General features: G+C 38.2%; 2 protein-coding genes and 1 pseudogene across 3 annotated transcripts; 1 reads left to right on the plus strand and 2 right to left on the minus strand.

The window, feature by feature from the left end:
* Positions 1-24,179: 24,179 nt before the first annotated feature.
* LOC147558644 (ABC transporter G family member 22-like) lies at positions 24,180-25,594 on the minus strand. The gene is made up of 4 exons (XM_086657576.1): positions 25,316-25,594; positions 24,871-25,155; positions 24,677-24,784; positions 24,180-24,600 (listed from the first exon to the last, which is right to left on the minus strand). The coding sequence occupies exons 1-4, from the start codon at positions 25,511-25,513 to the stop codon at positions 24,379-24,381; spliced, it is 813 nt and encodes a 270-aa protein (XP_086513702.1). The 5' UTR covers positions 25,514-25,594; the 3' UTR covers positions 24,180-24,378.
* Positions 25,595-30,910: 5,316 nt separating this feature from the next.
* LOC147558645 (receptor-like protein EIX2) lies at positions 30,911-33,841 on the plus strand. The gene is made up of 2 exons (XM_086659043.1): positions 30,911-32,587; positions 32,828-33,841. Exons 1-2 carry the CDS (start codon positions 30,911-30,913, stop codon positions 33,839-33,841), a joined length of 2,691 nt encoding a protein of 896 aa, XP_086515169.1.
* A 381-nt stretch (positions 33,842-34,222) lies between these two features.
* On the minus strand, positions 34,223-36,283 carry LOC147558646 (ABC transporter G family member 22-like; annotated as a pseudogene). Its single transcript, XR_015234148.1, has 5 exons — positions 36,275-36,283; positions 35,292-35,558; positions 34,847-35,131; positions 34,653-34,760; positions 34,223-34,576 (listed from the first exon to the last, which is right to left on the minus strand). The product of XR_015234148.1 is annotated as an ABC transporter G family member 22-like (transcript).
* Positions 36,284-60,289: the final 24,006 nt, after the last annotated feature.

A 60,289-nucleotide genomic window follows, 5' to 3' on the forward strand; every position in this document is an offset into this window, starting at 1 on the left:
ATAATCAAATGGAAAGACATAGAAGAAGAACAGGTAATTTCATTCGCAAAAATCTTATGGTCAATTTTGAAAGCAAGATGTGATAAGACCTTTTCCTCGAAGGACCAATCTCCCTTGCAGGTAATCAACAACATTAAAGGAACGATGACTAGCATTGCCCGACAGAAGCACGATATACAGGTGACAAAACAAATGAATGGACTCCACCACCAAACCCTTACATCAAAATCAATGTCGATGCTTCTTTTACAACCCTGGATGAACCAACAGGTATTGGATGCATTATGTATGATGAACAAGCAAACTGCATAGCAGCACTAGCAGACACTATTCGAGGCCAGAACTCAGAAGAATGCGAATGCCAGGCGATCCTTCATGCTCTCAATTGGGCGGAGAATCTTAAATTGCGACACATACAAATAAAAAGTGATAATCAGAACTTAGTCCGGCATCTCAATGACCACTCTTCAGCCATTCAATGGCAATAAGGTAAACACATCAACAACATCTCTAAGCTCACAAATGGATTCGAGGGTCTTATTTTATCCTATGCTCCGCGACTAGCCAATAAGGAAGCAGACAAACTAGCAAAATGGGGCAGGAAAAATCATCGGCGACAAACTTGGCACTCAGTGCAAGAACTTGCTTCTTCTCTCTCTCTGTAATTCGTTTATTCCCTCAACAAAAAAAAAAGTATTCTTTGTCTGTCAATGCCTTTGTAATGACTTAATAAAATCGTAGTCAACCTTCAAAAATGAAAAACAAAAAGAAAAAAAGTATTTCTTGCCTGTTTCAAGAAAAGAATAGTTGGGTTTGTTTTTGTAAGTCAAATTTGACTCGAAGTCCAAATTGATTCGAGTCAAATTTCAAAGCATTTAAATTTCTCGTTCATTAAGTCTGGCTCTTCAATGGATGGATTGGGCTGGTTTCTTAACACTCTAGTCAGATTCAGAACAAAGGTTTTTCTCAAAGCCATCAAATGGGAATGAAAGTACTAGATTTTACTCAGGAGTGAATTAATCTTTCTATCGATTAGGAAGTCCACCTGTCCACTCCACTCGGCCAAACCGATTGGACCCGGTCTCTCTAGGAGTTGTATTACAATTAAAATTGTTGTATTACTTTGATAAGTATGGTTGAGATATTATCTCCTAACCCTAATTCTTATGTATTCCTATAAATAGGAATCCATGTACCTTGTATTAAACACAACAGAGAGAATTAATAAAGTCTTTGTATTCATACATTCTTTCTCCCATCTCTCCCTGCTCCACTCGATCTCTCTCTCTCTCCCTCTCTGTCGGGTCTCTCTCTCTCTCTTAATCATATAAAGAAGTTTATACCTCTTCACATGGTATAAGAGCCATTTTTTTCACAATGACTTCTACTGATGTTACTTCTGAAACTATTCACACACTGTTATTCCTAATTCTTGTGGACCTTTTGATGTTCATCACTCGGATTCTCCCACCACTATCTTACGCCTCTTCTAACAAACGACAATTACTCCTCATGGTCTCGCGGTATGATCAAAGCTCTCCGAGCTAAGGATAAACTAGGATTTGTTGATGGGACAATCTCTAGACCCACCGATCCCAATGAGTTACATCTATGGGGACGATGTAACGATTTGGTTTCAAGTCGGCTTATCAACTCAATTGATCCGTCTTTACATTCTTCCATTCATTATGAAGATAATGCTTCCGATGTATGGAAGAATCTGTATGATCTTTTTCATTAAACGAATGCTCCTAAGGTCTTCCGGTAGGGTTTTGTACGTCTCTAAGACTACTAATCATCTAACTAATGTTGTACGCGGAATCACAATCATCATATGATTAACACTAATTATCTAAGATCGCATGCAAGAACTAATAATGAGCTAGAAACATAAAGAGAATACCTGGATTCGCTTTCCTCGAATAAGATTCCAACGCCTTTATCCCGAAGATGAGAGCTTCATATGTAGCTCCTCTACTTGAGACACCCGAGTAAGTGACTTGATATCCTTTTTTTGTTGTTCGCTAGAAATCCATTGAAGGTTGAGAAAAAGAACCATTCTTCTTTTGACTCCATAGATAGATTGAGAGCTTTTTCTCTAAAACCCTCTCTCCACTTAGCTGTATATTGTGAGAGAGATGAAGTTTTCTCCTGAGAAAAATCCAACCCTTTTTCTGAACTCTAATGACCCTTATATAGAGAAACCCTAATAGGAGTCTACTCAAACTAGGTTTCAATAAGAGCCCCAGAAAAGATAAACACCCGAATTTCCCTTAATAACCTTTTAAGGGAAATTAGGTTTCCCCTTAATATGGTGTGTGGTCGGCCACTTAAGCCTATTAATGGGCTTGGCCTGGCCGGCCCACTCCCACACTATGGCCGGTTCAGATCAACCCATTACTGGGTTTGATCTGGACACCCCATAAGTGGGTTTTCCACCTTTTCGGGCTTCTCTTTCGAGCCTGATTCTTTCTATCCTTTTGGCACTATCAGACTGGATCATATCCATCTATAGGTAAGCTCCCATGAGTCAACTCTCTCCGATCAAGCTACCACTCTTTGGTGTAACCCGTTGTAGGATCCGGTCTATGTTAGCTGCGGATTACTGAAGTGATCCGACGATCGTAAGCGGCTTCTAGCTAGCATTACGACCCCTAATTGGACCGGACTAGATGATCTTCCGGATAAAGTCATCGTTATCATAACTGACAAATTGAACGCATTGCCACCTTGGTCGAAGGACACTCCTTCGGAAGGACATCTCTTTCAAACCGCAAGGATATATCCTTGAGTCTCCTACTTGTACTTAAAACAAGTACAATGCTCGATCGTATCTCATCTGATACGTCATACCTTTCAGACTTTCTTGATCGGGAGAACAACTGTCAAACCAAATGATTAACTATTAATCCATTTGAGTGCGGCCGCACATTTTCAGTTGCTTCTCCTCAAATGGCCCGGAGAAACTAATCCTAACCTAGTTAGGACGACATAATTCAGTCTTGTACTCCCACTTAACTTCATGTTTATCGTGTCATTCTCGGTAATACGCTTTTATAACCTCTTTTTACGGCACTGATGGGCCTAGAAAGTTTCCTAAATAGGTCACCACCCGCAAGTATACGGGCGTCAAGTAATAGTTCCGGTAAGACCGGTTCGTTCCTCAGAGACTAAGTGAAACCTATTCTAAGACTTGGAAGTAAGACGGTTTTGAAAATGGTTTTGGTTTTGGTGATAAAATAATAACGAACAAAATATTAAAACAAATTATGATACAATGAACTCAAATGGGGAGAGAGCCTATGGTTTCTAAATTCACCATATACAGTCACTTTTAGAATCAGTATCTAATCAATTCTCTTTTCCTATAACTCAAAAGTTCGGATAATGAACTATCCTAATTCCGGGAGATGTCTTCGTTTAAAACCAATAATCTATAACAATGTAATTGTTTATTTCGAAAAACAAATCTCTAAACTATTGTTTATCAATCAATAAGCATATATCATCAAAGAATCTAATCTAAGCATGATATATCAAATTTAAAAGTATAAACAATGAAAAGAAAATCAATTCTACAAATTAAAACAAATCGAGCTTTCAAGCACAATCGAGATAATCAATCGATCAAAAATATGTTTCTAAAAGGTCAAATATGGTTTCATAGTAAAACCCTAGATAGTACGGTTAGTTACTCATGGCAAACAAGATAACATTAGCAAGTATGAAGAATAAGAGATAAATAAGGATAAGGGAACAAAACTTTTCTTGCTCAGAACTATTTTCCCTGTGAATGCCAAACACTCCCCTGGAGAAAATGACTTTCCAGCAGATGCGAAAATTATTTTCCAGTGAGAGAATCGAGACAAACAGAGTCTTCTTCCTCCTTAGGCAATTCCTTTATCTTCATTGTTTTTTTTTTTCTTTCTTTTCTTCTTTTTCACCAAATGAACAAGTGATTCTATGTTTGTAACACTAATATGAAGAGGAAATTACAAAAGAGAAATGAAGTAGTAAATAAGATATATTGATTTGTTGTTTCTCTCTCTCTACAAACTTCTCTCTCTCTCTCTCTGTTTCTCTTCTCAAATTCTGAAAACAATATAACAATGAACACAATCACTCTTCCTTCTTTCTTCTCTATTCACTCCCCCTCTCACAAAGAAAGAATATGAATTAAAATAAGAATAGAAGATGGTGGTTTCTTTGGTTTTTCTAAGAATTGATAACTTTCTGTTTTCTTGTCTTAGCCGTGAGATAGATGCTCTCTCTCTGATCTTGGTGTTCTAATTGAGCTAGAGAGATGATCCCCCCAAGATGAGATGAATCAAATGGCTGCTCTCTCTTTTCTTATATAACCAGCCAATGGTTTGATTCTTGCCTATTATTTCTCTCTGTAAAAATCCAGCCACCATGATTATCTCTTCTTTCCTTCTTCAACTAGTCAAAATCTTATGTTAATAGGAAGAACAGCACATATCTCTCTTTAATCTTCTCCACTTGCCATCTTCAATCAATCTTCAAATAAAATCTCCATCAAATTTCATTCTCTAAAAACCACTCCATTGATCTCTGTTTCTAAAAAATGAAGAGAAGAAATATCCCGGATCTCCTTCAATTAACCTCCAGCCAAGACCTTCCAATTCTTCTCTAAATTTCTCAATCGAATCCTATCTTGCCATCAATCGTTCTGGAAAACATTATCTTCAATCTCTCCATCTCTTTCCCTTTCAAGCTCTCTATCTCTAGAATTATTTTCAAGATAACAATCAAAGAGAGACCTTGAAGAGAATGGGTGTTTCCAATTGGGTATAAACCCACCAGTAATGCCGTGCCTATCTTAACGTGATCTTGATGGCAATTCTCTTATTTTATGGTGCTTAATGAGATATCCTAGTAAGTTGCAAAGCAATCCAGATGAAGCCACGTGTTGAGCTAGTAAAACCGGCCACTGGATCATCTCGGGAGCACCGAAGTATCTTGCTTCTAGCGCACTGTAGCGCAAATTCTTAAAGTCCCGTGAATAATAGCTGGCGCGATGGCTTTAATTCTGTGTAGCAGAAGCATATTAAGTACCGTGTCTTGCACATTAAATTAGTTGATCTCGTACTACAGTCTTTGAGGGTCGTCCGATATCTAGGGCTACGGTGATAAACTACTTCCAGCTATACCAGATATCTAGCTGGTGTAATTCCCGAACGACTCCCAATCCGCCCAACAGTGTACCGAAGTTTGAATTCCGGTTCTATATGTGCGCCAAGTGTACAACATCTGTGCCGACCTCTGGTCAACCGATTTAAAACATAACTTTGACCCGTCCTAGTTTTTGCGTCCGGACTCTGATTTGACTTCCGTTTTCGCCCACAAGTTCGTCATGAACTCTAGTTTCATCCGAGTGTCAATATTTGCCAAAATTCTCAGTGCACAAAATGACCAAAATGCCCTCAACATGTCTTTCTCTCGATTTTATCAAGTTTTCACACTGAACTCCGTAAAAGACACCTGGGAAAGAGAAACACACAATTCATCAGAGTAACTGCCCGAAATAGACTAACTAACCCAAATTAAGAGATTCAGATGAGACATTTTCATGACTCATCAGGCACGGCGTTTGGCAGTACCAAAGTTTGACACTCCTTACATAAGATGAGTAGATCACTCATGTTTAAGAAATCTCTCCAATCTTGCCCATGAGAGTTCATCACGTATTTCATTACTCATTGAAGAACTCTCATGTTGGGTTATCCAGTGTACTGTGTATATTCCCAATCATACACCCATGTAATTGACTTGAATACCATATTCCTATAGCCCATGAAACTGCGCTATTAGTCAATCTTACATGTTAGTCTTCGTAAGTCATCGTTGTCCATGCAATGACCTGGACTAGGGACTTAATAATGAATCTATTTCAAGTTCACTTAGTAGGGTTTCATTCACCAGATCGCGTATCTGATAATCCTACTTGAAATGCTTCATTATTTTTGGACTGTCGGTTAAATACTAAACCATGATTTTAACGACGAAGTAATTAACTTATTCTGATAATAAGAGTTTGTAAATTTGAGCCTTCCCGTGTAACTCCTTACACCCTCAAGTTTACCAGTCTAAGCTTTTCAGGAAAGCTTAATGCCTATGACCCTAGTATGACTTTCATACTTAGTCTAAGGTGACAGTTTAGTTAGTAGATCTAATCTATGAGGATTTTACTGGTTATCATCCTTATGATAATCTTTAGTATTCCAAATACTAAATTAAAGTTTCTCAAGCTTTGACTACTTTCTTTTATTTGTAAAGTTTGCAACAGTCTTCGCCTGGAACCCTTCCAGCTTGCTATTCTTCCATGTCAAGATTGTCATCTTATTCTGGATGTTTGCAACATATGACTTATCAACCTTTTATTTTGTTACTGAGAATTTATCACAAGTTCTTCTAAAAAAACTGTATACGATCAAGATCAACTTATCTAGATTTGATTGGCGACGACCATAGATACTCCAAGTATTTTGAGACGTCGAGGCGGATGCTAATCATGTCCAACATGATCGATCTTATGCCTTGATCATAAACATCTTTCTCATGCGTGTTTTCTCATCAGAATCCTTCAGATGTTGAATCTCGATAAGCTGTGTGCCATGAGACTTGGGTAGAAATACTCTACTTGAGTCTTTCACATTTGGACTTTCAAGACCTTTTCTTGAACTAGTCTATCATCTCCTCGATCTATCACCATAGATCTTTGATGCCCAAAAGAAGTTCACCTTTGTGTATGGTCCTTTTTATTGAGTCAGCTTTAAACTATTTTTCAACATCATAATGTTGTTCTCAATCTCTAGTATGTTATCTACATACCGACCAAAGAATACTGGGTCACTCCCACTAACCTTCTTGAACTATCTGAATTCAGGATTTCTCTTCATTCTTAAATAAACCAACTTTTGATTACTTTGCAGAATCGAATATTCCTACTCCTACTTGCATACTTCAATCCTTCGATGGATTTCTAAAGCTTGCAATTGTCACTTAGATTTCAGGAGGGTCAACTTTCCTTTGGAATGTGTCATGTGCACATTCTTTTGCTTAGTGATTAATCATTATGGTTTTAAGCATCGTGACTTGAGAGATGGTATTTTCATGGTCTAAACCAAGAATTCTTTGACCTTCTTTTCTAGTCTATCTCTGAGAAACACTAATGTTTCCATCCTTGTCCGTTTTTCAAACTCTTTGAAAAACCTATTTGTACTTAACATGAACTATTCCCTTAAGAAAATAGATCAAGTTCCAAACTTGATTTCAGACGTGGATTCCATTCTAATCTTATAACTCCAAGCCATATTTCGGAGTGATTTCATCATAGCTTTTGTGTAGGTAGCTCATCTCTTCTTTAGTATGATTTAGGCCTCTAAGTCAGACCTATGAGCCTTCAAGGCCTAAGAGGGGTTTGAACAACTTAGAGACGCTCTCAACTCTTTGAAGGCTCTCATGCGAATCTAATTCGACTTATGCGGAAGGATCTCCGAGATCTACTATCTCTACCTCTATTTCCATATCTATCGGCTAGAATAGATAGGAACCACAATTTCTGACGTATACCACCGTTGGTTTGTCATACCATTGTCAATTTGTTGCTTTTATCGAATTTCTTCAATATCTTAAATTTCTCCCACTTGTCTTATTAGAATAACTCTTATTTCAAGCAAGACACATCACGAGCAACAAACTCTTTGTTCTCTGACGGATTGTTGAAGAATCCTCTATGTTTCTTTATCCCATAAATAAATACATTGTCTTATGTGCAAACTACTCGTAAGCCCTTTACGTTAGTTTCGCAAGTTCAGACATTTAGAAAAGACCGCTATGGAACCATTCTAAATCCATACTCCTATGGTGTCTTTCAGCTTTAGACGGAATGTGGTTAGGTAGGATAAACGACCGTGTTTGAGAATATATCCCCGAAAGTGTTTGGAAGATTGGCCTATACCCAACATTAATCGACTCATGTCTAACATGTTCGATTACTCGCACTGAACTCATCACCCATATGATGTGTTTGTTGGAGTAAGATGAGAAATTATTTCTTAACTTCTTTGATGGTCATCAAATTCTTGACTTAAATATTCACCATCTCGATCCAATCGAATGATTTATATTTTCGCTCAAGTGGATTCTGGTTAACTCTAGTTAGTGTATTAATGGTTTTACATACATCCGTATGTATGAAGACTATTAGTTCACTAGTCATATCTTTCTTTCGAAAAGGTGACTTTGTCAAATAGTCTTTTTGAACAAAATTCACATGTGTCGTATGATTCTAAATCATTAGACTTTATAATTCCATACTATTGGATCTTCCTCATGTGTCTTATGTCAATTTGATGCAATGACAAAACCAGAGTTGACCGGTTTGAATCCTTTGATTGTAGCCTATAGTATCATTGTTAACGTTTCAGTTTTCCTAGAATCGACTTTGTTAATTTAACACTGATTTAAAACATTAGATGTTTCCAGAAGAACATAATAACACTTATTAAGTTCTAAGCTAGATCAGTGTTTAAAAGAAGACTTTGATCCAATTCAACATCCTTAGCAATCACTTGCTTCTGCTCCCTCTTGGACCTTTTCTCCTTTTACTCAAGTATGTAATTCCCATCAGCTCCTACTGAGTTGTACATCCGGTTTCAAACATCTGATGAAGGGAGTCTACTACACTTGTCAAACTAACTTTGTAGACAAAGATACAAGAATCGGAATTCTCAATCCCGTTTTTTTGTCTTCCAGATACTTAGGGTAGTTTCCTGTAATGGCCTTTGTCCACATGAATCATAAGAACTCTTCTCATATTCCTTTGGTTGCTGAATCTGAAGAACTTGTTTCTTAGGTTCAAACATTCTTCAATGTTCTTTTCAGTTGTCTTCACAAACTGAGTAACAACGAACATTAGGAATTGGATATTCTCGGGCGTTTTCTTTGTTTCGAATTCGAGAGCGTTTCTCGGATTCGAATCGAATCAAGGAAATAAGTTACGTTTCATTCCTTCTGATGGAATGAACGAAGGTTGGAAAACTATTTTCTAATAGTCATATATACTCTACACTAAAAGAAAATGCAAAATCCTAAAACTTATTATCATAGCAAAAACACAGTTTTGCCACACTATTCAATGAAAACCATCCCCAGTTGAATAATGCGATTCCAAGACCCCATTTCTTCGAGGTTAAGCGTCTAGGGCACTGCTTTTAACCCCGTCGTCCTGGGTGAGTAACTCTTTACTGGTCATACTCCTATTACTCTTGTTTGATGAATAATACGTTGATGTGTTCAATTCATCCTTTGCCTCGAAATCCAAAACCCTTTTGCTGACTCGTTGAGAATAACCAGTTAGACATATAGACCTCTTCATAGATCTACCCATACTGTCCCAAAGTAAAAGATGACACCCTGCGGAGGCAGACCCACCATCGATGAACAAGGGCTCAGCAGGTGTCTTATTCTGGGTACACTTTACTCAAAATTTAATTTTGGGGACTTTTACGTAATTTATCAAGTATGTGTTACTGTGAATTCTATCATAACCATTCATGACTTATTACGTGAAGTTTATGTGGGTTTGCGTAAGGAATTAATTAGTTCCTACTATAGCCCCTAAAAGATCTAATCTTTTAGGTTACCTCTTGTTCGCCTATGGTTTGTTCAGATTTATGTCCTTAAACTTCCATTGATTACTCCCACTTGAACCATGATCTCATCGTTTGATTCTATGACCCTATACTCTAAGTATTATTCGAGCACATTCTTACTTGTGCTTAAAAACAAGAGTCAATAACTTATCTAAAGGCAATACTACTCTACGCATTCACATATACATACATACAAAATATGACATTCATAAAATAGAGTATGTATCCTAGATTCGTTTCTAGGTTCGCTATTTACGGGAAATTGTGACATCTCTACGTCTATTTTCGTAAAATGTGAAGTAATGGCACGTTAAGTTTCTTCCTTAATGATTTCTAAAATAAATTTAAGGAAAAACTCCGTTTGGGCCCTGGGATAGCCCGGGTCAAAATCGAAAAAATTTATTGAAGTCAGAAGAAGAAAAGTCAAGACTGTAGGGATTTATACCCTTCTACTAGTGTTTATAGCGGAAATATGACATCTAATGTCTACACTAGTATTCCCAGGATCACATGCAAAACTAGTAATTAATCTAATGGAGATAGTAGATTACCTTAATCGCTTTTCCCTCGAACTAGTTGAATTGATTGAAGAAGACCAAGAGCTTCAAGTGTAGCTCCTCTACTTGGGACACGAGCAATCAATTTGATCTCCCATCTTGTTGTATAGCTAGCACACCAATGGTGGTTGGAAAAGAAGAACTCCTTTCTTCTTGACTAGATAGATAGTTAATGGGAATTAGCTCACTTTCCCCTCTCTACTTGATGTGATAGAGTAAGAAAGCTTAGAGAGAAATTCCACACCTTATTCTCTGCCCTAAGAGTGTTTATATAGAACCCTAATAAGAATCCACCTCCTTTTAGGTTTCCTAAAACACCCTTTAGAATAAGATCTAGGGAAATAGTCGAAAATAGCAACTATTGGTATTTTCTCAATTCCCTAAGGAGGAGGTGCCCAAAAACCACTAAAATTGGTAGATATAATGTTTATTATATCAGCAACTAACCCTCCAAAATTCAGCCCAATCCGAGTCCTAGAAGTACCCGAACCGGTCTAGGCCCAAAAACCCTGTTTTTGGCCTTTTTGTACTATCTTTGCCTAATTCCTTTTTAGGCCTATGAGATATGTTTATGGGACACTCCCATGATTATATCTCACTCCCACTAGTCATATCCTAGATCAATTTGTCACTCTTATGTGTAACCCGTTGTAGGATCCGATTGAAGTTAGCCGCGAATTACTTCGTAATTCGACGATCGTAGTTGGTCTCTAGCTACAACTCTACGATCCCTAAATCAATCGGACTTGATGATCTTCCACATCAATTGTCCTATCTGACAATTTGTTCGCATTGTCACCTTGGTCGAAGGACATCTCCTTCAACTCCTTCAGACTCCCACTTGGACTTAGAACAAGTGCAATGCCTCGATTCCCGTGTCAATTTAGTATCCCATCTGATACGTCACATCATTCAGACTTTCTTGATATCCGAGTACAACTGTAAAAGACAAACGATTCACTTTAATCCGTTTGAGCGCGGCCACGCATTTTCAGTTGCTACTCATCAAGTGGCCTTGAGACACTTTGTACCTAATGTGATTAGGGTGACACAATCCATTCTTGCACTCCCACTTAACTTCATGTCTATCCTGTCCTTCCCAGTATCCGTCTTTATAACCTCCTTTTACGGCGCGGCGTTTAACGGAACCAAAGTCGGCCATTCCTTACATAAGATGAGTGGAGCACTCATGTTTTGAGGAATCTCTCCAATTGTCTTTATGAGAAGTATTGACGTTCATCACGAGTGATGTACTTCTCATTTGAGGGTTATCCAGTGTATAAACCTTTTACACACCCACGTAGTCGAATAGAATATACTATTCATATAGCCCATGAAACTGCGCTATCCCATCGACTCCCGTGCTAGTCTTCGTGAGTCATTGTTGTCCATGCAATGACCTGGACCAGGGATTTTTGATAATAATTATTCCAAGTTCACTTAATAGGGTTTCATTCATCAGATCACGTATCTGACAAACCTATTCGGAACGTTTTATTATCGATGGACTGTCGTTTAAACACTAAACCAAGTTTAGACGACTGGTGAAATAATTCTTATTATTTCTGATAACGAGAGTTGTAAATCTGAGCCTCTTCCGTAAAACTCCTTTTACCCACTCAGTTTTACTTGTCGAGGTTTAAAATTTATACCTCATGCCTTAGACTGTGTATGAATCTCATACTATGTCTTAGGTGACAGTTTAGTTTGACTACCGTGGTAGTCGGTTTTAAACTTTGCTTATTATCAATTAATTCGAAGATTACTATCTTCAACGTTGATAATATCTAGTAATCTTTACTAGGGTTAAGGCCTTTAATTCTTTGTGTAGTATTTGCAACAGTTCCCGGCTTAAAACACTTTTAGCCTACTTTCCTTCCATGTCTGGAAGTTTGGTACGATGACATGTTCAATTTTGTACTACTTCATCCTTTAGCCTTCTAGGATGTACTAAGTAGTGTTTCGGTTTTCCAATCCGAATTCGGATGTTTAAATGCTAATCATGTCCAACATGATTGACTTTATGTTTTCGAACATAAATGTCTCTCTCATGCGTGCTAGCTCATCGGTGTCTTTTAGACTCCGAGTTTTGCAACGCCCTCTGTCATGAGTTTTTGGGTCGAAATTCTTTTAGACTTTCCGAGTCTTAGATTTTCTGTTTCGGATCTCAAGCATCTCAGCGTACTGAGTCTCTCTAATCCTATCATCCTTTTGATCTATGCTTATAGATCTTCAGATGCCCAAAATGGCATTTTATCCTTTTGTGTGTGGTCCTTTATTGAGTCAGTTCGTTACTGTTATACAACACCTTATGTCGTACTCAATCTTTTGTATGTACTCTGCATACGGACCCGGAAGGTTTGTTTACTCCCACTTACCTTCTTGAAACTCGTGATTCAAGATTTTCTTCATTCTCCAGGAATCAAATTTCTCTGATTGCCTTTTGAATCGAAGATTCTAACTCTTGCGTGCTTTTAATCCATCGATAGATTTCTGAAGCATGCTTGTGGACATAACTTGATTGGAAGAATCTTTATTCTTCTTGTCTCGTTTCGGGAAACACGAATGTTTCCATCCTTCTCAGTTTTCTATTTTGGAAAACCAATTTAGGTCTTTTGTTGACTTAAATTATCAAGCTTCATGTCTTGACGAGATATGGATTCCACGATGATTTTGGCTTCTAGCCAAAATCTAGAGTCAGTTTCCGTTTTTGCGCAGGTCTTTTATCTCTTCAGAAATAACCTTTATTTTCTGTGTCTTTGAGATTTGACCTTTTAGGGCTTTTGAACAACAATTTGGAATTTTCTCAACTACTTTGAGATATTCCTTTAGAGACACTTTCACTTGTTTTGAGAGTTCTCCGGCGAATGACATTCGCTTTTGTGCGGTGGGTTTATAAGATCATATCTTTAACCTTTCCTTTTCCAAGGAGTCGCAGTTTGTTGCTCTTGGTCGAATTTAATTGACTTGTATAAGTTTCATGATTGTTCTTCATGACCCTCCATGATTTTTCTCATGATCGAATTAAATCGACTTGTACTTTTCTCCCACTTATTCTTTTAATAATTAGTGTTTTCTCCCAGACTACTAGGTGTGCTAATTATTAGAAGAATACTATCTATCATGAGCAACAAACACTTTGTTCTCTTGATTAGTTATGGAAGAAGCCCAAATTTCTTTTAAAAGAAATTGGGTCAGATATTAGCTAGTTTTGTAATGCTTTTACAAGCTTAGCTGTTAGACGGAATTTTGGTAGTTTTGTGAGAAGCTATGTCTAGACTAAATGGATTTTGGAGGATAGAGTTTGATTCGTGTTCTTTATCTTAATCCTTTTGGACACTCCAAATATGGATAGGTTAGAAGTACGTTTGAAGATCAATCTCTGTTTTTGACTCAAGGCTTTCTTTCTTGTCAGTTTGATTCATGTTTTGGTTATAGTGGACTTGTTGTCCTCATCCCTTTCGATTGGGATGAACCTATCTTATAGGTTTTTGACCAAGTTTAGAATCTTTTGGTATAGTTTGTTAAACTTAGCACTTAGTAACATCTCAATTTAGAAATAAAATTCTTTATTGATTCTCCATAATACTTAGTACAGAGATGATGTTAAAAAACTAGAAAAACGATTAATCTAGAATAGTGCCTAAAGTAGACTTCGATCCCTTTCAGCATCCTTAGCAGTCGAGGCTTCTGCTCCCTCTTGGATCTTGTCTTCCTTAGCCAAATACTCAGTTCCCAGCTGCGCCTGTACATTCACAATGAAAGGGCAATTTTAGGTATTACATACCATAATTTGGGAATTTTACAGTATTTGATAAGTTAACTGTTTATACCTGAATTGGAAGCTGCTGTTCCATTCTTTTTGTCCTCCAAGAACTTAGGGCAGTTTCTTTTCCAGTGGCCCTTGCCATCACAGTAGAAACATTTGGTGTCAGGAGGAGGACCTTTGTCTTTAGGTTTGGCAATTCATTTGCTTTTACCTTTTGACGCGGTTTTCTTCTTCTGTTTTCCACCTTTCTTGAACCCTTTGTCCTTTTGTACCATAAGAACGTCCTTCTTAGTCTCCACTATAGCGACGTCCTTTTCGGCTGTTAGAAGCATATAATGAAGTTCCTCCAACGTTTTATCCCATCCATTCATGTTGTAGTTCATCTTAAACTGATTAAAACCACTATGGAGGGAGTGAAGGATAGTGTCGGTAGCCGTTTGTTGGCTATAAGGGAAACCTAGTTTAGCCAGCTTACCTATGAGCCTGATCATTTGGCGAACATAAGGCCCAACTGGTTTTCCCTTTTCAAGGCGCATGTCCATAATTGCTTTAGAGGTTTCAAACCTCTCCAATCTCGACTGTTTCTGGAACATTTCCCGAAGTTGTCGCATCATGGAGTAAGCATCCATGTCTATGAACTGCTCTTGCAGAGTCGGTTCCATGGTTTCTAGCATTAAGCAAGTTACGGGCTCTGCCTTTTTCCGCACACTCCTTTCTTCATCTATCTCTTCTTTAGTCGAATTATCATCCAATACAAGAATTGGAGTTTCTAGTACATGTTGCTTTCCTTCCATCCTGAGAACTATTCCTAGGTTCCTTTCCCAGTCAAGGAAGTTGTGCTCATTCAGCTTCTCTTTGTCGAGAAGTGAGCGGAAGTTGAAAATATCTTTTGTCATCTTTGAACTACATAAAAGAAATGGCAAAGTTTTAAAACTCGTTATCGTTTTTGAAAAACATTAGTTTTCCCACATTATTCAATAAAAATCGTCCCCGATTGAATAAGTGATTCCAAGACCCCAGTTCTTCGAAGTAAAGCGGACGAAGGCCCTACCCTTTGACTCCGTCGTTCCGGGTGAGTGAACTACTTCACTGATCATACCTTATGACTCTTGGTTGATAGATTTCATTAATGAATGACTAATCTATCCTTTTGCCTCGAGTATCCAAGACTCTCTTGCTGATCTCGTTGAGGAGAACCATTTAGACGTGTAGGCCTCTTCTATAGGCCTACCCGCATTGTCCCAAGGTAGAGGAGGTACTCTGCGAAGGCCGACCCACCTTCCTCGAACAAGGGAGCAACGAGTGTCTTAATCTGGATAGGCGATTACTCAAGATTACTTTTGGGGACTTTTACGCTAGTCTGGTGTTTGTTATAGTGAACTATTTAGCCTAACTAACATCCACGACATAAAGCGTAAATAAGTAAGTAGATGCGCGCGAGAAAGTAAATCAAGCAGACATGGATCCTAGTATGGCCCCTAACCTAGAAGATCTAATCTCCCTTGGTTTTCTTCTTGTTTCGCCTTTTGGTTCGTCTTGGATCGCCATCTTTGAACCTCCATTGATTTCTCCCACTCGCCTTTGGATTTCATCCTCGAGTTTCTTCAATGAACTCATAGACCCTAAACTCTAATTACAAGACTCTAACGATTCGCAGATCGTATAAACTTGAAATTAAAATTAATTACAAAGCATGCACCCATCCGTGCTTAAAACAAGAATAAGGAAATAAATCTATGGCCATACTAGTTTCCCGCATTCACATCACATGCAATCATATAATATATCAAGGCTAAGAATTATATATGCATGATTATCTTGGGAGATACTTTTGTTGACATCACATGTCACATTGCGGACCTTAAGTCTAAATTCGAAGAATTCAACTAATGGTGCTTTCCGGTTTTATGTTTTATGATTAAAATCATCTTTTAGAAAAACTCCGTTTTGGGCTCGAGAAAGCCCGGGTCAATTTCGGAAAAAATATTGGTTCGATTCTTAATGATTTCATAAATCAATTTAAAGAGAAATCCGTTTTGGGCTCTTGGATGGCCCGGATTGATTTCGGAATTATTTGGTTGGAATCGGAAAAAAAAAAATTTTGGCAAAAACTCCCACTCGAATGATGGTCCCTTTTCGTGGTCCGAAAAGCCTCGAAAAAAGCCCGGGACAAGTCCTAGACAAGTCCCGGCCCAAGCCCAAAAAGGGCTCGGACAAGGTCCGGACATAGCACGGCCCATAGGGCCGGCATGTCCTGGCCGAGGCCTATCAAGGCCTGGTCTCGTCCTGGCCGGAGCCAGGACGCTAGTCCATGTACCAGACGCGTCCTAGACGTGTCTGGTATTGGACCGGACCAGCACTAGGTGTCTCGGATTAGTCCGAGACACCCAGAACCTCCCAGACGCGTCTTCAAGACGCGTCTGGTCGAGTGCTCTGGACGCGTCCTAGACGCGTCCAGGAAGCTCCTTCGCAGCTGCTGGTCGCGTCTTAGACACGACCTGGACGCGTCTTCAAGACGCGTCCTTAGTAGCTGCTCTGGACGCGTCTTCAAGACGCGTCCAGAAGCTTCTATCGCAGCTGCTGGTCGCGTCTTCAAGACGCGTCCAGAGGACGCATCCAGGAGCTTCTGGTCCGGCCAGGACGCTTCCTGGCCGGACACTAGGGTTTTTCAAAACCCTAGTTTCCAAAAAGAAATTTTTTTTTTTTTTTTTTTTTTTTTTCTTATGCAACTTTAAGTTGCTATTTTCCAATTTTAAAACTTTTCTTAAATTTTTGGATTCCTTTTAGAACACTTCTAAAATTTTTCAAAACTTTTAGAAACTTTTTAAATTTTTCCAAATTTGTTTTGAGAGTTTCCCAAACTCAAAACTACTCCTTTTAGAACACTTATAAAATTCCAAATCTTTGTTTTTCAAAAGTTTCCAAAATTTAAAAAACAACTCTTAATCAAACCAATTTTGGATCAAAATCTAGGTTTTTGAAATTTTTCAAAGAACAATTTTGAAATCAATTTGAAAAAAATCTTTGAATCCAATTCTTAATTAATCAAATTTTATGTTTAAAACCTTTTTAAATATAACTATCAACATAATCAAGCATGGATTAGTTTGAAATTCAATGAAATTGAGTCTTTTAAAACACTTTTAATCATCAATTTGATTCTCAATTTGAAAATTTATTGAATCCCATCAAATTATGAGTTTAAAATACTTTTAAAAACATCTTTTAAAATACTTTTATAAACTCAATTTTCAAACTATTAAGCATATTAATTAGTTCGATTCTTAGCAAAAACTAGTTAATGGCAAGAGGCTCTGACGCCACTGTAGGGATTTATACCCTTCTACTAGTGTTTATAGCGGAAATATGACATCTAATGTCTACACTAGTATTCCCAGGATCACATGCAAAACTAGTAATTAATCTAATGGAGATAGTAGATTACCTTAATCGCTTTTCCCTCGAACTAGTTGAATTGATTGAAGAAGACCAAGAGCTTCAAGTGTAGCTCCTCTACTTGGGACACGAGCATTCAATTTGATCTCCCACCTTGTTGTATAGCTAGCACACCAATGGTGGTTGGAAAAGAAGAACTCCTTTCTTCTTGACTAGATAGATAGTTAATGGGAATTAGCTCACTTTCTCCTCTCTACTTGATGTGGTAGAGTAAGAAAGCTTAGAGAGAAATTCCACACCTTATTCTCTGCCCTAAGAGTGTTTATATAGAACCCTAATAAGAATCCACCTCCTTTTAGGTTTCCTAAAACACCCTTGAGAATAAGATTTAGGGAAATAGTCGAAAATAGCAACTATTGGTATTTTCTCAATTCCCTAAGGAGGAGGTTCCCAAACACGACGAAAATTGGCAGATATAATTTTTATTATATCAGCAACTAACCCTCCAAAATTCAGCCCAATCCGAGTCCTAGAAGTACCCGAACCGGTCTAGGCCCAAAAACCCTGTTTTTGGCCTTTTTGTACTATCTTTGCCTAATTCCTTTTTAGGCCTATGAGATATGTTTATGGGACACTCCCATGATTATATCTCACTCCCACTAGTCATATCCTAGATCAATTTGTCACTCTTATGTGTAACCCGTTGTAGGATCCGATTGAAGTTAGCCGCGAATTACTTCGTAATTCGACGATCGTAGTTGGTCTCTAGCTACAACTCTACGATCCCTAAATCAATCGGACTTGATGATCTTCCACATCAATTGTCCTATCCGACAATTTGTTCGCATTGTTACCTTGGTCGAAGGACATCTCCTTCAACTCCTTCAAAGACCTCCCACTTGGATTAAGGCCCGATTCATACTCCAAAGACCCAAGTTAAACTTGGTCAACTTTCCCTTTGACTAGCTCGGGTTGCCCCATGACAAGTCTCGGACTATGGCCTAGCACTGGCCGAACAGGAATGCCACGTTCCAAACGTGTCGGATCCATGGGCCTGGACGCGTCTAGATTCCAGGCCAGACGCGTCCCTTAGCCTTAGACGCGTCCACGTCTGACCGAGTTGTGCCCATCACGAACATGAAGTCTAAGATGCCGGGTAGGACCCAGACGCGTCATCCATGTCTCGGCTCAAGGCTGAGACGTGTTGGACTTCCAAACGTGTCCTAGACGCTTCTGGCCACTCAGTCTAAGTCTCAGACCTAGTTCGAGACGTATTGGGATTCCCAAACGCGTCCTAGACGCGTCTGGGATGTCCGAGACTTCCTAGTCTCGGACTCCCAGTTTGGTTTGGACTGGGATTATCCTAGTCCGCTATTCCCGCGACTCGGGAATAGTTGTCTGAGATGCGCGGACCGGCCAGACGCGTCTTGACTGGTCCGGGTTAGGCAGTTTCTATTTTTCAAAAATTGTCGTTCCAGCTAGGCTTCTTTTCTCCAACTCGATCCCAAATGCTATTTTGATGAAAATTCATCAAAAACTCGTGATTTTGAAACTTGTTTTTCAAAATCATTAATCCATTAAATCCGTTTTCGAAAACCTTGTTAAAAAAAACTCAAAATCTAATGATTCTACACATTAAAACTCTTTTAAATACTCGTTTGATTACGTCTAAATCTAATTCAAACTAATCAAGAACGTGTCTGAATCTCTATTCAAACTAATCTATCTAATAAATCAAGTATGAATTTTCGTTTTAGTCAAAACTAGTTACATGCAAACGACTCATGATGCCACTGTAGGGTTTTGTACGTCTCTAAGACTACTAATCATCTAACTAATGTCGTAAGCGGAATCTCAATCATCATATGATTAACACTAGTTATCCAGGGTCACATGCAAGAACTAATAATGAACTAGAAACATAAAGAGGATACCTGGATTCGCTTTCCTCGAATTAGATTCCAACTCCTTTATCCCTAAGATGAGAGCTTCATATGTAGCTCCTCTACTTGAGACACCCAAATAAGTGCCTTGAACTCCCTTCTTTGTTGTCCGCTAGAACTCCATTGAAGGTTGAGAAGAAGAATCGTTCTTCTTTTGACTCCATAGATAGATTGGGAGCTTTTTCTCTAAAACCCTCTCTCTCCACTTAGCTGTATATTATGAGAGGGATGAAGTTTTCTCCCGAGAAAAATCCAATCCTTTTTTGAACTCTAATGACCCTTATATAGACAAACCCTAATAGGAGTCTCACTCAAATTAGGTTTCAATAAGAGTCCCAGAAAAGATAAACACCCGAATTTCCCTTAATACCCTTTTAAGGGAAATTAGGGTTTCCCCTTAATATGGTGTGTGGCCGGCCACTTAAGCCCATTAATGAGCTCGGCCTGGCCGGCCCACTCCCACACTATAGCCGGTTCAGATCAACCCATTACTGGGTTTGATCTCGACATCCCATAAGTGGGTTTTCTACCTTTTCGGGCTTCTCTTTCGAGCCCGATTCTTTCTATCCTTTTGGCACTCAGGCTGGATCATATCCATCTATAGGCAAGCTCCCATGAAACAACTCTCTCCGATCAAGCTACCATTCTTTGGTGTAACCCGTTGTAGGATCCGGTCTATGTTAGCCGTGGATTACCGAAGCGATCCGACGATCGTAAGCAGTTTCGAGCTAAGCATTACGACCCCTAATCTTACCGGACTAGATGATCTTCCGGCCAAAGTCATCGTTGTCCTAACTGACAGATTGAACGCATTGCCACCTTGATCGAAGGACACTCCTTCGGAAGGATATCTCCTTCAGACAACAAGGATATATCCTGCACTTCCAACTAAAGAGAGGTATTTCATGTCTTAAACAAGAAGGTTCTGACGTTTCAACCTATTTTACTAATCTAAAAGCTATTCAGGATGAATTAAACTCCTTAATGATTACAAAATCATGTATGTGTGGGCATGGTCGACCTTTGATTGATCGGGCTAATCAACATAGAGCAAAAGAGTTTCTTCAAGGTCTTCATGACCGGTTTTCGGCTATTCGAAGTAAGATTTTACTCATGGGCCCGTTTCCATCTACTCTCCGTATTCACTCACTCGTAAAGCAAGAAGAAGTTCAACAAAGTCTTCTTAACCCCATTGCTTTTCAAAATCGAGGTTGCTGCCCTAGCGGTCAGGTCCAACGACAACGGTTCTACTCGGTTTGATCGTTCCGATCGGCCTCGTTCGAAACGTCCCTGACCTTTTTGTGACAATTGTAAGGCTCATGGACATCATATTTCAACTTTTTACGAGCTCCATGGGTATCCCCCTCAATTTAATCAACGTAACTGTAGTCGTTCCCGGTCCGAACCGGTCACGACTTCGGTCGTTGAAAACAATAACTTAGGGGTGCCTGCAGCAACACCCCTCACGGCTGAACAGTACCAGTCCATCTTGACGCTTTTGGAGCAAACCAAACAACCCACTCAATCGGCTTCTATCGGCACCAATAGATACCCTCACATCAACGTAACGGGTAAGTTCTCATCTTCTTTTCATCCTCCTTGGGTTATTGATTCGGGTGCTGCCAAATATATTTGTTCGGCCCTTTCCCGTTTCTCTAACTACTCGATTGCACCGCCTAATTTCTTTGTTCGCTTACCCGATGGTTCTCGGGTTGAAGTTCTTCATATTGGTTCCGTCTATTTTACCGATAGCTTTTATTTAAAGGATGTTCTTCACATACCACCTTTTCAATTTAATCTTATCTCTATCTCTCAAATCTCTAAATCCCTTCATTGTGCCGTTTTGTTTGACCTTGACTTGTGTCCTTTTTGGGACCGAGTAACGAGGAAGAAGATTGGGCATGGTAGTCTTCATGATGACCTTTATTTCCTCCTCACGGAGCGTCCCATTCTTTCGGTTACAAGTTTAGCTAGCGTTAGTCATAGTAATAATTCTTATGTTTTATGGCATTGACGTCTAGGCCATCCATCTTTTTCCCGTTTTCAGTATTTTAGTTTAAGCTTCCTTGTATGAATTTTAGCTTTTTATCAAATAAAGTACCATGCGATATTTTTTCTCTTTCTAAACAATGTCGTTTACCTTTTTCCTCTCGTTCTAATTCTTCTTCTCACATATTTGAATTGGTTCATGCGGACTTATGGGGTCCTTTCCCCGTTCCCTCCAACTCCAGTTGTCGTTAATTTCTCACACTTGTCAACGATTTTTCTCGTTACACATGGTTGTTTCTTATGAGTTTAAAATCTGACTCAAACCGATTAATCAAGAATTTTTTTACTTATGTCTCCACCCAATTTAATTCTAGAATTAAAATTCTCCGTTCGGACAATGGTTCTGAGTTCATGAATAATCACTTACAACAATGGTTGCTCGATAAAGGCGTCATCCACCAACGTAGTTGTATTTATACACCTCAACAAAATTGGGTGGTTGAGCGAAAGCATCGCCACATTCTTAAAGTAGCCCGTTCATTAAGTCTACAAACCAATCTCCCACTTTTCTTTTGGGGAGAATGTGTCTTAACCACCGTTTATTTAATAAATAAACTACCTACGCCTATTCTAAACCGCTTGTCTCCTCATGAAATTTTGTTAGGATTACCTCTGAATCTCTCTCACCTACCTGTATTTGGGTGCCTTTGTTATGCTCGTGTACCTTTGGGGAAAACAAAATTGGACCCCCGTGCCTCTGCCGATATTTTCCTTGGTTACCCAAATGGCCAAAAGGGTTATCAAATCTACATATTCGAACTCGTAGAATTTTTACTTCTCGTGACGTTACCTTTCATGAAAATCGCTTTCCAATGGCTTCGTCACCCTTAGTTCCTTCGTCTTTGCCGCCGCCCCCAACCCTATTCCTCTCTATCTCGGATAATGGAACATTCCAAATTTCAGTCGCTCCTCATCAACGGACCATTGTGCCTTCGTTCGAACTGACCGATTCATCCACATCGGTCAGTTCTGACCCTTCGTTACACAACCAAATAGAGAGGGTGCCTTTAGCTCCCGCTTGCGGTCCTTCATCGGTCCACTCGACAGCGGGCCTATCTACAAGGGTGCCCTCAGAATCTCTTCATTTCACTCCTATCCTGAGTGCGCCTTTAGAATCAACTGCTTCCCTTCCCAACACCGGAACTACTTCTCCTCTTATCCACACCGGTGACACTCCATCAACCGCCGACCCACCGGAAAACGTCCGCCCGTCTAGGACACGTCGCCCACCGGTCCATTTAAAAGACTATGTTTGTTCAAATACAAGTCTAATCAAATATTCGCTTTCCACATCTCATCAAAAGTTTCTCTCTTCGGTTCTAACCACCACCGAACCTACTTCTTTCACTCAAGCAATGAAGTCCATCACTGGAGAGATGCGATGGCTAAGGAAATTTCCGCCTTGGAATCAAACATAACATGGTACATTACTACATTACCCCCGACAAACGACCAATCGGACGCAAATGGGTCTACAAAATCAAGTTCAAATCCGATGGATCAATTGAACGCTACAAAGCCCGTCTTGTCGCTAAAGGATACACTTGAAGGCTTAGACTATAATGATATTTTTGCTCTAGTTGCCAAATTGGTAACCGCTCGTGTTCTTCTCTCCATCGCTGCAATCAAAGGATGGTCTCTACACCAATTAGATGTTAACAACGCATTCCTTCAAGGTGATCTTCATGAAGAAGTATACATGAAACTCCCACCCAGATTTTCATCTCAGGGGGAGTCTAAAGTTTTTCGTCTTCAAAAATAATTATATGGCCTAAAACAGGCTTCCCGCTGATGGTTTTCGAAATTTTCCTCCGTCCTTCTTACAAGAGGATTCTCCCAATCTAAGAGTGATTATTCTCTTTTTTACTTTTCATTCGCACTGCACTCAAAATTTCGATCTCGTCTATGTTGTCGATATCTTCATTACAGGAAATAATGAAGATGCTATTTCCAAATTAAAACTGTTCCTTAACCGTACTTTCTCCTTAAAAGTTTTGGGTCGGTACTTTCTTGGTATAGAAGTCTCCCGATCTTCTCAAGGCATCTTTCTTTGTCAACGCAAGTATGCACTTAGCATTCTCAAAGACTCTGGGCTTATTGCCTCGCGCACTTCCGGTTTTCCCATGGAATAAAAGCTTTGTCTTAGTCCGTCCGATGGTGATCCCTTACCGAACCCATCGATTTATATCTCTTCACACTTCTGGTGAGGAAAAAGTCCACTAGGGGAATAAAATTTCTAAGAAGTTCAAGTTTAGGATAATGTTTCTTTGTGTTGGAAGTAACATATAGTGATTATTGATGCACGGTTAGTATTGGGTAAAATGTCCCATCTACCATTTGTCCTAGAGGTATGGACATATATGATTCCGGATGACGGGGTGATAAACATAAGCCTTGCCAGGAACAAGTCTACTAAGTATATCTTATGAGCATACTACATTTTTCAATTTTTTATTAATATTTCATCATAAAGTATTTCAATCTGTATGTTATATCATATACACTTCATTTTGTGAAATTAATAAAGATTACATAGAGAATCGAGACAGATATTCAAGGGTATCTTCTCTATATTTTATTTTGCTAGTGAAGGCATTAAACGTATTTCTGATTCTTTGTTTCATGCAGTTTTAACCTCCCTACAGAGTCCCATGAAGATGATTGAGGGGGTGATTTTTTCGGCGGTAGATAACAACATGTGATGCCCAGGGTCCAGCGTAAAAAGTGTAAACGGAAACTGTCTGTTCAAACACTAGAATGTAACCAGTGGAGGTAAGCATTATTACCTACTTAGTAATAGTATCATGGATTGAAAGAGATACCATGAACAAGTTTAAAACAAATGAAATCTTTGTCAAGATTTTTTCCAGCTTGAAACTGTCTGTTCAAACACTAGAATGTCTACTATAACAATAAAATGCATCGCTTTCAATATGTTAATTAATACGAAGGAAAAGTAATAAAGTTTTCAGAAAAACGAATTACGCTCAAGATTGGAGCTTTATCTGCCGAAGAGAAAGGTAAGCTAAGAGTCTGAACCCAAAAACCATGGCAAACATGACACCAATCTCGACAAAGCCACTGTCTGGTTCGGGGTGAATGGCGTTCAGAGCTGGAGGGATGTGATCATATTGAACCTTGAGAAGAAGCCTATACGTGTGATAGTTGAAAGAAAAATATCGGATCCATGATATAAACACTGGAACTCTCTGCAAAGTTGTAGAATTAATTCAGTAATTGATCTATAGGAAGTCAGATAAAGCTTATGAATACTCGTAATCTTACCTTTATAAAGAACCCACCAGCTAGCATGAAGGTCATAGCAGTTACTGACGCCAAGGTAGTTGCCTTCTTAACATCCATTAGTATACCACCAATAGCCAATCCAAGTCCCTGATATTGTGGCAACCGTTCTTAGCTACTTACTAGAAAATATGATCATTCTCGTTTTTTCCTCGGATGATTGCCAATAGACATACCTGGGCTGCTACAATGCTGAGAAACACGGTAAGCAAGGTTAAGAAAAATGGAGCAGCACCCAATCTTAGGCCAGCCATGAAGTAGACAATGAGAAGGAATAGCAATGGTAGCAAGAGGTCAAGTGGTAGATCACTGGTTATTCTTGCAACAAAATATGCACTTAGTCTATACATATCGACTGCCCGTTCCTTGTTTAGCATAGCTCTCTCTTGAGGGAATGTAAAGATCGCCGTGAAAACTGGAAACAACCCCCAGAAGACAGCAATAAAGAACAACAGTCCTGCCTGCGAAAATAGTCATTTGACTCGAAAGATACAAAATCAACTCAGGCAAGCTAGACATCACGAGTCAGACAAAAGAAACTGAAAATTTGACTCGAGCCAGTTCTACCTTAGAAAACCACAAAAGACAACCTAAGAATGTTTGTGTCATGTAGTTTAGTACCTGATCATGTAGGCCACTAGGTGTAGTGCTGTCTGAGTTCCACCATAGCATACCCAAGATAGTAGCAGTGGCGAGGACTTGAGTGATTCTTAACCAGCTTAAGTAATCATGTCGCCTTTCTTTGAGGCCTCTCCAAAATAGGATAGAAAACTGCTGAAACCAGCTTGCACCCCATTCTCTATTTGGCGCAGATACCATGGCTTTTAATTCTTAATTGATGGGTATTGGTGCCATAATTTCTTTCTTCTCTTTCTCTGCTACTCTTGTCTCATAAGCCTCCACTAGATACTTAAATAGAACAAAAAATATGGCTTATTCCACTAGTTGGCCTAATAGAATTTTCCAATTTTGTTTTTGAAATGTAAGAAAATATGTCGGAAATCAGATTTGAGAGACATATGTAAAACCCAACAAAAGTTTGAATAATCATCAATAATGTTTACGTAGTATCTGTAACCACTATTTGACGGTACAATTGAAGGTCCCCAGAGATCAATGTGCAAAATTTCTGAGGGCCCAGAGGTACAATTATTTGAGGTATAAAAAAGAAGTTTCACGCCAAGATGACATTCTTTGCAAAAACCGGTATGAAAAGAAGAAACTTGAGGGAGGAAATGCTTGAGTTTCTGAAGTGTCTAGAACGAAGGATGACCAAGCCGTCTATGCCAGGTAAGAGTAGTAGGAAAAGACATTGAAAATGCTGAAAAGGTAGGTTGAATTAATGAAGAACTAAAATGCAGAGGATAGACACCACCCTCAGAGTGCCAGCTGAAGAGCATCTAGTCCGAAAACAGGTCCTTCACAACAAAACCTAAATGATTAAAAGTCGAGGAATAACAATTGTCAGAGGCAACTTTGTTGAACCGATAATAGATTATGAGAGGCCTTAGAAACATGTAAAATATTTTTAAGAATGAATTTTTGGTTATTCTGGATAAAGGAAGTATTACCAATATGATGTATGAACATACCTTCACCATTGACTCTTGATATTAGATCCAGGAACATTGGCCAAAGCTAATATGGCAGCCAAATTATTTGGTGGAGCACGTCCCTGATAAGAAAAATTCATTCGATGATAGCATTCGGTAGTCAAATGTCCCACTAGATGACATATCTTACAAACAGGTTTATCAGAATTAAATTAGAAATTTCCATTTCATTGAGATAGAGGATTGTTGTTGCTGAAATTAGGTTTGGCTTACCCCTTCCTTTATGATGATAATTACGATTCTTATTTTGATAGTTGGACTGTTGTTGAAACTGAGATGTGTATCTTTTATTAAATTAGAAGCTAAAAATGCTAGAGGATGAATAGAGGTATTAACTGTTCCTTTAAATTTTTTCAGAAACAGTGTCTCCTCACTAACAAGGAGATTATGTAGTTCGGCAACAGAGACATGCAAACTTCGAATTCTAATGGAAGTCCTGAATGAACCAAACTCAGATGAAAGTTCCCTTAGAATATTAAAGATCACCTCATTTTTGGATGTCGGAGGACCACCTGGTGCAAGACTATCTATGATTTTATTTTTGATATTGGATAAAAATTCTACCATTATAGATGATCCTTTTTTTGCATTCTCTTAATCTATCTTGTAATTGAAGAACATGGGCAGCAGATACTGCTGCAAAATTTTCTTCCGGATTTAACCAAAGTTCTCAAGAAGATGATCTTCCAACGACATATGAAATCACCGAATCAGAGAGGGTAGAATTCAACCATATGAGTAGGGTTTGATCCTCCTTAACCGATTTAATATACTCTTGATTGATAATATTGGTTTGTCTATTTTCTTCATTTTTGGATGTCAGATTGTAGCTTAATGGGGTAACCCATTACCCATTGTATTGATTGACAATGATGTTATCTTAGAAGCCTCCATTAAAAATTAAAGAACTTCGAAAAAAAAAAGTGCAAATAGGATTGTGGAAAAGAAAATTTTATATTCTGAGTGGCTCAGATACAATAGTAAGATAATTCTTGTTATATTATTGGATGAGAACAATGCCTTTATATAGACAATATGATCAGGATTTACATATGGAAAGATTGTGTAAAGATTAGGATATACATAGATAATATTGATACAATATAGATAAATGTAATGTATTGTATTAACCTACTCCTATGCTATTATTAGGCCATGTTTGGCGCGCGGAAATCGCGTGGGAATGGAATGTGATTCTTGGAAATCACAATCATGATATTGTTTGGCTCGGTCAACAGTTGGTAGCCCAAGTGGTTCCAAGGTGTTGACATAAACTCCAGAAATCCCTGGAGGTCTCAGGTTCAAATCTCAGAGAAGGTGGAATCTTTGGTTATTTGATTTGGGATTATTAGGGTGTAAATAATGTAGTTGGGCTTTAGGCCATTGTTTTGTTGGGCTATAGGCCCGGTCTTGTTTCAGTTTGAGTGGCCAGTTATTGAGCGTATCACATCTTTGATGTATCAATGCCAAATGTAACGACATACGTAGATCGTAGTCGAATTCCAAAAAAAAAAAAAGATATTGTTTGGCTCGCGGGAATGCAGGGGGAATCCTATTAGGGGGGGGGGGGGGGGGGGGGGAGGGGGGGGGGTTTATGATTCCCATTCTCAGAAATGCTTTGTTTTAATATTTATAGACCAATTTATCCTTAATAAAATTAGAATGACTATTATTAAAATCTTCCACCACATAATATCACAACTAAAAAAATTAAAAACCTATGGTTAGGCACCACCATAGCAATTCTTCCCTCTCTCTAGTTTTTTTCCTTTTCTCTTGCTCTTTTTTCATTCCAATCGATTTCATAATGTTTAAAAAGAAAAGTTTTTAGCCGTAAATAATTTTTTTTGAATGGTCAGCGTGCCTCGAACCCTTGACCTCCAAAGTGGAAGATTATACCACTTACCACTCCAACCAAAGGTTGTTGGCATTTTAAGTAAATTTTTAAATCCTACTTAATTGGTGTGTCATGTTACTATTTCATATCTACAATTTTGAATAAATAATACTGATTAAAGTATATCATAAAATTGACGTTTTATTTATGTAGTTTAAGGATATAATAGGACTTTTACAAAAAATTATATTCCAATTCCTACACGAACCAGCCACCAAGTTAGGAATCTATCGGGAATCGAATTCCTATTTCTTGTCAAACCAAACATCAAACTGAATGATCTGATTCCCAGGAATCGCGTTATGGGAATGTGATTCCCGGGAATCACATTCCATTCCCGTCCGCCAAACATGGCTTAGGGTTTATGTTGTTGGGCTTTAGGCCTCTTTAATTATTGGTTTAACTTAGGCATCTATCGTGCTTATTACATATTGATGATGTATCAATACCTTGTAATGAGTAATGGGGATTGTAGTTGATTTCTCAAAAAAAAAAACGCTACTTGGAAACACTAAACAAAAAAGTTAAAATTGGAGAGTAATTTTTCTCAGTTTTATGAGCATACATTGTTTTTTTTAAGGGCGAACATACATTACACTATTAGAGACAGAATTTTGAATCGTGAGAGGAAGTCGTGGGGGAGAGAATTACGTGGGTAGTTATTGTAGGGATATTCTAACCGATTTTGGTTGATTTACACTATTGCCCTTCTATTTTGAATGGATTTACACGAAAAGAGATTTTATAACAGCCTTCAGATGTGATCTTTATGAATCCCAATAAAAATGGACGGTCAGACTTATCCCCATGATAACCGACTGATCTGTTTTAATATAATAGATGACAGACAAATGAATTCATGACATATCATGCAACTTATGGGGTGAGTAGAACAACTTCACATTCGAATGATAAAGCTAGAAATATAATGTCCTTCGAATGGATTACAGGTGGAAGTGGAAATAAACTAGACCCCCTATCAAATTGGAATGTTATCACGAGTTTTACAGTCAAGAAAAAAAGATATGCGACAGAAAAACTCTTATAAAAGAACTTCGTATTATAGATATTGAGTAAACTATAGCTGATTAGGGGGTTTAAGGATGAAGAAAATGGTTTGGAAGAGTAACAAGGGAAGAAATTGGTTTTGGAATAGTAATGGGTAGGTCTTTACTCTTAATGTCGGCTCAAATGAGTGTTGGGTTTAATATGAACTAGTCATGAAGGCACTCTTATATTGAAGTTCACATCCCATGTTGGGTTTAAATTAATAGCTGAAAATTGAACATGTTACATGTATGCTTGCCCTTGTCAAAAAGGAAACTGATCGCAAAGTAGAGAAAGTACCATTTTTCTTGTCTTACCACTTGTTGGAGGACCCATGGTTGTTCAAGACGCATGATGCACGCGTAGTGTCCCTTCAAACACGCCCTTATTCACTTGTATTATGTACTATGTTGTTTCTACTCTATTAAGATAACGCAAGAAAGAAAAACAAAACACAAAAAGACACACAAACTCTAAGCAAATTAACTGGTTGTGCAGAAAGTTGATCGGTCATTGAAAGGACTCATTCAAACTAAGTCAATTTGCATCCAATATAATTTGATCTATTTGGAGTCATTCATAACTTCACAACAATTATCAGTAGAAGTCTTGTGACTAGCTAGCCTTGAAATTTCCACATAAAGAAGAAGACACAAGTTACTAATTTTTGGTGAGTAGTTTGTAAGACTTCAAAACAACTAAAAGAATTAGATATTATGAGTTCAACATAACCCATTGAAAGGACAAAATTTAACAGGCCAGAAAATTCTACATCTTTTAAAGCCTCCAATAAATTATACTTTCCACAATATTTGCAAGTCTAAATCAAATACTTGGAGTACTGAAATATCTTGAAAAGTTTTGTATTTGGAAAAACTCGTTCACTCAAAAGAATTAGAATCTAGCTCAAGTGTACATCTAGAAATAATGTTTCCAACAAAAATAACTAAAAGATGGAGACCATGACTGAATACCGATTCCGAAATTCATAAGGGTAACAACTTAAGCTACATAATGTTTACTATTTTATTAGTAGTTTCGGGGAATAATGATTCTAACATGAATAAAGGAATTGGAGACAAAGGGATGAACTTGCAAGCAATATGCTTATTGATGCTTGCTGACATGCTACATCATACTTTTTTCATAAAAAGGTAACTCTTTGAAGTTGTTCCAGGGGCAACCACACAGGTAAAGCCGGCCTTTTGCACACGGGTGGCCTATTGGTGTTCTAATGTGCCTCTATTAAGATAATGCAAACGAAAGACAAATCAAATCATTGAGAGGGCAGACGAATAATCAAACTCAAGAAGGTAGAAACGTCTAAATACTAAAGAAAAGTCTCCAACTAATTTTATTGTCACAATCTTTGCAAGTTTCAATGGATACATACTTATTTATTACTCTTTTTGTAGCCGTAACATCTTAAGATATTACACCCCACGAAGAATTGAGTGGTTGTACAGAAAGTGGAGTCTTGAGACCGATTACCGATTGAACGTCTTGTTGACTCGAAAATTGACAATTCAGCTGAAAATTAGAATACAGTATGAGAGGTCCTACCACGCGGAAAAGCTTTAGATTTGTGTGTTTGTATATATATTGGCGATTCAGTTTGAAAACACAATTAATTTCTATTTTTTGATTCAGTACTTAATAATGGAGTCGAAATCTATTTCTCTAATGTTCTTTCTTGCTGCATTCTTCTTGTTCAGACCAGATTACAACAAGTTCAGTTTTGGTTTTGTTTGTAAGGAAAGGGAGAGACAAGCTTTGTTGGCCTTCGGAGCAGATTTAAAACATCTAAATACTTCATATTATGATGAAAATTATGAAATTTTTTATCAGACGGAGAATAAATTATCTACTTGGGATGGTGAAGAATGTTGCAATTGGACAGGAGTGTTTTGCAATCGGAGAACCGGAAATGTTGCTGAACTTCATCTTCAAAAATTATCACTAGGTGGTAAATTAAATTCTTCTCTGCTTGAACTAAAATATTTAAGTCATTTGAACTTGAGCTTTAATAATTTTGAGGGTAGTCAGTTACCTTCTTTCTTGGGGTCCCTCCATAATTTGAGATATCTCAATCTACGAGGAACACATTTTGGTGGAATTATTCCTCCAGAACTTGGAAACTTATCCAATCTTCATTTTCTTGATATTAGAGGAACATATTTTGGTGGAATTATTCCTCAGGAAATTGGAAACTTATCCAATCTTCATTTTCTTTATATCAGTAACAACAACCAGCTAGATGTTGGTGATCTTCAATGGCTCTCTCATCTTTCTTCTCTCCAACATCTTGACATGAGTTATTTGAACCTGAGTAAGGTAAGTCATAAGTGGCTACACGTGATTAACATGCTCCCATGTTTAGTCGAGTTACGTCTTGCTTCATGTAATCTAGATTCATCCATACTCCCAACTCTTCCACACATTAACTTCACATCTCTTTCAATTCTCGATCTTTCTGCTAACTGGATGAATTCTTCATTATTACCTGCATGGTTATATAATCTTACTAGACTTGAAGAACTTTATCTAAGTTTGAACAATTTCTACGGAACTATTTCGAAAGATATTGGTTATCTGACTTCAATCAAGAGCCTTCATTTAAGGTTTAATCATCTTGAAGGGGAGATACCAAATACCTTAGGAAATCTATGCCACTTTCAGAAATTAAACTTGGAATCAAACAAACTTGGTGGAGATATATCTGGATTTTTGGTAAATTCATCTGGATGTATCACCAGTAGTTTGAAGTCGTTGGATTTATCAAGTAACAAACTTTCTGGCCCTTTGCCTGAGAAATTGGGGAAATTACAGAATCTCGAATACCTCTCTCTCGATGATAACTCTTTTTCTGGTTCAATTCCCTCGTCGTTAGGAAGATTATCATTATTAAGGGGTTTACTCCTTGGTGGAAATGAATTGAATGGATCATTGCCGGAAACAATATGGCATCTCTCAAATTTAGAAACATTACTAGTCTCTGATAATGAATTACAAGGCGTTGTAACTGAAGCTAACTTCGCCAATCTCCGGAGATTAAAATGGTTAGAAATTAGTTCAGTCGATTTGAAGTTGAGCTCTACTTGGAGACCTCCTTTTCAACTCGAACAATTATCATTCAGAAATTGTCAAATAAGATCTCGATTTCCCCAATGGTTAAAAACACAACAAAATTTAACATACATTAATTTATCCAACACAAGAATATCAGGCACAGTTCCCACTTGGTTTTGGGACATGTCTTCTCGAATGGTTGAATTAAATCTAGGCCACAATAGTCTCACTGGAGAATTACCAAAGTTATTGAAAACAAATGTTGAGGTTAATTTGAGTTCCAACCATTTTAACGGTCCACTACCTCGTGTATGTGGTGTTTCACTACTAGATCTTTCTCACAACTCCTTTTGGGGTCCTATTTCCTTTGTTCGATGTCATCCAGATATAGGCGAAACGGATACATTTCAACTTCTTGATCTCTCAAACAATGCTCTTTTTGGAGAGATTCCATAATGGTTGTTTAACTCATCGTATTTAACATTGCTAAACTTGGAAAATAATAAGTTAACTGGAAAAATTCCAACCTCTATTGGTTCTTCACTTCGATTAAAATCCTTGCATTTGGGTAATAATTCTTTATCCGGTGAACTACCTCACTCATTGCGAAACTGTACCAGCTTACAAATGATTGATCTTGGTGACAATACATTCAGTGGGAGCATATCAACATGGTTGGGAGCCAACTTTTTAAACCTTATAGTTCTTAGGTTGCGTCAAAATAAGTTCAATGGTAGTATTCCAGAGGCACTTTGTAACCTCACTTCACTACAAATATTGGATATTTCTCATAACAACTTATCAGGATCAATTCCAAGATGTTTCAGCAATTTAAGTGCCATGGCTTTGAAGCAAAAACCGAGGGGTTATTTTATCATTTATGTTCAAGAAACTGCTTCACTGGTGACAAATGGAAGACAATATGAGTATAGTAACACTCTTATACTTGTTACAACCATGGATCTTTCAAGAAACAACTTATCCGGGGAGATTCCTCAAGATCTAACAACACTTCACGAGTTACGATTTTTGAACTTATCTGGGAATCATTTTACTGGAAAGATACCAGACAAAATAGGGAAGATGAGCACATTGGAATCTCTTGATTTCTCAAGCAACAATCTTTCGGGTGTAATTCCTCAAAGCATTACAGATTTGCATTTTCTAAATCACTTAAACTTGTCATATAATAACTTGTCAGGCGAAATTCCTTCTGGTAACCAATTGCAAAGCTCTACGGAACTGAGTTATCTTGGCAACCCTAAACTCTGTGGTTTTCCACTCAAGAATTGCAATGGCGATGTACAAGTTCAACCACCCAGAATTAGTGGAGCAAAACAAGATGATGCGGAGGATGATTGGCTCGAGATGAAGTGGTTTTATATTAGTGCAGGATTGGGATTTGTAATAGGTTTTTGGGGTTTCTGTGGGGTGTTATTATGGAAGCAATCTTGGAGACATGCTTATTTTGGGTTCATTACTTCTATGACACAAAAGCTCTTCAAGTTTTGTGCATGGTAGTTTTGAAATATGTATCGATGTGGTAATAATATTTTAAATAACAGACCAATCTCAATTAGAATGAGACTTTGGTTCTTAAGGTTGTGGTGTTTTTTTTCTTCTTGTGTAATCTCTATTTTCTGATAATTTGTTTGTAACCGACTAAGCTGAAACGTATAAGTTGAAATGTTATAAGTTAGCATCTTTGCTATCAATCAAAAGTTGTCTCTGAGTCTTTTTGTCTTCGTACTTATGCTCTTATTTAGGCGTAAGGAAGGGTATCATATCCTCTCAGTCTTAAAGAATTTACTTAGGTCACAAAACTCAACTCTTAAAGGTATGACCCCATCTCCAAATGATAATGTTTTTGAGTTATTTTGGGTGTACCTGTAAGAACTTTGTCAAGATTTTTTCCAGCTTGAAACTATCTGTTGAAACACTATAATGTCTACTATAACAATAAAAATGCACGCTTTCAATATGTTAATTAATACGAAGAAAAAGTAATAAAGTTTTCAGAAAAACGAATTAAGCTCAAGATTGGAGCTTTATCTGCCGAAGAGAAAGGTAAGCTAAGAGTCTGAACCCAAAAACCATGGCAAACATGACACCAATCTCCACAAAGCCACTGTCTGGTTCGGGGTGAATGGCGTTCAGAGCTGGAGGGATGTGATCATATTGAACCTTGAGAAGAAGCCTATACGTGTGATAGTTGAAAGAAAAATATCGGATCCATGATATAAACACTGGAACTCTCTGCAAAGTTGTAGAATTAATTCAGTAATTGATCTATAGGAAGTCAGATAAAGCTTATGAATACTCGTAATCTTACCTTTATAAAGAACCCACCAGCTAGCATGAAGGTCATAGCAGTTACTGACGCCAAGGTAGTTGCCTTCTTAACATCCATTAGTATAGCACCAATAGCCAATCCAAGTCCCTGATATTGTGGCAACCGTTCTTAGCTACTTACTAGAAAAAATGATCATTCTCGTTTTTTCCTCGGCTGATTGCCAATAGACATACCTGGGCTGCTACAATGCTGAGAAACACGGTAAGCAAGGTTTAGAAAAACGGAGCAGCACCCAATCTTAGGCCAGCCATGAAATAGACAATGAGAAGGAATAGCAATGGTAGCAAGAGGTCAAGTGGTAGATCACTGGTTATTCTTGCAACAAAATATGCACTTAGTCTATACATATCAACTGCCCGTTCCTTGTTTAGCATAGCTCTCTCTTGAGGGAATGTAAAGATTGCCGTGAAAACAGGAAAGAACCCCCAGAAGACAGCAATAAAGAACAACAGTCCTGCCTGCGAAAATAGTCATTTGACTCGAAAGATACAAAATCAACTCAGGCAAGCTAGACATCACGAGTCAGACAAAAGAAACTGAAAATTTGACTGGAGCCAGTTCTACCTTAGAAAACCACAAAAGACAACCTAAGAATGTTTGTGTCATGTAGTTTAGTACCTGATCATGTAGGCCACTAGGTGTAGTGCTGTCTGAGTTCCACCATAGCATACCCAAGATAGTAGCAGTGGCGAGGACTTGAGTGATTCTTAACCAGCTTAAATCATGTCGTATTTCTTTGAGGCCTCTCCAAAATAGGATAGAAAACTGCTGAAACCAGCTTGCACCCCATTCTCTATTTGGCGCAGATACCATGGCTTTTAATTCTTCATTGATGGGTATTGGTGCCATAATTTTTTTCTTCTCTTCCTCTGCTACTCTTGTCCACTAGATACTTGAATAGAACACAAACTATGGCTTATTCCACTAATAGCAATTTTTTGATTGAATGACCTAATAAATTTTCCAATTTTGTTTTTGAAATGTAAGAAAATATGTCGGAAATCAGATTTGAGAGACGTGTGTAAAACCCGATAAAATTTTGAATAATCATCAATAATGTTTACATAGTATTTGTAACCACTATTTGATGGTACAATTGAAGGTCCCCAGAGATCAATGTGCAAAATTTCTGAGGGCCCAAAGGTACAATTATTTGAGGTATAAAAAAGAAGTTTCTTGCTACGCCAAGATGTCATTCTTTGCAAAAAACGGTATGAAAAGAAGAAACTTGAGGGAGGAAATGCTTGAGTTTCTGAAGTGTCTAGAACGAAGGATGACCAAGCCGTCTATGCCAGGTAAGAGTAGTAGGAAAAGACATTGAAAATGCTGAAAAGGTAGGTTGAATTAATGAAGAAGAACTAAAATGCAGAGGATAGACACCACCCTCAGAGTGCCCGCTGAAGAGCATCTAGTCCGAAAACAGGTCCTTCACAACAAAACCAAAATGATTAAAAGTCGAGGAACAACAATTGTCAGAGGCAACTTTTTTGAAACCGATAATAGATTATGAGAGGCCTTAGGAACATGTACAATATTTTTAAGAATGAATTTTTGGTTATTCTGGATAAAGGAAGTATTACCAATATGATGTATGAACATACCTTCACCATTGACTCTTGATATTAGATCCAGGAACATTGGCCAAAGCTAATATGGCAGCCAAATTATTTGGTGGAGCACGTCCCTGATAAGAAAAATTCATTCGATGATAGCATTCGGTAGTCAAATGTCCCACTCGATGACAGATCTGACAAACAGGTTAATCAGAATTAAATTAGAAATTTCCATTTGATTGAGATAGAGGATTGTTGTTGCTGAAATTAGGTTTGGCATACCCCCTTACTTTATGATTATAATTACGGTTCTTATTTTGATTGTTGGGTTGTTGTTGAAACTGGGATCTGTATCTATTATTAAAATTAGAAGCTAAAAAAGCTTGAGAATGAATAGAGGTGTTAACTGTTGCTTTAATTTTTTTTCCAGAAACAGTGATCTCCTCACTAATAAGGAGATTATGTAGTCGGCAACAGAGACATGCGAACTTCGAATTCTAGTGGAAGCCCTGAACGAATCGAACTCATACGGCAGTCATCTTAGACTACTAACGATCACCTCATTTTTGGACTACTGGTTGCTGCAAGACCATTTGTGATCTTTTTTATATTGGATAAAAATTCTACCATTGAGAGATGATCTCTTTTTACATTCTCTTAATCTATCTTGTAATTGAAGAACATGGGCAGTAGAAGCTGCTACAAAATTTTCTTCCACATTTAACTATAGTTCTCAAGAAGATGATGTTCAAACGACATATGGGATCACCGAATCCGAAAGAGTAGAATTCAAGCATATGAGTACGGTGTGATCATCCTCAACCCATTTAATTAGATCATTTACAATGAATTTTTTAAGCATTGGTAAGAATACTCTTCCATGCTAGATAATTGTCAGATTGTAGCTTAATAGGTATAACATTACCCATTGTACTAATTGACAATGATGTTATCCTAGAAGCCTCCATTAAAAATTAAAGAACTTGAAAAAAAGAAATTGCAAAGAGGATTATGAAAAAGAAAAAGATTAGGATTTACATATGGAAAGATTGTGTAAAAGTTAGGATATACGTAGAAAATATTGATACAATATAGATAAATGTATTGTATTGACCTATTCCAATGCTATTATTAGCCTCTCTGTTGTCGGGTTTTAGGCCTATTTAATTACTAGTTTAACTTAGGCAATTATCATGTTTATCACAACTTGATGATGTATCAATGCCTTTTAATGAGTAACGGAGACCGTAGTCGATTTCTCAAAAAAAAAAAAAAACGCTACTTGGAAACACTATACAAAAAAGTTAAAAGTGGAGAGCAATTTTTCTCAGTTTTATGAGCATACATTATTGGAATGACGGTCAAATGAATTCATGACATATCATGCAACTTATGGGGCGAGAGAATAACTTTACATTCGAAATGATAAAGCTAGAAATATAATGCCCTTCAAATGGATTATAGTTGGAAGAGGAAATAAACTAGACCCCCTATCAAATTGGATTGTTACTACGAACTTTACAGTCAAGAAAAAAAGATATGCAACAGAAAAACTCTTATAGAAAAACTTTGTATCTAAGTCGGATGACTTTCTATTCTATGTTTTTGTGTTTGTAATATGGATATTAAGTAAATTATAGCTGATTTGGGGGTTAAATGATGAAGAAAATGGTTTGCAAGAGTAACAAGTGAGAAATTGGTTTTGGAATAATAATGGATAGGCTCTTAAGATCGGCTCAAATGAATGTTGGGTTTAATATGTACTAGTCATGATGGCACTCTTATATTGAAGTTCACATCCTATGTTGGGTTTAAAGCAATAGCTGAAAATTGAACATGTATGCATTCTTATATTGAAGTCACATCCTGTGAAGGCTTGCCGTTGTCAAAAAGGAAACTGATCGCGAAGTAGAGAAAGTACCATTTTTCATTTCTCACCACTTGTAGGAGGACCCATGATTTTTCAAGGCGCATGATGCACGCGTAGTGTCCTTTCAAACACTCTCTTCTTCACTTGTGTTATGTACTATTTTGTCTCTACTCTATTAAGATAACACAAGAAAGAAAAAGAAACCACAAAAAGACACACAAACTCTAAGCAAATTAACTGGTTGTGCAGAAAGTTCATCGGTCATTGAAAGAACTCATTCAAACTAAGTCAGTTTGCATCCAATATAATTTGATCTATTTGGCGCCATTCATAACTTCACAAGGTAGAAGTCTTGGTGACTAGCTAGCCTTGAAATTTCTACATAAAGAAGAAGACACAAGATACAAATATTTGGTGAATAGTTTGTAAGTCAAAATCAGATACTTGGATTACTAAAATATCTTGAAAAGTTTTGTATTTGGAAAGACTTTTTCACTCAAAAGAATTATAATCTAGCTCAAGTGTACATCTAGAAATAACGTTTCCAACAAAAATAACTAAAAGATAGAAACGATGACTGAGTACTGATTCCAAAAATGTTACATCATACTTACTTCATAAAAATGTTACATAATTGGTTGATCATACAAAAATGTTACATCATACTTATTTCATAAAAAGATAACTCTTTGAAGTTGTTCCAGGGGCATGCAGCCAAGCACACAAGTGAAGCCCTTTGAACACGGGTGGCCTATTGGTGTTATAATGTGCCTCTGTTAAGATAACGCAAACGGAAGACAACACAACAAATATTGGTGAGTCTTCTTAACTAGCTAGCAGTTGTTGCCAAATCAAACCATTGAGAGGGCAGATGAATAACCAAACTTAACAAGGTAGAAAAGTCTCCAACTAATTTTATTGTCACAATCTTTGCAAGTTTCAACGGACCCATACTTATTTATTACTCTCTTTGTGGCCGTAACATCTTAAGATATTACACCCCACGAAGAATTGAGTGGTTTTACAGAAAGTGGAGTCTTGAGACCGATTACCGATTGAAGGTCTTGTTGACTCAAAAATTGACAATTCAGCTGAAAATTAGAATACAGTATGGGAGGTCCTACCACGCGGAAAGGCTTTAGATTTTGTGTGTTTCTATATATATATTGGCGATTCAGTTTGAAAACACAATTAATTTCTAGTTTTGATTTCAGTACGTAATAATGGAGTCAAGGTATATTTCTCTAATGATCTTTCTTGCTGCATTTTGCTTACTCATACCAGATTACAACAAGTTCAGTTTTGGTTTTGTTTGTAAGGAAAGGGAGAGACAAGCTTTGTTGGATTTCGGAGTAGATTTAAAATATCAAAATACTTCATATTTGGATGAAAATTATTATTATGGGGAGAATATATTATCTTCTTGGGATGGTAAAGAATGTTGCAATTGGACTGGAGTGTTTTGCAATCCGAAAACGGGAAATGTTGCTGAACTTCATCTTCAACACTTATCACTACGTGGTAAATTAAATCCTTCTCTGCTTGAATTAAAACATTTATATCATTTGAACTGATGGGCCTAAAAAGTTTCCTAAATAGGTCTACACCCGCAAGTGCACGGGCGTCAAGTGATAATTCCGGTAAGTCCGGTTCGTTCCTCAGAGACTAAGTGAAACCTATTCTAAGACTTGGAAGTAAGACGGTTTTTGTAATGATTTGATTTTGGTTTTGAAATGAATAAAATGTTAAAGTAAAATTACGGAAAGAAAATAATTACAAATGATACATGGAACTCAAATGGGGGAGAGCCTAGGGTTTTCTGAATCCGTTCTCCTAACAATTCTAACGACAATTTATTTGGATTTAATTAGCGAATTTTATATATAACTCAGATTCTAGTCCATGAATGGTCTAAAAATCCGGAAGATTTTATCATGAAAAGCAATAAAAATATTAATAAATCATATCGATAAAATTACTTATGAAGAACTTCATCTAAAACCCTAGATAGAGAATTAGTTACTCATGGACATTATATAAAAGAAATTGAAAAATAAAGTAAAGAATCGGAGAAGAAAACTAACTTTTTCGCTATTTCAGAACCAAACAGGGCTTTAGGGAAAGATTTTCCTTCTGTTTTCCCAAAATTCTGCCAAACGCACCCTCAGGGAAACTTATTTTCTCGTCTTCCCGGAAACGATTTCCAGGTGAGAAAATAATTTTCCTTCCCTGGTTTTTCTCTTTCCTTCTCTGTTTTCTCTTATTTCTCTTTCCAAACTTCTCTTTCTCTCTCTAAACAAACTATTCTAAACTCCCTTTATGTTTATAGCCGAGATAGATGAAGAAAGAACAAGAAAAAGATGAAGTTTTAATGGAGTTTAATATTCAATCTTTCTCTGTCTACAGTATCTCTCTCTCTCTCTCTCTCAACTCTTTCTATCTAACTTTCTCTTTCTCACTAAAAGAAGAATTAGAAGAAGAAGAAGACGCAAAGAAACAGAAACAAAAACTCAAATTTCTCTCTCTCTCTAGCTCTCGGTTTCTCTTCAATGATTCCTTTCTCTCTGTTTCTTTCTCTCACTAAAAGAAAATACAGAAAAAAGAAGAAGATGACAATAGATGATGAAGAATTAATGGTCTCTAACTTCTCTCTCTCTCTCTCTCTTGTATTTCTCTGGTTTGGTGAGCTCGAGAGAGGATGATTTGACCCCCAATCCGAGATGAGGTCCCTTCTCTCTGTTCTTCAATATATATATAAGAGAATCAAAACTCCATCCCCTTCTTTCCTTTCTCTCTTCTTTTCTTTCCTTTCTTCTCTTTTCTTTCCTTTCTTCTCTCTTCAACAGCTCCCGGTCTTTATCTCTTCTCAATCTTTCCTTTTCTCTCTCGGTTTCTATAGAGAAACTTTCTCTGTTTGAATAGAGAGAGAATATACGGGAGAAAGGAGACGTTAAGTTGCTGATGTGTTGGCTGGAACTGATTACGTGCTTCGCGGCAAGATAGACATAAGATATAGCTGTACTCACGATGAGGCCACGTGGTCTGGAAGACTTTCGGCCGTTGGATTTACACGGTTCCACGATGGTAAGTTGCGCTCAGGTGCGTGGAGTGAAAGACTCTTGAAAATCCCGAACTCACTTCCTGCTTATCCCACCAGTATACCGAAAAATCCTCATCTCACCATTCTGTTTGCGCCACGCGTTCCTTGGGAAATTCGTGTTAACTGATTTGGTCAACTAGTTTTGACCCAAACTTTGACTTTGTCTAATTCTTCCATCCGGACTCCGATTTGACTTCCGTCTTCGCCGTTCGACTCGTCTTGTACTCTACTTTCACATGAGCACTAATATTGACCAGAATACCCTTGTCATTAAAATGACCAAAATGCCCCTCAAGTATATGTCTTTATCACAATGTTTTCGCATCGAACTCCGTAAATGAGACCTGAGAAAGAAAATCAAACAAATAATCAGAGTAACCGCTCGAACTGGACTAACTAACCCGAGTTAAGAGGTTCAAATGAGACATTTTCATGTCTCATCAAACATCCCCAAACTTAGATTTTGCTAGTCCTCGAGCAAAAATAGAAAAATAAACCGAAACCCATTTCACCACTTTCGTAGGGAATCACGATTGCACTTAGCCCGTGCAACAAGCCGTTAAACCTCTAAGTTACCCTACAGGACGAGTTTTGTCTCGTGAGGGTTTGCAGTGAATATACCCACAAAATTCAAAAATCTCAAAAATGCGAAAGGGTTTAAATATGATATGAACTAAAAATGTTTATCCGGTAGATTTTCAAAAGTTAATAGAAATGAAATCTAAGTCGATCAAACCATACAAATGCTAAAAATTCCTTCACTAGTAATCAAGACCCGAAGTGCACGTGACCAGCCAATATGAGCATCATTTCAGTTCCGAACAGACAAGACCTCGATTACTTTCTCAATACATTTCGCCTCGACTGCTGTCTCACGGTCATACGCTCAAAAATTTAAGTCACTCAGAAATGGTTCGCTCAATGTGCGAGTATGAGTATGAAGGAAAACTCAACACATTACAAAAGACGGACTAAATTTTTGGTAAACGACTGATCTCATAGAAAGGAAACAACCACTAATACGGAATGGGGAAGCTAACCAACTCTTCTCACCTGATCAACTATCTAACAATGCTTCCTAGAGGTTAATAGACTATAATGATGATGTCACTAAAACTCCTAAGAACTCGACGCCTTCAAATCTTCAAAAAACTACTTCAAGGGATAAACACTTAAACAAAACTACACAAACACTTTTTTTTTTTTTTTTTTTTGGTAATACAACTCAAAATACACTTCTCACTTTCTCAACAGTTTCCTTGGGTATAATTTTCTCCTTTTTGCTTCATGTCTTATTCTCAGGGTTCTAAATGAGGGATGATATCTATTTTCCTCTAGTTGACATTACTTTCAAGTTTCTCAGACTACAAGAGAAGGGTTTACTTCCTGATGACATCCCTAGTGGTTGTAAAATGTGAACTGAATAGATCAACTGAGCTCTAATGAATATTGCGAGGTTGAGTAGCTCTTCATTCTACTCAGAATTAGCTCAGAAGAGATCACTCAAAACAAAAGGAAAGGCTCAGAATCTCACATAGGTTAAGTCTCCACTAATGATTGATTAAGTTCTCTCAGAAAAGTCAACTCTTCACCTATCTAACACTCACATGGCTAGTGCACAGACAACTTCAAGACTCGAAATTCATGGAAAAACCTTTAGCAAAAGCATAGTCTGACAAACTAGATTCTATAACTATTCACAAGCAAAAACAACTAGACTCACATTTTCAATCCAAAAATTAAAAATTTTGAAAAATTTTAAACCCTTTTGAATTTTTGAAATAAGGACTTACCAAAAAAATTCAATCCCCTATCCCCAAACTTAAACTGAACATTGTCCTCAATGTTCTGAAGACTATGCAAAAATAACAGGGTGAAGGGAAAGATATTACCTGATTCGGAAGTCCTAAGCGTGGGTTGCCTCCCAGAAAGCGCTAAGTTTAACGTCTTCAGCCAGACGAAACTGATGACTTGAAAAATAGAAAAATTATACCTACTGGATTACAAATATGTGATTAACTGTAAACCAATAACCGATACATCTGTGGGTCCACCCAAAACACAAAGTTTTCAGTGAACGATAGTCTCACATTTTTGTGAATTGCAGAGAGTGCATGTGAGACTATCAAAGAAGAGGGGCAATCCCCAAACTTAGTGGATGCACAGTCCACTAAGTAAGCATAAATACTAGGACCAATGACTAGAAAGTCATCGAAAGGATCGACATAATAATGAAGGGCCAGTATATTCGTCGAAGGCAAAAAATCATCTGCAAGCTTAGTGGACAAAATATCCACTATCTCCAAAGACGTTCTTGAGGAGACGTCTAAAGTGTCCCAAAAGGGATCAACAACCGAGTCTGAGGCCATATGAAAGGTCAAACTAGACTCTAAGGATAAGGAAATATGCTCGGGGACCAAGTCAAGGTCCATGGTTTCCTTAGGTAAACAGTCTAACAAACTATCCAACATGTCTCTAGCGTCATCAATGTCCTCAAAGACATCTGCGGCCTCGCATTCATTTATAACATCATGCCTTCTTAGCTTTTCATCTAAGACTGACTCCTTACAAATCTCAAATGTCGGAAAGTTCAGAATTGTGTCATCCCCAAACTTGCTCATTGAGCCATCATCCTGGATATCAACGTCTAATGCAGTCCTATCATGGTGAGATGACATAGGTGGAGGAAGCAAGACAACAAGGTCATCAATATATTCAGGCTCTTGGGTCCTCTCAGTAGATTCATCGACATTTAACTTAGTACTAGGGTTAGACGTATTACCCTCGTCATCGTACCTAGTACCCTCTTGAGTTTGGGGTGGTGAAACCCCTTCCTCGTCGACAAATGACTGTGACTCGAGCATCTCTATCTTTTGAGTTAAGGACTCAATCCTCTGCTTCGTTTGATTAGCAAATTGTGACATCATCTCAATAAGACGACTCTCGGACTCTAATCGAGATCTATCTTCAAGAGTTTCCTCATAATAAGGCTCACTAGTGTAATTAAATGAAGACTCTTGATAATAACTTCCTCCGTACATATTAGGATCATACCTGTCTCTAAAGTCATTGGTCTCAGAATAGTGTGGACTATAAGGTCTCTCATACATATTTGGTGTCGGACCATATCCATCACTAATCTGACCATCTCTATACATTTGTCGGTGTTCTCCCAATGTCATACAAGATCGATCAGGTTCTGGTCTACTCCACTCACTAATCGGACTGTTTCCAGACATTCCTTGATAATCCCCAAATGTCATACCCTGTCGGTTAGGCTCGTCTCTACACATCTGTTGGTACTCTCCTAGGGTCATGCTAGTTCGGTTAGGCTCAACTAGCCTATTCCTCTCGTTAAGTCGTTGATAATCTCTTAGAGTCGTACCACGTTGGTTAAGCCAGTCTTTAAGCAACTGTTGGTATTCTCTTAAGGTTATATCAGTTCGGTTGATGACGGGTCCCTTTAGATCAAGGTCATCGTCATCAGCAGGGTACGTCCAACCATTAGAAAAATGTGCCATGATGGTCAGGCACGATCACAAGATGAGAATTGACACTTACAAAAACTACACTTGATTCCTTTCTTTTGGTCAATTTTTTTTTTTTTTTTAATCGAAAACCGGGGAAGCACTACGAAGATCCTAGAAGGAAAACAACCACAATCAAGCTGACTCAACCAAGCAACCTAAACAAAATCTAGACGATTGACAGGTTGGTCAATTTCACTTAAAAAAATCTAGACAACTCCTATATTGTAACAAAGCCTGAACTTTAATTGTTATGAGAGTTACTCCGTCAAAGTAATACGGTCAAACAATTCTTGCTGACGACCAACGATGAACGTTGTGATAGCCGTCCAACCTTCGGTAACGTTTCCTCTTCTCGAGGTGACCTTTTAAAGAATTGAGTGACACTTTCCTTTTAGGAATGCCCAAATAAAAATTAAGTCCCTGAATTGTTTCAAAGATCCTATGAGCTCGATACCTTAAGGCCAATGTCTAAACCAGATTTTAATTTAAGTGAGGTTTGGGATTCGCAACGTTGTTTCCTAAATGGGCAAGAGATCGGTGATGAAACCCGACTCCTATCTTGTAATGGGGTTTGTGCCCTTACTAAAGACGATTAAACTAAGCAGTTTGTCAAATCAATGAGGCACACAAAAACATTCAAGTACCCACTTACAGGGGATTCGTGGGTGGTCAGAGAAATTACCTCCCGTTCAAGACGGGCGATGACCTTTGTAGACGACCCGGGCCACTCTTCCCTTAAGTGTCCGAACCTGAGGCTTCGTTTTGGTTTTTCGGTTACAATTTATAAGCCCTCTAATTTAGGGTCAAAACTTTAATCCAAAAATAAAAATTAGAAAGTCTAAAGTCTCTCTCTCACCAAAAATAAAATAAAAAATAAAACTGTAAATTTCTTCTTTTCGACTCCTCCTCCTTGTTTGCGCCTTCTCTTTCGCTCCTTAATGCCCTAAACACCAAAAATAGAGAAGCAAGTCAAAGTGGCCAAAAATAAAAACTTACCAAAAATATAAACTTTCCAAGATTAGAACAAATTTAAAACATAGTCCCCGGCAGCGGCACCAAAAACTTGATGGCCCTAAAAAGTTTCCTAAATAGGTCTACACCCGCAAGTGCACGGGCGTCAAGTGATAATTCCGGTAAGTCCGGTTCGTTCCTCAGAGACTAAGTGAAACCTATTCTAAGACTTGGAAGTAAGACGGTTTTTGTAATGATTTGATTTTGGTTTTGAAATGAATAAAATGTTAAAGTAAAATTACGGAAAGAAAATAATTACAAATGATACATGGAACTCAAATGGGGGAGAGCCTAGGGTTTTCTGAATCCGTTCTCCTAACAATTCTAACGACAATTTATTTGGATTTAATTAGCGAATTTTATATATAACTCAGATTCTAGTCCATGAATGGTCTAAAAATCCGGAAGATTTTATCATGAAAAGCAATAAAAATATTAATAAATCATATCGATAAAATTACTTATGAAGAACTTCATCTAAAACCCTAGATAGAGAATTAGTTACTCATGGACATTATATAAAAGAAATTGAAAAATAAAGTAAAGAATCGGAGAAGAAAACTAACTTTTTCGCTATTTCAGAACCAAACAGGGCTTTAGGGAAAGATTTTCCTTCTGTTTTCCCAAAATTCTGCCAAACGCACCCTCAGGGAAACTTATTTTCTCGTCTTCCCGGAAACGATTTCCAGGTGAGAAAATAATTTTCCTTCCCTGGTTTTTCTCTTTCCTTCTCTGTTTTCTCTTATTTCTCTTTCCAAACTTCTCTTTCTCTCTCTAAACAAACTATTCTAAACTCCCTTTATGTTTATAGCCGAGATAGATGAAGAAAGAACAAGAAAAAGATGAAGTTTTAATGGAGTTTAATATTCAATCTTTCTCTGTCTACAGTATCTCTCTCTCTCTCTCTCTCAACTCTTTCTATCTAACTTTCTCTTTCTCACTAAAAGAAGAATTAGAAGAAGAAGAAGACGCAAAGAAACAGAAACAAAAACTCAAATTTCTCCCTCTCTCTCTCTCTAGCTCTCGGTTTCTCTTCAATGATTCCTTTCTCTCTGTTTCTTTCTCTCACTAAAAGAAAATACAGAAAAAAGAAGAAGATGACAATAGATGATGAAGAATTAATGGTCTCTAACTTCTCTCTCTCTCTCTCTCTTGTATTTCTCTGGTTTGGTGAGCTCGAGAGAGGATGATTTGACCCCCAATCCGAGATGAGGTCCCTTCTCTCTGTTCTTCAATATATATATAAGAGAATCAAAACTCCATCCCCTTCTTTCCTTTCTCTCTTCTTTTCTTTCCTTTCTTCTCTTTTCTTTCCTTTCTTCTCTCTTCAACAGCTCCCGGTCTTTATCTCTTCTCAATCTTTCCTTTTCTCTCTCGGTTTCTATAGAGAAATTTTCTCTGTTTGAATAGAGAGAGAATATACGGGAGAAAGGAGACGTTAAGTTGCTGATGTGTTGGCTGGAACTGATTACGTGCTTCGCGGCAAGATAGACATAAGATATAGCTGTACTCACGATGAGGCCACGTGGTCTGGAAGACTTTCGGCCGTTGGATTCACACGGTTCCACGATGGTAAGTTGCGCTCAGGTGCGTGGAGTGAAAGACTCTTGAAAATCCCGAGCTCACTTCCTGCTTATCCCACCAGTATACCGAAAAATCCTCATCACACCATTCTGTTTGCGCCACGCGTTCCTTGGGAAATTCGTGTTAACTGATTTGGTCAACTAGTTTTGACCCAAACTTTGACTTTGTCTAATTCTTCCATCCGGACTCCGATTTGACTTCCGTCTTCGCCGTTCGACTCGTCTTGTACTCTACTTTCACATGAGCACTAATATTGACCAGAATACCCTTGTCATTAAAATGACCAAAATGCCCCTCAAGTATATGTCTTTATCACAATGTTTTCGCATCGAACTCCGTAAATGAGACCTGAGAAAGAAAATCAAACAAATAATCAGAGTAACCGCTCGAACTGGACTAACTAACCCGAGTTAAGAGGTTCAAATGAGACATTTTCATGTCTCATCATGAACTTAAGTTGGAATGGTTTTGATGGTATTCAGATACCTTCTTTCTTGGGCTCCCTCAATAATTTGAGATATCTCGATGTAAGTGAAGCAGGTTTTGGTGGAATTATTCCTCCGGAACTTGGAAGCTTATCCAATCTTCATTTTCTTGATATTAGTAACAACTACCAGCTAAATGTTAGTGATCTTCAATGGCTGTCTCATCTTTCTTCTCTCCAACATCTTGACCTGAGTGGCTTGGACCTCAGCAGGGTAAGTCATAAGTGGGTACATGTGATTAACATGCTCCCATCTTTAGTCGAGTTACTTCTTGCTGGTTGTGGTCTAGATTCATCATCCATTTTACCAACTCTTTCATACATAAACATTACATCTCTTTCAATTCTCGATCTTAATAGTAATGAAATGAATTCTTCATTATCGGCATGGTTATATAATCTTACTAGACTTGAAGAACTTGATTTAAGTTACAATCATTTCTACGGAACAATTTCAAAAGATATTGGTTATTTGACTTCAATCAAGAGACTGGATTTATCAACTAACAAACTTTCTGGCCCTTTGCCTGATCAATTGGGGAAATTACAGAATCTCGAATACCTCTCTCTTGTGTATAACTCATTTTCTGGTTCAATTCCCTCGTCGTTAGGAAGATTATCATTATCATGGGGTTTAGGCCTTAGTGGAAATGAATTGAATGGATCATTGCCAGAAACAATATGGCATCTCTCAAATTTAGAAACATTACTAATAGATGGTAATGAATTACCAGGCGTTGTAACTGAAGCTAACTTCGCCAATCTCCGAAGACTAAAACTGTTGTATATTGATTCAGTTGATTGGAAGTTGAGATCTGCTTGGAAACCTCCGTTTCAACTCGTACGGTTATCATTTGAAAATTGTCACATAGGATCTGGATTTCCCCAATGGTTAAAAGACTCAAATATATTATTTTTCAAAACCATTCATGATGCTAAAGAGTTGAAGAAGAGTAGAAAAAGAGTAGAAAAAGAGGAGAAAAAGAGTATCATGGCAACCGAGGAGGGAAATACCAATCCCTCCTCCCCAAATAAATCGGCAACAGCAACAGAAACACTCTCAGATCATAGGATTCTTCCGAATGAATATCCTGAACCAGAAAAAATCAACTCAACGAAGGGGATCCCAAAGTGGACATCACTGTTTCGGTCAACAGAAACTTCAGTGAGGAAATCTTATGTTTTTACTGAACCAACAACAACTGATGGTGAAAGATTTATGATGGCAAATCTCAGTGATTTTCAAGATGAACAAAAACGATGTGAAAATCTGCTAGTTGGTGCATTTGTCAGAGAGAAGGTTCCTTACACAGTGGTCTACAACGCTTTGGTAAGGACATGGAAACCAAAGGGGGATATGAAACTAACATTACATGGAAAGGCAGCATGGATGATCGAGTTCACTCTTGAAGAAGACAGAATTAGAGTCCTACAACTCCCACCTCTCTTCATCCGAAACAAGCTATTCTTTGTTCGACCATGGAGGTTATCAATTGAAGATGAAATAGCAGAACTGGAATCGATTCCTATATGGATCAATCTGCACGATATTCCTATGATTTTTTGGAACATAAAAGGAATTTCACTAATTTCCAGCTTCCTAGGAAAACTATTATCAATGGATAAGTACACGGAAGCTCAGACACGTTTGACCTATGCTAGGGTCTGTGTAGAGGTAAACAAATCTCAAGAATTAGTTGACTCAATTCCTATCAGAATTAACGGGACCAAAGAGATAAAGATAAGAGTTGAGTATTTGTGGAAGCCACCAAAATGTGATAGTTGTGGTGCTTTTGGACACTATGCTCGACATTGCACTACAACTGTTCGAGGAAATGACAGAGAGACGCATCAGGAACAAGGGGAAAATACTTGCACTGGAACTAACTCTTTACAGCAGGCTGGAAATAATTTCTCAAGAGGGGATGAGGACACACACATGGATGAACAACAAAATGGAACACCAACCATAAGTGAACCCCATAGGTCTTCTCCCGCTTATGGAGAAGTTGCTTTATGGAGGAGACCAAGTAGAGATGAAGATAGGCTGAGAATAGCTAGGAAGGAAGGTAATCAAGGTTTTATGGCCATAAACCAGCAGGGAAAACAAGTTACTACAGTTGGCAATGACCATATTGTGAGACTGAGTGATGGAGATGGATGGGCTGTGGTGACACACAAAAAAGGTAGACAACAAGCAAGCTCAACAGTGATGAATAAGACTACAGAGAGCAGGAAATCAGACCTTGGCCTAGCTAAATCAGCAAAGAGACAATGTGTTAAAGGTCATGAACAAGGAAAGGAGACGGTTAGTCAATTATCAAAAGCGGGTACTTATACGGAACACCTCCATGTACGAAAAGACGTAACCTGTCATATGATGGAATCACAAAGTGATAGTGATTCGGAGGGGGAATATAGACCAGGAAGTGAGATAAATGAGGAGGAAACTCTAAGTCAATGGGTATCAAATGGGAACCGCAGAGGGAAATTGAAAGACGTCAGTATCTCAAGTGCCCGGGCCACTGAGAACAGCAAAGGCCGGAAACCCTCACGAGTTATAAATGGTTAGTGTTGGATGTTGGAACATTCGGGGGCTAAATGATGATAGGAAGACCAAGGAGGTGTGTGATCTTATACGTATTCGTAAGTTAAGTCTTTGTGGTATCGTTGAGACAAAGGTTAAAGGAAGGAACCGAGTAAAAGTGCAGCGGAGTATTAACCCTTTTTGGTCTTACCTAGACAACTCGATGGGAGAGGATGTTGCTCGTATATGGCTGGCCTGGGATCCCCGAGTCTTGTCGGTACAACAGGCCCATTGTTCTTCGCAGTTGTTAGCTGTAAGGGTAACATAGAATACGAAAGTTTTCATGGTGGGAATTGTCTATGGCAGATCCTTATTATGGACTGATATGGTTGAGCAAGTGAATAGAGAACAAATCCCGTGGCTGTTCATGGGGGATTTCAACTCTATTTTGTGCGCAGATGATAAAGTGGGAGGGGATGAATTAAGACCTATCCACTACAATGATTTCTACATGTGTACTCAGGCCGGTCAGCTCATTGATTGTCCATATAACGGGTACCGTTATACATGGACAAACTCGCGAGAGGGATCCCAGAACATATTATCTAAACTTGATAGATGTTTAATGAATGTTGAACTTCTTGATTTGTTTCCAGGTGTTCGAGCCAATTTTCTTCCTCCAGGAGCTTCGGACCACTCACCCATGGTAGTCACATTAGAAGCAATCCAGCAATCGGGGAAAAGACCGTTCAAATTCTTTAATTGCTGGCTAGAAGAACCAGGGTTTATTGATTTGATCAACACAGTATAGACAATGGAGGTGCGAGGCAACCCAATGTACCAACTGATATCAAAACTTAAAGCCGTTAAAAACCGTATAATCCAATGGAAGGAGGCACGATTTGTGAATCTGCCAAATCAGGTAAACATTGCTAGAGATTATATGTTCGAATGTCAAGAAAACTTGTTTGCAGATCCAATGAATGTGGTTTTTTCGACGTGAAGAAAGGGCTGCGGTTCGGTCCTATGCATCTAAGGCAACCACTGAAATGTCTATGAAGAAACAGGAATCGCGAGTTAAATGGCTGAACCTTGATGATCATAATACAAGTTTCTTTCATAACACGGTTAAGGAACGCGGTCCAGGAATAATATTGCACTAATTAGAGAAGAGGATGGAACAGAAGTTGAAGACCCAAATGTGATCCCTACGAGATTTGTTGAGTACTACATGGAGCTGCTAGGAACCGAGTCTCCCCATGATGAGGAAGATGCTGTCTTAGCTGAATTCGAGTTCAGTCGCACTTTAGACCCAGTACATATATCAGTACTTGAAATGCAGGTTACAAGGGATGAGGTACTTGAAGCTCTATGTTCAATTGGGATAGAAAAAGCCCCAGGACCTGATGGTTTCACCTCATTTTTCTTTAAAACTTGCTGGCGGACAGTAGGTACAGACTTCACTAGGGCAGTGCAATATTTTTTCCGGTCTGGCAGGCTACTAAGACAGGTAAACTCAACACTTATTTCATTAATTCCTAAAGTAGCTAACCCGTCTACTCTCAGTGATTATAGACCAATTTCGTGTTGCAATGTGATCTATAAATGCATAACGAAGATCTTAGCAAACAGGCTAAAGAGGTATGCAGCCTCACTGGTAAGTGAGAATCAGTCAGCCTTCATTTCTGGCAGGCTAATTCAAGATAACATAATGCTTGCTCATGAGCTTGTCCGTGATTATGGTAAATCTGGTGGGACTGAGAGATGCACTGTAAAAATTGACCTTCGTAAAGCTTATGATACGGTTCGGTGGACTTCTTTGTTCAAGATCCTTAAGAAATTTGGCTTACCTGATCGGTTTATCGGTTGGATTGTTGAATGTGTTTCCACCCCTCGATACTCGATTATGGTGAATGGAGGGGCTCATGGTTATTTTGCAGGAAGGAAAGGACTCCGACAAGGTTGTCCTCTCTCCCCCTATTTATTTGTAATGGTCATGGAGGTTTTCTCTTCCCTTATTTAGCTTGAATACATAAATGGGCAACTTAAATTACACCCGCGATGCAGAGATCCAGTAGTCACGCACCTTTGTTTTGCGGATGACCTCATGGTTTTTCTGAGAGGTAATGTAGCCTCAGCGCAGGCCCTCCAGGTGACGATCACAAAACTATTCAAAGGCACGGGACTAGCAGTGAATATTGGCAAGAGCTCTATATTTTGTGCAGGAATGACAGAGGAACAAATTGAGGCAGTCCACTTCGTTCTCGGCTTTCAAATAGGTACTCTTCCCATTCGATATCTGGGTTTACCACTCCTGGCTTCTCGGTTATCATACGCAGATTGTACACCACTCATTAACCAGATACAGTCACGAGTTCAATCGTGGAAAGTTCGGTATTTATCCTATGCAGGTCGCCTTATACTTCTGAAGACGGTTTTGGGAAGTATGTTAATCTTTTGGTCTTCGGTTTTCGTACTACCTAAACGAGTATATAAGGAAATAAATAAGATCTTCAACAGGTTCTTGTGGAAAGGCCTTGAGGAGGGGAGCAACAGACCGGCTGTAAAATGGGTGGATGTCTGTCTGCCAAAAGCAGAAGAAGGGCTGGGATTGCGGGACATAGAAACGATGAACACAGCTATGAACTTAAGACACATCTGGGATCTTATTAGTGGAAAAAACACTCTCTGGGTCAAATGGGTTAAAAATTATCTAATCAGAGGAAATAGTTTATGGACGACGGATATACCTAGGAATTGTTCGTGGTGTTGGCGACGTATACTACAATGCAGAGGCATTGCAAAGACTATGGTGCAGTACCTCATACATGATGGTAGTCAGACTTACTTTTGGCGAGACATATGGCACCCCTCAGGCTCTTTAGCTAATAAATTTCCAGACTTTCATCGTTCTGCAGCAACTTTAATGGAAGATGCCTTAGTATTGGACTGCTTAATAAATGGCAGATGGGTTTTCACTGACCATGTTCGTCACATCTTAGGAGAGGAGTTCCTTTCACTACCCTTTGTAGAGATAGGCGGCTTGGAAGAGGACAAGGTAGTCTGGAAAATCACTTCAACAGGAGAATATACGGTGAAAGACACGTACAACTATATTCGGCGAAAAGGTACACCAATCCCATGGACCAAATTAGTATGGTGTACGGAATGTATACCTAAACACTCATTTGCTGCTTGGATGTCACTTAAGAGGGGTTTAAAAACGAAAACAAAACTACGTTCATGGGGTTTGCATATTGATGTTCGATGCCCACTATGTTTATTGGCTGAGGAGACGGATGAACACCTTTTGTTCCAATGTCCATATTCGATTTCTATTTGGACAAATTTACTACAACTGCTGGGTGTGACTCGTAACTATACAGGAAATTGGGATGAAGAAATTACATGGTGTGTTAAAACGTTTCATGGAAGCACACTGCTAGGCAGAATGGGTGGCCTGGTATTCACTGGCTACGTTTACCACATTTGGGGTGAGAGAAATAACAGGGTCTTTCGGAAACACAATAAACCATCACACACTATCCTTCAAACAGTAATTACTGAGGTTAAAATCAAAGTGGTCGCTTGGAAACAACCACCGAAATTAACAAGTGAGGCCCAACAGATATTAGCAAAGTGGAACCTGGTAATTCCTTTACATTCTAAGGCACCCACCATATGTAAATGGCAAGGCCGATTGGGTGATGAGGTTATCATAAACACGGACGGATCATACACAGAATCGTGGGGCGGATACGGGGCCATCCTACGAAACTCAGAGGGGGACCCTATTGTTGCTGCAGCAGTCAAGACAACTCGGGTATCAGTTCTGATGCACGAAATGCAAGGGGTTTTGCTGGGCCTTCAACTCGCCCTCAAGTATAACAGGCCCAAGGTTAAGATCGCCACGGATTCAGCCCTCACGGTCTTAATCTTGACAAAGTTAGACAAGGAACCCCCTTGGCAGATTATGAGAATTGTTCGAGAAATTAGAGATTTATGGGTACGACTAGAGGAATGCTCAATAATACATGTATATAGAGAAATAAATCAAGTGGCAGACTTTCTTTCCAAAATGAGTTTACAGGTGGGTTATACTGAGATGACACCAAATGAACTTCCGGACGAGTAACAAAGGCTCATACGGGAGGACAAAAGAGGAGTAATAAGAGTGCGACATCCTTAGATTTTCATTGTTTTTCTATTTCTTAGTTCAGTTTTGAGTTGTAAGAGTATGGTTTATTTGATTTCTTAGACTTAGCCTTTTTGGTTTCTTTCTTTGTAAGGGTCGGGCCCCTAAATCCCGTTGACAATTTCAAATAAAAAAAACACAAACAAGATTAGCGTATATTGATCTATCCAACACAAGAATTTCAGGTACAGTTCCTACTTGGTTTTGGAACATGTCTTCTCAAATGACACACTTGAATCTAGGCCACAATAGTCTCACCGGAGAATTACCAAAGTTATTGAAATTTAGTTATACTTTAACAGAAGTTAACTTGACTTCCAACTATTTTAAGGGCCCACTACCTCGTGGATCTTATGTTTCAGTACTAGATCTTTCTCACAACTTCTTATCCGGTCCTATTTCATCTTTCCGATGTCATCCAGAGTTTAGCGAAATGTGTACATTACAATATCTTGATCTCTCAAACAATGCCCTGTTTGGAGAGATTCCAGAACGTTGGTTTAACTCATCCTATCTGTCATTGCTAAAGTTGGAAAGTAATAATTTAACAGGAAAAATTCCAAGCTCTATTGGTTCTTTACTTCGATTACAATCCTTGCATTTGGGTATTAATTCTTTATGCGGTGAAATACCTCAGTCATTGCGAAACTGTACCAAGTTAATAACGATTGATCTTGGCAAAAATAAATTCAGCGGAAGTATATCAACATGGTTGGGGGCAGGCTTTGCAAACCTTATACTTCTTATGTTGCGTCTAAATAAGTTCAGTGGTGGTATTCCAGAAGCACTTTGTAATCTTACTTCACTACGAATATTGGATATCGCCCATAACAACTTATCAGGATCAATTCCAAGATGTTTCAGTAATTTAAGTGCCATGGCTTTGAAGAAAAAAAAAAACAGATTAACTATATTCGCATCAACATTGGGGATTATGAAGAAACTGCTTCACTTGTGACAAATGGAAAGGAATATGCGTATAGAAACACTCTTGGACTTGTTACAACCATGGATCTATCTGGAAACAACTTATGCGGAGAGATTCCTCAAGATCTAACTGTTAGGAAAAATAACCTAATTAACTTGTTCAGGAATATGAAGATAAACGATGTGAAAGTAAAAGTAGAGACACCAAGATTATTTAACGTGGCAAAAAACCCCTCCAAACTAGAAGGTAAAAAACCACGGGACCTAGTCCAGAAATCTTCCACTATAATTAAATAATGGGTTACACAATTCTTCAAGATGTGTAGAAACACCCTTGGACAACTCTTCACCAAACCTATGGTGGATAAACTGAACAAAGAAACAAAGAAATAAAATCTCTTACTCCTTAGGATTTGAACAAATCCTAGATTCCTAAAGGTTGAAGAAGATAACCACAAACTAAATTGCTTCACAAGATTAATAATCTTCTTTTCTTCAAACCAATATTCTGCTCTTTCAATCTCTCTTGAAAGAACCACTTCAGAAATATCTTCTTTGACTTCTCTTTGTTCTGGAAGTTGTTGTGTATAATCTCTTCCTTTTCATTCCCTATTTATAATAATAAATAAGGAGGTTTACCAATAGAAATAGGAATTCCTTTTTAGGCTTGAAAAAATAGAAGTTTCTATTTTTTCCCCAAACAAGGAATAAGGGAAATCCTATTCCAACTAGGAGTCCTTTTATTATAAGGAGGGACCCCAACAAACTCCCCCTCCCGACTTATGAAGAGGGACCTACCATCCCCATACCTGCAACACTGCTACAGAGCTCATGTTTGCCTTTGGGTAATGGTTTTGTCATCATATCTGAACCATTGTCGTCAGTATGGATTTTCTCGATCTTCAACACCTTGTCTTCAAGAACATCTTGGATCCACTGATATCTCACATTTATATGCTTGGACTTAGAATGGAAACTAGAATTCATACTGAGGTGGATGGCACTTTGACTGTCGCAATGAATAACATAATTATCTTGTTTCATACCAAGTTCTTCTAACAGTCTCTTCACCCATAACATCTCCTTGCAACATTCTGTAACGGCAATATATTCTGCCTCTGTAGTAGATAAAGCTACACACTTTTGTAATTTAGATTGCCATGACACTGCTCCCCCTGAAAATGTAAATAAGTAGCCTGATGTGGACCTTTTAGAGTCTACATCTCCTGCCATGTCTGCATCTGTGTAACCGACTAATACTGGCTTATCATTACCAAAACATATACGAGCTTTAGACGTACCTCTAAGATACTTCAGAATCCACTTCACTGCTAACCAATGCTCTTTGCCTGGATTAGCAAGAAATCTGCTTACTACTCCAACTGCAAATGCAATGTCCGGTCTTGTACACACCATTGCATACATCAAGCTTCCTACAGCTGAAGCATAAGGAACTTTCTCCATTTCTTCTTTCTCACTTCTAGTTGATGGACACTGATCACGAGTCAACTTGAAGTGACTGGCTAATGGACAACTCACTGGTTTTGTCTTGTCCATATTGAACCTTTCTGGAACCTTCTCAATGTATCTTTCTTGTGATAGCTAAAGTTTTCCAGCTTTTCTATCACGAGAGATATGCATGCCAAGAATTTGTGTTGCTGGACCCAAGTCTTTCATATCGAAATACTTGTTTAGTTCCTTTTTTAACCTGCTAATTTTATTAGCATCCTGACCAACAATCAACATATCATCAACATAAAGCAGAAGTATAATCAAATCTCCATCAGGAAATTTATGAACGAAAACACAATGATCTGAAGCTGTCCTGTGATACCCTTGATCCTTCATGAATGATTCAAACTTTTTGTACCACTGTCTTGGTGCTTGTTTCAGCCCATATAAACTCTTCTCTAACTTACAAACCAAATGTTCCTTACCTTTAACTTCAAACCCTGTTGGTTGTTCCATATACACATCTTCCTCCAAGTCACCATGAAGGAAAGCGGTCTTGACATCTAGTTGTTCAATTTCTAGGTTCATACTTGCAGCCAATCCCAATACTAACCGTATAGAGGACATCTTCACCACCGGAGAGAAAATCTCATCAAAATCAATACCCTTCTTCTGCCCAAATCCTTTCACCACTAGGCGTGCCTTATACTGTGGTTGTGAATTTCTTTCTTCGGTCTTGATTTTGAACACCCACTTATTTTTAAGAATTTTCTTATTCTTAGGTTTTTCAACCAACTTAAAAGTGTTGTTTTTATGCAACGATTCAATCTCATCTTCTATAGCTTTCAACCACTCCTTCTTGTGTTCATCATCTATGGCTTCTTCATAACATTGTGGTTCTCCACTATCTGTAACCATCACATACTCGTGTGGAGGATACTTGGTAGGTGGTGCTCTATCTCTAGTCGATCTTCTCAATTCAGCTGGTGGTTCATGTTGAACTTCCATTCCTTGCTCAACATCATCACCCATAGAAACATCTTCATGAGCTTCATCTTCATGATTTTGTTCTTCACCTGCATTATCATGTGATGAGACATGAAAATGTCCCATCTGAGTCTCTTAATTTAGACGAGTTAGTCTCTCTAGAGCAGTTACTCTCACGAATTACTCTCTTTTATGTTCAGGTACCTTTTTACAGAGTTACGCGTGCAAAACGGATAAAGTCGGAAAGAATACAGGCTAGGGGCATTTTGGTCATTTGCTGATGCTGACTTCTTGGTCAAGGTTAGTGTTCGGATGGAAAGTAGAGTCCATGACGAGTCCGTGGGCGAAAACGGAAGTCGAATCGGTGTCCAGATGAGTGAGATATAATAGGTCCAAGTTCTGGTCAAAGTCAACCAATCAAAGACCAAGATGGACACGTGTCGCTGGCCGGAGATGCGAGATATTTGTACCTGGTACTCTTTCGGACGTTGGTGGGGTAAGGATGGGACGAATGGGACTAGTTCGGGATCTCTTAGCATTTGATTTCGTGTATTCCGCTGCAACCCGTTTTGGTGGTCCCGGAAGGATCAGCGGCTTTTGATTCACAGGTAACACGTGGCTGTATCTCGAGCTCGTTTGAAACTTACTCAGTAACCCGCGTCACACCATAGTTTCCTCTAAACATGGATGACGCCAGCAGCTGTGATGTCAATCCTTGCCCAATTAGCAACGTCCACCTCGGCCAGCTCGGACGTCCTCCTCCTATTTTCTCTTATCAAACTGAAAGAGAGAAAATTTAGAGAGAGAAACCGAGAGAGAGATTGAGGAGATCATAACAGAAAGGAGAGAGGGATGGAGAGAGATTTTCTGAGTCGGTTTGGAGGAGATTGGCTGGGGACGACTAAAGTCTATAAAACAGAAAAGCTATCGGCTGAAGAGGGGGACGGATTTTAGAGAGAGGAACAGTAGAGAGAGAGAAAAGTAGAGTTGAGTCTCGGCTGGGAGCATGATCCTCCTTTCGAGCTCAACTACAAACAGAAATCAGAGAGAGAGTGAGAATCACTGTTTTTAGAACAAAAGAAACAGAGAGAAGACCACGGTTTAAAGAAGAAAGTAGAGAGAGAGAGGGAAACCGAGAGCTTGTAATTTGATTTGTTTTAATCTCTGATTTTTATTTCTTTGATTTGTAACCTTAATTTCTTAGTGAGAGAGAGAGAGATTACAGAGGAAGAGAGAAAGTTAGAGAGAGAGACAGAGAGATTTTGTAGAGAGAGAGAGAGAGACTCGGTTGTGATTATCTATTCCATTTTTGTTTTTGATTTCTCTTTCTTTTTGTTTCCTGTTTAGTGAGAGAGCAAGAGATAACATAGATAGAGAGATTAGAGTAAGAGATAAAGAGAGAAACAGGAGGTTAGAGAGAGAAAGAAAGTTGAAGAAGATGAGAAAATAATTTTCTCAGAGAGGAAAATATTTCCGGGAAGACGAGAAAATCGTTTTCTCAGAGGGTGCGTTTGGCAGATTTCTCAGAAAATCAGAAGGAAATCACTTCCTTAGGCTCTGTTTGTTGGGAAAATCACAGAAAAGTAAGTTTCTTTCTTCTTTTTCTTATATTACTTCAAATATTTATCGTTTCTAGCATGAGTAGCTAATTCTTTTATATCTAGGGTTTTAGATGAAGTCATAATAATTATTTTCTCGATAATTTATTAAAGTTTTTACCAATTTAACGATAAAATCTTCCGGGTTTTTAGACCGTTCATGGACTAAAACCTGAGTTATATAAAGAACTCTCTAATTCGATCAAAATTAAATTGTCATTAGAATTATCAGGAAGACGGATTCGAAAACCCTAGGTTCCCTTTATCTGAATACCGACTTATTTCTATATTTATTTTTGAGTTTTATATTTTATTTCTATTTTACCACCATCAAACCAATTTTAAATTTCAATAGTTTTAAGGTTAGAATTTAGTTTAACTTAGTCTCTGAGGAACGAACCGGTCTTACCGGAACTATTACTTGACGCCCGTATACTTGCGGGTGGAGACCTTTTAGGGTAACCTTTCAGGCCCATCATCATGCATAACCTTAGAAGAGATATGTGGATCTAGATCAATGAGATCATTACTATGATTCTCATGCTTCTCAACTTTCCCGAAGTCCTCAATAGTTTGATTTTCAAGAAAGACCACATCTCTACTTCTAATAATCTTCTTATCGACTGGATCCCATAACCTGTATCCGAATTTCTCATCTGCATACCCTAAAAAGATGCATTGCTTGGCTTTATCATCAAGCTTTGCTCTTTGATCTTTAGGTATATGCACAAAAGCCCTGCAACCAAACGCCCTTAAGTGTTCATAACTGACTTCTTTCCCAGCCCACACTCTCTCAGC

This window comes from Eschscholzia californica, unplaced genomic scaffold (genome assembly GCF_041429995.1).
Source record: "Eschscholzia californica isolate CP2 unplaced genomic scaffold, dmEscCali1.0.p SCAF_2, whole genome shotgun sequence".
In the NCBI taxonomy this organism is placed as follows: domain Eukaryota; kingdom Viridiplantae; phylum Streptophyta; class Magnoliopsida; order Ranunculales; family Papaveraceae; genus Eschscholzia; species Eschscholzia californica.

What these genes read in the sequence shown, in the direction of transcription:
- LOC147558644 (XM_086657576.1), bottom strand. Translation starts at nt 25,513, where the DNA reads ATGGTATCTGCGCCAAATAGAGAATGGGGTGCAAGCTGGTTTCAGCAG. An exon ending in TCAGCATTGTAGCAGCCCAG is followed by an intron (nt 24,785 to 24,870) that starts GTATGTCTATTG and finishes CCACAATATCAG; the next exon opens with GGACTTGGATTGGCTATTGG. An exon ending in CTGGTGGGTTCTTTATAAAG is followed by an intron (nt 24,601 to 24,676) that starts GTAAGATTACGA and finishes ACAACTTTGCAG; the next exon opens with AGAGTTCCAGTGTTTATATC.
- LOC147558645 (XM_086659043.1), top strand. Translation starts at nt 30,911, where the DNA reads ATGGAGTCGAAATCTATTTCTCTAATGTTCTTTCTTGCTGCATTCTTC. An exon ending in TATTGAAAACAAATGTTGAG is followed by an intron (nt 32,588 to 32,827) that starts GTTAATTTGAGT and finishes GAAAATAATAAG; the next exon opens with TTAACTGGAAAAATTCCAAC.